The sequence below is a fragment of the Drosophila miranda genome, assembly GCF_003369915.1.
Source record: "Drosophila miranda strain MSH22 chromosome Y unlocalized genomic scaffold, D.miranda_PacBio2.1 Contig_Y1_pilon, whole genome shotgun sequence".
In the NCBI taxonomy this organism is placed as follows: domain Eukaryota; kingdom Metazoa; phylum Arthropoda; class Insecta; order Diptera; family Drosophilidae; genus Drosophila; species Drosophila miranda.
Window position 1 is genome coordinate 28621684 of NW_022881603.1, and position 72089 is coordinate 28693772.

At 43.5% G+C, this 72089-nt stretch overlaps 2 protein-coding genes, 2 long non-coding RNA genes and 1 pseudogene across 9 annotated transcripts; 3 read left to right on the forward strand and 2 right to left on the reverse strand.

Annotated features, from left to right (window-relative positions):
- Positions 1-19584: 19584 nt before the first annotated feature.
- On the forward strand, positions 19585-20959 carry LOC108159797 (golgin subfamily A member 6-like protein 6). Its single transcript, XM_017293361.2, has 4 exons — positions 19585-19691; positions 19789-20284; positions 20353-20502; positions 20569-20959. Exons 1-4 carry the CDS (start codon positions 19688-19690, stop codon positions 20900-20902), a joined length of 984 nt encoding a protein of 327 aa, XP_017148850.2. The 5' UTR covers positions 19585-19687; the 3' UTR covers positions 20903-20959.
- A 3747-nt stretch (positions 20960-24706) lies between these two features.
- On the forward strand, positions 24707-25932 carry LOC117189717 (annotated as a pseudogene).
- Positions 25933-27154: 1222 nt separating this feature from the next.
- Positions 27155-28018, reverse strand: LOC117189720. 4 transcript variants are annotated; one of them, XR_004473517.1, is made up of 3 exons: positions 27867-28010; positions 27376-27653; positions 27155-27305 (listed from the first exon to the last, which is right to left on the reverse strand). It is a non-coding gene; the product is annotated as an uncharacterized LOC117189720 (long non-coding RNA). The 4 variants fall into 4 exon arrangements; XR_004473515.1 differs by having other exon boundaries at positions 27376-27592; positions 27654-28009; XR_004473516.1 differs by lacking the exon at positions 27376-27653 and having other exon boundaries at positions 27654-28018.
- A 3074-nt stretch (positions 28019-31092) lies between these two features.
- LOC117189719 lies at positions 31093-31856 on the reverse strand. 2 transcript variants are annotated; one of them, XR_004473512.1, is made up of 3 exons: positions 31592-31856; positions 31314-31530; positions 31093-31243 (listed from the first exon to the last, which is right to left on the reverse strand). It is a non-coding gene; the product is annotated as an uncharacterized LOC117189719 (long non-coding RNA). The 2 variants fall into 2 exon arrangements; XR_004473513.1 differs by having other exon boundaries at positions 31314-31591; positions 31805-31819.
- A 7726-nt stretch (positions 31857-39582) lies between these two features.
- On the forward strand, positions 39583-57215 carry LOC117189718 (calmodulin). Of its 2 annotated transcripts, XM_033394805.1 has the most exons (5): positions 39583-39669; positions 40306-40428; positions 44858-45032; positions 52743-52985; positions 56489-57215. In XM_033394805.1, exons 2-5 carry the CDS (start codon positions 40426-40428, stop codon positions 56515-56517), a joined length of 450 nt encoding a protein of 149 aa, XP_033250696.1. In that variant the 5' UTR covers positions 39583-39669; positions 40306-40425; the 3' UTR covers positions 56518-57215. The 2 variants fall into 2 exon arrangements, with proteins under 2 accessions (XP_033250696.1, XP_033250697.1); XM_033394806.1 differs by lacking the exons at positions 39583-39669; positions 40306-40428 and adding an exon at positions 44696-44774.
- Positions 57216-72089: the final 14874 nt, after the last annotated feature.

Here is a 72089-nt window from a genome sequence, read left to right on the forward strand (position 1 = left end):
GACACGAAACGGTCAAGGTCCGATATCACAGGAGTGTGGATACCAAATTTGGTTGCTCTGGCTCTTATAGGTTCTGAGATCCTTGAACTCATATTTTGCAATTGGCAAAGCCGACCATGAAACCTGTGTGTTAGAGAAAGACAGAGCGAGAAAGAATGAAATTGTTTTCTTGATTCTGGCTATAATAATTATACGATCTGGTTGAGATTTTACACTCTAGAACATATAGTCATCCTCTACGATTCTGCGTTTTTGGTTTTATCGTATCTTTAAAAATGTGGATGCCACAGATTTTCGTTCTTTGTGGGGGCGGGAGTGGGCGGGGCGAAGTTTTGAAATATTTTTGTAGCAGTGACATATCACAGAAGTCTGGATCCAAAACATCGTTGCTCTAGATCTTATAGTCTTTGAGCACTAGGCGCTGAAGGGGACGGACGGACGGACGGACGGACGGACAGACGGACAGACAGACAGGGCTCAATCGACTCGGCTATTGATGCTGATCAAGAATATATATACTTTATGGGGTCGGAAACGATTCCTTCTGGACGTTACACACATCCACTTTTACCACAAATCTAATATACCCCAATACTCATTTTGAGTATCGGGTATAAATATAAACGAGGGGGAACGTTGTGAGTTGCTGCGGACACCGCAACTCTACGGTTATACCCGATACTAAGTCAGTATGGCTCTCCTCCGGCAGACGCCGCTAATATTAAGCGACACGACAAAGAGTGCGTGCGAGAGAGACAGAAAATCAGTCTGAGCGTGACGTCGGGCGCTGCGTAGCCACCGCAAATTGATTTGTTCCTATTGGCTATAAAAATGATATGATCTGATCCAGATCCAGCAATCTGATAGATATGGTCATTATCTATGATTCTGCGTTTTTAGTTTTTTCGAGTGTGCAATATTGTGGATGCAACAGATTTTCGTCCTTTGTGTGGGCGGAAGGGGGTAGGGCGAAATTTTGAGATACACGTTTTATAATAAGATCTAACAGGAGTGCGGATACCAAACTTGGTTACTCTAGCCTTAATAGTCTCTGAGATTTTTGAATATCCCCACTTTTTCGTCCTTTGCGGGGGCGGAAGGGGGTGTGGCGAAATTTTGAAACAAACTCGTCTCGGTCCGATATATTAGGAGTGTGGATACCAAATTTGGTTGCTCTAGCTTTTGTAGTCTCTGAGATCTAGGCGCTAATGTTTTACTCTAAGCAAAGCCGCCTATGCTACGTGTGTGTTAGAGAGAGACAGGGCGATACAAAATGAAATTGTTTTCATGATGCTGGCTATAATAATGATACGATCCAATTCAGATTCCGCAGTCTTAAAGATATGGTCATTCTCTACAATTCTACGTTTTTGGTTTTCTCATATCTTTAAAATTGTGGATGCCACAGATTTTCGTCCTTTGTGGGGGCGGAAGTGGGCGGGGCGAAGTTTTGAAATATTTTTGTGGCACTGACATATCACAGAAGTCTGGATCCAAAACATCGTTGCTCTAGCTCTTATAGTCTTTGAGCACTAGGCGCTAATAGGGACGGACAGACGGACGGACGGACGGACGGACAGACGGACAGACGGACAGACGGACAGACAGACATGGCTCAATCGACTCGGCTATTGATGCTGTTCAAGAATATATATACTTTATGGGGTCGGAAACGATTCCTTCTGGACGTTACACACATCCACTTTTACCACAAATCTAATATACCCCAATACTCATTTTGAGTATCGGGTATAATAATCCACCTTCTATCAAATGCCTAGTTAGTTCCCCAAGCTCATTTAAAGGTATGGGAAGAGATTTCAATCATCGATATTACCCCGATAGATTTTCATTTACTTCGCCACGGATCCTCCTCACTCACTTAATATTCGGCATGACATCATGGGTCGCTAGTTAATAGATCAGACAACTTTTGTAATATCATAAAAGTCGTAAAGAGACAAGCCAAGAAAGATCTATAGACTATAGAAGCGTGAAGCAACTCCCACTTTATTATCCAAGTCAACTCTTCGCGGAGCGCCTAATGTCATTTTCTGTGTCGCTCCATTCACAGTTCAAAGAATTCAAATTACAGAGAAGGAAGGCAAAAACGGAAGAAAGGCTGAGTAGAAGCCAAAAGTTTTTGAGACAACTTGAGCGTGGCACACAGCGGCAGGTTCCTTCCAACGGTAACGACTCGAAGTACATGCTAGACTGCCCCGATACACGGAAACGAGCCAGGAAACAAAACGAAGAAAAACGAGGGGGAACGTTGTGAGTTGCTGCGGACACCGCAACTCTACAGTTATACCCGATACTTAGTCAGTATGGCTCTCCTCCGGCAGACGCCGCTAATATTGAACGACACGACAAAGAGTGCGTGCGAGAGAGACAGAAAATCAGTCTGAGCGTGACGTCGGGCGCTGCGTAGCCACTGCAAATTGATTTGTTCCTATTGGCTATAAAAATGATCTGATCTGATCCAGATTCAGAAATCTGATAGATATGGTCATTATCTATGATTCTGCGTTTTTAGTTTTCTCGAATCTGCAATATTGTGGATGCAACAGATTTTCGTCCTTTGTGTGGGCGGAAGGGGGTGGGGCGAAATTTTGAGATACACGTTTTATAGTAAGATCTAACAGGAGTGCGGATACCAAATTTGGTTACTCTAGCCTTAATAGTCCCTGAGATTTTTGAATATTCCCAGATTTTCGTCCTTTGCAAGGGCGGAAGGGGGTGTGGCGAAATTTTGAAACAAACTCGTCTCGGTCCGATATATTAGGAGTGTGGATACCAAATTTGGTTGCTCTAGCTTTTGTAGTCTCTGAGATCTAGGCGCTAATGTTTTACTCTAAGCAAAGCCGCCTATGCTACGTGTGTGTTAGAGAGAGACAGGGCGAGAAAAAATGAAATTGTTTTCTTGATGCTGGCTATAATAATGATACGATCCAATTCAGATTCCGCAGTCTTAAAGATATGGTCGTTCTCTACAATTCTACGTTTTTGGTTTTCTCATATCTTTAAAATTGTGGATGCCACAGATTTTCGTCCTTTGTGGGGGCGGAAGTGGGCGGGGCGAAGTTTTGAAATATTTTTGTAGCAGTGACATATCACAGAAGTCTGGATCCAAAACATCGTTGCTCTAGCTCTTATAGTCTTTGAGCACTAGGCGCTAATAGGGACGGACAGACGGACAGACGGACGGACGGACAGACGGACAGACGGACAGACAGACATGGCTCAATCGACTCGGCTATTGATGCTGTTCAAGAATATATATACTTTATGGGGTCGGAAACGATTCCTTCTGGACGTTACACACATCCACTTTTACCACAAATCTAATATACCCCAATACTCATTTTGAGTATCGGGTATAACGAGGGGGAACGTTGTGAGTTGCTGCGGACACCGCAACTCTACGGTTATACCCGATACTAAGTCAGTATGGCTCTCCTCCGGCAGACGCCGCTAATATTAAGCGACACGACAAAGAGTGCGTGCGAGAGAGACAGAAAATCAGTCTGAGCGTGACGTCGGGCGCTGCGTAGCCACCGCAAATTGATTTGTTCCTATTGGCTATAAAAATGATATGATCTGATCCAGATCCAGCAATCTGATAGATATGGTCATTATCTATGATTCTGCGTTTTTAGTTTTTTCGAGTGTGCAATATTGTGGATGCAACAGATTTTCGTCCTTTGTGTGGGCGGAAGGGGGTAGGGCGAAATTTTGAGATACACGTTTTATAGTAAGATCTAACAGGAGTGCGGATACCAAACTTGGTTACTCTAGCCTTAATAGTCTCTGAGATTTTTGAATATCCCCACTTTTTCGTCCTTTGCGGGGGCGGAAGGGGGTGTGGCGAAATTTTGAAACAAACTCGTCTCGGTCCGATATATTAGGAGTGTGGATACCAAATTTGGTTGCTCTAGCTTTTGTAGTCTCTGAGACCTAGGCGCTAATGTTTTACTCTAAGCAAAGCCGCCTATGCTACGTGTGTGTTAGAGAGAGACAGGGCGATACAAAATGAAATTGTTTTCATGATGCTGGCTATAATAATGATACGATCCAATTCAGATTCCGCAGTCTTAAAGATATGGTCATTCTCTACAATTCTACGTTTTTGGTTTTCTCATATCTTTAAAATTGTGGATGCCACAGATTTTCGTCCTTTGTGGGGGCGGAAGTGGGCGGGGCGAAGTTTTGAAATATTTTTGTAGCAGTGACATATCACAGAAGTCTGGATCCAAAACATCGTTGCTCTAGCTCTTATAGTCTTTGAGCACTAGGCGCTGAAGGGGACGGACAGACGAACAGACGGACAGACGGACGGACGGACAGACAGACAGGGCTCAATCGACTCGGCTATTGATGCTGATCAAGAATATATATTCTTTATGGGGTCGGAAACGATTCCTTCTGGACGTTACACACATCCACTTTTACCACAAATCTAATATACCCCAATACTCATTTTGAGTATCGGGTATAACGAGGGGGAACGTTGTGAGTTGCTGCGGACACCGCAACTCTACGGTTATACCCGATACTAAGTCAGTATGGCTCTCCTCCGGCAGACGCCGCTAATATTAAACGACACGACAAAGAGTGCGTGCGAGAGAGACAGAAAATCAGTCTGAGCGTGACGTCGGGCGCTGCGTAGCCAGTGCAAATTGATTTGTTCCTTTTGGGTATAAAAACGATCCGATCTGATCCAGATTCAGCGGTCTTATAGATATGGTCATTATCTATGATTCTGCGTTTTTAGTTTTCTCGAATCTGCAATATTGTGGATGCAACAGATTTTCGTCCTTTGTGGGGGCGGAAGGGGGTGGGGCGAAATTCTGAGATATACGTTTTATAGTGAGATCTAACAGAAGTGCGGATACCAAATTTGGTTACTCTAGCCTTAATAGTCTCTGAGATTTGTGGATGCCCCAGATTTTCGTCCTTTGCGGGGGCGGAAGGGGGTGTGGCGAAATTTTGAAACAAACTTGTCTCGGTCCGATATATTAGGAGTGTGGATACCAAATTTGGTTGCTCTAGCTTTTGTAGTCTCTGAGATCTAGGCGCTAATGTTTTACTCTAAGCAAAGCCGCCTATGCTACGTGTGTGTGTGTTAGAGAGAGACAGGGCGAGAAAAAATGAAATTGTTTTCTTGATGCTGGCTATAATAATGATACGATCAAATTCAGATTCCGCAGTCTTAAAGATATGGTCATTCTCTACAATTCTACGTTTTTGGTTTTCTCATATCTTTAAAATTGTGGATGCCACAGATTTTCGTCCTTTGTGGGGGCGGAAGTGGGCGGGGCGAAGTTTTGAAATATTTTTGTAGCAGTGACATATCACAGAAGTCTGGATCCAAAACATCGTTGCTCTAGCTCTTATAGTCTTTGAGCACTAGGCGCTGAAGGGGACGGACAGACGGACGGACGGACAGACGGACAGACAGACATGGCTCAATCGACTCGGCTATTGATGCTGATCAAGAATATATATACTTTATGGGGTCGGAAACGATTCCTTCTGGACGTTACACACATCCACTTTTACCACAAATCTAATATACCCCAATACTCATTTTGAGTATCGGGTATAAAAAACGAGGGGGAACGTTGTGAGTTGCTGCGGACACCGCAACTCTACGGTTATACCCGATACTAAGTCAGTATGGCTCTCCTCCGGCAGACGCCGCTAATATTAAACGACACGACAAAGAGTGCGTGCGAGAGAGACAGAAAATCAGTCTGAGCGTGACGTCGGGCGCTGCGTAGCTACTGCAAATTGATTTGTTCCTATTGGGTATAAAAACGATCCGATCTGATCCAGATTCAGCAGTCTGATAGATATGGTCATTATCTATGATTCTGCGTTTTTAGTTTTCTCGAATCTGCAATATTGTGGATGCAACAGATTTTCGTCCTTTGTGGGGGCGGAAGGGGGTGCGGCGAAATTCTGAGATAAACGTTTTATAGTGAGATCTAACAGAAGTGCGGATACCAAATTTGGTTACTCTAGCCTTAATAGTCTCTGAGATTTGTGGATGCCCCAGATTTTCGTCCTTTGCGGGGGCGGAAGGGGGTGTGGCGATATTTTGACACGAAACAGTCAAGGTCCGATATTACAGGAGTGTGGATACCAAATTTGGTTGCTCTGGCTCTTATAGGTTCTGAGATCCTTGAACTCATATTTTGCAATTGGCAAAGCCGACCATGAAACCTGTGTGTTAGAGAGAGACAGAGCGAGAAAGAATGAAATTGTTTTCTTGATTCTGGCTATAATAATTATACGATCTGGTTGAGATTTTACACTCTAAAACATATAGTCATCCTCTACGATTCTGCGTTTTTGGCTTTATCGTATCTTTAAAAATGTGGATGCCACAGATTTTTGTATTTGTGGGGGCGGAAGTGGGCGGGGCGAAGTTTTGAAATACTTTTGTAGCAGTGACATATCACAGAAGTCTTAATCCAAAACATCGTTGCTCTAGCTCTTATAGTCCGCTAATATTAAACGACACGACAAAGAGTGCGTGCGAGAGAGACAGAAAGTCAGTCTGAGCGTGACGTCGGGCGCTGCGTAGCCACTGCAAATTGATTTGTTCCTATTGGCTATAAAAATGATCTGATCTGATCAAGATTCAGCAATCTGATAGATATGGTCATTATCTATGATTCTGCGTTTTTAGTTTTCTCGAATGTGCAATATTGTGGATGCAACAGATTTTCGTTCTTTGTGTGGGCGGAAGAGGGTAGGGCGAAATTTTGAGATACACGTTTTATAGTAAGATCTAACAGGAGTGCGGATACCAAATTTGGTTACTCTAGCCTTAATAGTCTCTGAGATTTTTGAATATCCCCAGATTTTCGTCCTTTGCGGGGGCGGAAGGGGGTGTGGCGAAATTTTGAAACAAACTCGTCTCGGTCCGATATATTAGGAGTGTGGATACCAAATTTGGTTGCTCTAGCTTTTGTAGTCTCTGAGATCTAGGCGCTAATGTTTTACTCTAAGCAAAGCCGCCTATGCTACGTGTGTGTTAGAGAGAGACAGGGCGAGAAAAAATGAAATTGTTTTCTTGATGCTGGCTATAACAATGATACGATCCAATTCAGATTCCGCAGTCTTAAAGATATGGTCATTCTCTACAATTCTACGTTTTTGGTTTTCTCATATCTTTTAAATTGTGGATGCCACAGATTTTCGTTCTTTGTGGGGGCGGAAGTGGGCGGGGCGAAGTTTTGAAATATTTTTGTAGCAGTGACATATCACAGAAGTCTGGATCCAAAACATCGTTGCTCTAGCTCTTATAGTCTTTGAGCACTAGGCGCTGAAGGGGACGGACAGACGGACAGACGGACGGACGGACAGACAGACAGGGCTCAATCGACTCGGCTATTGATGCTGATCAAGAATATATATTCTTTATGGGGTCGGAAACGATTCCTTCTGGACGTTACACACATCCACTTTTACCACAAATCTAATATACCCCAATACTCATTTTGAGTATCGGGTATAACGAGGGGAACGTTGTGAGTTGCTGCGGACACCGCAACTCTACGGTTATACCCGATACTAAGTCAGTATGGCTCTCCTCCGGCAGACGCCGCTAATATTAAACGACACGACAAAGAGTGCGTGCGAGAGAGACAGAAAATCAGTCTGAGCGTGACGTCGGGCGCTGCGTAGCCAGTGCAAATTGATTTGTTCCTTTTGGGTATAAAAACGATCCGATCTGATCCAGATTCAGCGGTTTGATAGATATGGTCATTATCTATGATTCTGCGTTTTTAGTTTTCTCGAATCTGCAATATTGTGGATGCAACAGATTTTCGTCCTTTGTGGGGGCGGAAGGGGGTGGGGCGAAATTCTGAGATATACGTTTTTTAGTGAGATCTAACAGAAGTGCGGATACCAAATTTGGTTACTCTAGCCTTAATAGTCTCTGAGATTTGTGGATGCCCCAGATTTTCGTCCTTTGCGGGGGCGGAAGGGGGTGTGGCGAAATTTGGACACGAAACGGTCATGGTCCGATATCACAGGAGTGTGGATACCAAATTTGGTTGCTCTGGCTCTTATAGGTTCTGAGATCCTTGAACTCATATTTTGCAATTGGCAAAGCCGACCATGAAACCTGTGTGTTAGAGAGAGACAGAGCGAGAAAGAATGAAATTGTTTTCTTGATTCTGGCTATAATAATTATACGATCTGGTTGAGATTTTACACTCTAGAACATATAGTCATTCTCTACAATTCTACGTTTTTGGTTTTCTCATATCTTTAAAATTGTGGATGCCACAGATTTTCGTCCTTTGTGGGGGCGGAAGTGGGCGGGGCGAAGTTTTGAAATATTTTTGTAGCAGTGACATATCACAGAAGTCTGGATCCAAAACATCGTTGCTCTAGCTCTTATAGTCTTTGAGCACTAGGCGCTGAAGGGGACGGACAGACGGACAGACGGACGGACGGACAGACGGACAGACAGACATGGCTCAATCGACTCGGCTATTGATGCTGATCAAGAATATAGATACTTTATGGGGTCGGAAACGATTCCTTCTGGACGTTACACACATCCACTTTTACCACAAATCTAATATACCCCAATACTCATTTTGAGTATCGGGTATAAAAAACGAGGGGGAACGTTGTGAGTTGCTGCGGACACCGCAACTCTACGGTTATACCCGATACTAAGTCAGTATGGCTCTCCTCCGGCAGACGCCGCTAATATTAAACGACACGACAAAGAGTGCGTGCGAGAGAGACAGAAAATCAGTCTGAGCGTGACGTCGGGCGCTGCGTAGCCACTGCAAATTGATTTGTTCCTATTGGGTATAAAAACGATCCGATCTGATCCAGATTCAGCAGTCTGATAGATATGGTCATTATCTATGATTCTGCGTTTTTAGTTTTCTCGAATGTGCAATATTGTGGATGCAACAGATTTTCGTCCTTTGTGTTGGCGGAAGGGGGTGGGGCGAAACTTTGAGATACACGTTTTATAGTAAGATCTAACAGGAGTGCGGATACCAAATTTGGTTACTCTAGCCTTAATAGTCTCTGCGATTTTTGAATATCCCCAGATTTTCGTCCTTTGCGGAGGCGGAAGGGGGTGTGGCGAAATTTTGAAACAAACTCGTCTCGGTCCGATATATTTGGAGTGTGGATACCAAATTTGGTTGCTCTAGCTTTTGTAGTCTCTGAGATCTAGGCGCTAATGTTTTACTCTAAGCAAAGCCGCCTATGCTACGTGTGTGTTAGAGAGAGACAGGGCGAGAAAAAATGAAATTGTTTTTTTGATGCTGGCTATAATAATGATACGATCCAATTCAGATTCCGCAGTCTTAAAGATATGGTCATTCTCTACAATTCTACGTTTTTGGTTTTCTCATATCTTTAAAATTGTGGATGCCACAGATTTTCGTCCTTTGTGGGGGCGGAAGTGGGCGGGGCGAAGTTTTGAAATATTTTTGTAGCAGTGACATATCACAGAAGTCTTGATCCAAAACATCGTTGCTCTAGCTCTTATAGTCTTTGAGCACTAGGCGCTGAAGGGGACGGACAGACGGACAGACGGACGGACGGACAGACGGACAGACAGACATGGCTCAATCGACTCGGCTATTGATGCTGATCAAGAATATAGATACTTTATGGGGTCGGAAACGATTCCTTCTGGACGTTACACACATCCACTTTTACCACAAATCTAATATACCCCAATACTCATTTTGAGTATCGGGTATAAAAAACGAGGGGGAACGTTGTGAGTTGCTGCGGACACCGCAACTCTACGGTTATACCCGATACTAAGTCAGTATGGCTCTCCTCCGGCAGACCCCGCTAATATTAAACGACACGACAAAGAGTGCGTGCGAGAGAGACAGAAAATCAGTCTGAGCGTGACGTCGGGCGCTGCGTAGCCACTGCAAATTGATTTGTTCCTATTGGGTATAAAAACGATCCGATCTGATCCAGATTCAGCAGTCTGATAGATATGGTCATTATCTATGATTCTGCGTTTCTAGTTTTCTCGAATCTGCAATATTGTGGATGCAACAGATTTTCGTCCTTTGTGGGGGCGGAAGGGGGTGCGGCGAAATTCTGAGATAAACGTTTTATAGTGAGATCTAACAGAAGTGCGGATACCAAATTTGGTTACTCTAGCCTTAATAGTCTCTGAGATTTGTGGATGCCCCAGATTTTCGTCCTTTGCGGGGGCGGAAGGGGGTGTGGCGATATTTTGACACGAAACAGTCAAGGTCCGATATTACAGGAGTGTGGATACCAAATTTGGTTGCTCTGGCTCTTATAGGTTCTGAGATCCTTGAACTCATATTTTGCAATTGGCAAAGCCGACCATGAAACCTGTGTGTTAGAGAGAGACAGAGCGAGAAAGAATGAAATTGTTTTCTTGATTCTGGCTATAATAATTATACGATCTGGTTGAGATTTTACACTCTAAAACATATAGTCATCCTCTACGATTCTGCGTTTTTGGCTTTATCGTATCTTTAAAAATGTGGATGCCACAGATTTTTGTATTTGTGGGGGCGGAAGTGGGCGGGGCGAAGTTTTGAAATACTTTTGTAGCAGTGACATATCACAGAAGTCTTAATCCAAAACATCGTTGCTCTAGCTCTTATAGTCCGCTAATATTAAACGACACGACAAAGAGTGCGTGCGAGAGAGACAGAAAATCAGTCTGAGCGTGACGTCGGGCGCTGCGTAGCCAGTGCAAATTGATTTGTTCCTTTTGGGTATAAAAACGATCCGATCTGATCCAGATTCAGCGGTTTGATAGATATGGTCATTATCTATGATTCTGCGTTTTTAGTTTTCTCGAATCTGCAATATTGTGGATGCAACAGATTTTCGTCCTTTGTGGGGGCGGAAGGGGGTGGGGCGAAATTCTGAGATATACGTTTTTTAGTGAGATCTAACAGAAGTGCGGATACCAAATTTGGTTACTCTAGCCTTAATAGTCTCTGAGATTTGTGGATGCCCCAGATTTTCGTCCTTTGCGGGGGCGGAAGGGGGTGTGGCGAAATTTGGACACGAAACGGTCATGGTCCGATATCACAGGAGTGTGGATACCAAATTTGGTTGCTCTGGCTCTTATAGGTTCTGAGATCCTTGAACTCATATTTTGCAATTGGCAAAGCCGACCATGAAACCTGTGTGTTAGAGAGAGACAGAGCGAGAAAGAATGAAATTGTTTTCTTGATTCTGGCTATAATAACTATACGATCTGGTTGAGATTTTACACTCTAAAACATATAGTCATCCTCTACGATTCTGCGTTTTTGGCTTTATCGTATCTTTAAAAATGTGGATGCCACAGATTTTTGTATTTGTGGGGGCGGAAGTGGGCGGGGCGAAGTTTTGAAATACTTTTGTAGCAGTGACATATCACAGAAGTCTTAATCCAAAACATCGTTGCTCTAGCTCTTCTAGTCCGCTAATATTAAACGACACGACAAAGAGTGCGTGCGAGAGAGACAGAAAATCAGTCTGAGCGTGACGTCGGGCGCTGCGTAGCCACTGCAAATTAATTTGTTCCTATTGGCTATAAAAATGATCTGATCTGATCAAGATTCAGCAATCTGATAGATATGGTCATTATCTATGATTCTGCGTTTTTAGTTTTCTCGAATGTGCAATATTGTGGATGCAACAGATTTTCGTTCTTTGTGTGGGCGGAAGAGGGTGGGGCGAAATTTTGAGATACACGTTTTATAGTAAGATCTAACAGGAGTGCGGATACCAAATTTGGTTACTCTAGCCTTAATAGTCTCTGAGATTTTTGAATATCCCCAGATTTTCGTCCTTTGCGGGGGCGGAAGGGGGTGTGGCGAAATTTTGAAACAAACTCGTCTCGGTCCGATATATTAGGAGTGTGGATACCAAATTTGGTTGCTCTAGCTTTTGTAGTCTCTGAGATCTAGGCGCTAATGTTTTACTCTAAGCAAAGCCGCCTATGCTACGTGTGTGTTAGAGAGAGACAGGGCGAGAAAAAATGAAATTGTTTTCTTGATGCTGGCTATAACAATGATACGATCCAATTCAGATTCCGCAGTCTTAAAGATATGGTCATTCTCTACAATTCTACGTTTTTGGTTTTCTCATATCTTTTAAATTGTGGATGCCACAGATTTTCGTTCTTTGTGGGGGCGGAAGTGGGCGGGGCGAAGTTTTGAAATATTTTTGTAGCAGTGACATATCACAGAAGTCTGGATCCAAAACATCGTTGCTCTAGCTCTTATAGTCTTTGAGCACTAGGCGCTGAAGGGGACGGACAGACGGACAGACGGGCGGACGGGCAGACAGACAGGGCTCAATCGACTCGGCTATTGATGCTGATCAAGAATATATATTCTTTATGGGGTCGGAAACGATTCCTTCTGGACGTTACACACATCCACTTTTACCACAAATCTAATATACCCCAATACTCATTTTGAGTATCGGGTATAACGAGGGGGAACGTTGTGAGTTGCTGCGGACACCGCAACTCTACGGTTATACCCGATACTAAGTCAGTATGGCTCTCCTCCGGCAGACGCCGCTAATATTAAACGACACGACAAAGAGTGCGTGCGAGAGAGACAGAAAATCAGTCTGAGCGTGACGTCGGGCGCTGCGTAGCCAGTGCAAATTGATTTGTTCCTTTTGGGTATAAAAACGATCCGATCTGATCCAGATTCAGCGGTTTGATAGATATGGTCATTATCTATGATTCTGCGTTTTTAGTTTTCTCGAATCTGCAATATTGTGGATGCAACAGATTTTCGTCCTTTGTGGGGGCGGAAGGGGGTGGGGCGAAATTCTGAGATATACGTTTTTTAGTGAGATCTAACAGAAGTGCGGATACCAAATTTGGTTACTCTAGCCTTAATAGTCTCTGAGATTTGTGGATGCCCCAGATTTTCGTCCTTTGCGGGGGCGGAAGGGGGTGTGGCGAAATTTGGACACGAAACGGTCATGGTCCGATATCACAGGAGTGTGGATACCAAATTTGGTTGCTCTGGCTCTTATAGGTTCTGAGATCCTTGAACTCATATTTTGCAATTGGCAAAGCCGACCATGAAACCTGTGTGTTAGAGAGAGACAGAGCGAGAAAGAATGAAATTGTTTTCTTGATTCTGGCTATAATAATTATACGATCTGGTTGAGATTTTACACTCTAGAACATATAGTCATTCTCTACGATTCTGCGTTTTTGGCTTTACCGTATCTTTAAAAATGTGGATGCCACAGATTTTCGTCCTTTGTGGGGGCGGAAGTGGGCGGTGCGAAGTTTTGAAATATTTTTGTAGCATTGACATATCACAGAAGTCTGGATACAAAACATCGTTGCTCTAGCTCTTATAGTCTTTGAGCACTAGGCGCTGAAGGGGACGGACAGACGGACGGACGGACAGACGGACAGACGGACAGACAGACATGGCTCAATCGACTCGGCTATTGATGCTGATCAAGAATATATATACTTTATGGGGTCGGAAACGATTCCTTCTGGACGTTACACACATCCACTTTTACCACAAATCTAATATACCCCAATACTCATTTTGAGTATCGGGTATAAAAAACGAGGGGGAACGTTGTGAGTTGCTGCGGACACCGCAACTCTACGGTTATACCCGATACTAAGTCAGTATGGCTCTCCTCCGGCAGACGCCGCTAATATTAAACGACACGACAAAGAGTGCGTGCGAGAGAGACAGAAAATCAGTCTGAGCGTGACGTCGGGCGCTGCGTAGCCACTGCAAATTGATTTGTTCCTATTGGCTATAAAAATGATCTGATCTGATCCAGATTCAGCAATCTGATAGATATGGTCATTATCTATGATTCTGCGTTTTTAGTTTTCTCGAATGTGCAATATTGTGGATGCAACAGATTTTCATTTTTTGTGTGGGCGGAAGAGGGTGGGGCGAAATTTTGAGATACACGTTTTATAGTAAGATCTAACAGGAGTGCGGATACCAAATTTGGTTACTCTAGCCTTAATAGTCTCTGAGATTTTTGAATATCCCCACTTTTTCGTCCTTTGCGGGGGCGGAAGGGGGTGTGGCGAAATTTTGAAACAAACTCGTCTCGGTCCGATATATTAGGAGTGTGGATACCAAATTTGGTTGCTCTAGCTTTTGTAGTCTCTGAGATCTAGGCGCTAATGTTTTACTCTAAGTAAAGCCGCCTATGCTACGTGTGTGTTAGAGAGAGACAGGGCGAGAAAAAATGAAATTGTTTTCTTGATGCTGGCTATAATAATGATACGATCCAATTCAGATTCCGCAGTCTTAAAGATATGGTCATTCTCTACAATTCTACGTTTTTGGTTTTCTCATATCTTTAAAATTGTGAATGCCACAGATTTTCGTCCTTTGTGGGGGCGGAAGTGGGCGGGGCGAAGTTTTGAAATATTTTTGTAGCAGTGACATATCACAGAAGTCTGGATCCAAAACATCGTTGCTCTAGCTCTTATAGTCTTTGAGCACTAGGCGCTGAAGGGGACGGACAGACGGACGGACGGACAGACAGACAGGGCTCAATCGACTCGGCTATTGATGCTGATCAAGAATATATATACTTTATGGGGTCGGAAACGATTCCTTCTGGACGTTACACACATCCACTTTTACCACAAATCTAATATACCCCAATACTCATATTGAGTATCGGGTATAAAAAACGAGGGGGAACGTTGTGAGTTGCTGCGGACACCGCAACTCTACGGTTATCCCCGATCCTAAGTCAGTATGGCTCTCCTCCGGCAGACGCCGCTAATATTAAACGACACGACAAAGAGTGCGTGCGAGAGAGACAGAAAATCAGTCTGAGCGTGACGTCGGGCGCTGCGTAGCCACTGCAAATTGATTTGTTCCTATTGGCTATAAAAATGATCTGATCTGATCCAGATTCAGCAATCTGATATATATGGTCAATATCTATGATTCTGCGTTTTTAGTTTTCTCGAATGTGCAATATTGTGGATGCAACAGATTTTCGTTCTTTGTGTGGGCGGAAGGGGGTGGGGCGAAATTTTGAGATACACGTTTTATAGTAAGATCTAACAGGAGTGCGGGTACCAAATTTGGTTACTCTAGCCTTAATAGTCTCTAAGATTTTTGAATGTCCCCAGATTTTCGTCCTTTGCGGGGGCGGATGGGGGTGTGGCGAAATTTTGAAACAAACTCGTCTCGGTCCGATATATTAGGAGTGTGGATACCAAATTTGGTTGCTCTAGCTTTTGTAGTCTCTGAGATCTAGGCGCTAATGTTTTACTCTAAGCAAAGCCGCCTATGCTACGTGTGTGTTAGAGAGAGACAGGGCGAGAAAAAATGAAATTGTTTTCTTGATGCTGGCTATAATAATAATACGATCCAATTCAGATTTCGCAGTCTTAAAGATATGGTCATTCTCTACAATTCTACGTTTTTGGTTTTCTCACATCTTTAAAATTGTGGATGCCACAGACTTTCGTCCTTTGTGGGGGCGGAAGTGGGCGGGGCGAAGTTTTGAAATATTTTTGTAGCAGGGACATATCACAGAAGTCTGGATCCAAAACATCGTTGCTCTAGCTCTTATAGTCTTTGAGCACTAGGCGCTGAAGGGGACGGACAGACGGACAGGGCTCAATCGACTCGGCTATTGATGCTGATCAAGAAGATATATACTTTATGGGGTCGGAAACGATTCCTTCTGGACGTTACACACATCCACTTTTACCACAAATCTTATATACCCCAATACTCATTTTGAGTATCGGGTATAAAAACCATGAAAAACCATGAAAAATTCAACAGAAACTTGTCCAGAAATCGGCCGAGTTAGTTCGTTTGAGCGTTTGGGTGTGACTTCATTATCAACTGAGAACATTTCCCTCAGCTGAGGTCTTTTCTTGGGTGGAAGAGCTGTGACTAATGTATCCTGGCAACAGCCAAACTCAATTGTCGGAAGAAAGCCGGAACGAACAGATCCCCCACTAACATCACATGAATCCATAAAGTTCCCTCAACTGTTCTCAAAAGAACAGGAACTAATCCACCTTTACCCACCTAAACAATATACTACATGCATATATATATACATAGGTATGTATGTACTACGAGTATCGCAAACATCTTTTGCCGCCTGGCTCAAGGGAAGTCTTATGGGGATATCTTAAGTTTCCGTTCGCAATATAACCAGAGTGACCTTCCTATTGCCAGAACAAACATTATAATAACACTTTTGAAAGGGTTCTCTATGGGGTTTCATGCGGACCATCCTCTTACCCACCATTAAAACAGTCGCCAAGCACCGTTAGCCTGCCGTTTCTCGTTTCTTGTTTCTCGTTTCCCTTTCCTTATGCCCATTGTTCCATGCGATTCCCGTTCTCCCTCTCACTCTTTCAGTATCTAACACTATCTCGTCCGCCCGCTGCTGGATACGAACATACATACATATACATTAAAGTAATCTTCCAAGGCAAGTAAACCACAAACAAATTTATAGCTGCAATGCGGCCAGGCCAAGTATAACGGGGAAGCATTTCTGTGAAATTTGCACTCACTGTCGTAGATAGTCATGAAGAAGCCGAGCCAGCAAAAAGAAGAAGAAGCAAAAGTCAAGTAAGGACTATGAAAATATATAACAATAAGCAGCAAAAGCTGTGAAATGCTGCCAAGGCAACGGCAACGGCCACGGCAGCGGCAACGTCGTGTCCTCGTCGCTGGTTCATACCGAAGCCAGCAGACAGCTCGAAACGGTACAATGTGGGCCACTGCTCAGTGAGAGAGCGCCTCAAAGAGAGCACCTAAAAGAGAACTACGGTTTTCGGTTGTTCCTTTTGGGCTGCACATTCCTTGGCTGTGCAGTACCGATAGAGGTTGTCGTTGTTCTGCTGTGGCGCTTTGCATGGCCATTTGTTACGTATGTGGAGCAACAGAAGCAGAAGCAGCAGCAGCAGAGCAACAAATCTGCTGCACACTCTCTTGTTTCTTGTTCTCTTTCGCTTCACTCTCTCCCTGAGCTGTTTTTGCGTCATTTTTTTTAGGTTCTCTGCTTTAACTGGCTCTCTCTCTCTCTGTCCCTTGGGTGGTTCGTCTATCGCTCAATGCTTTTCTTACCATCTCTAGCAAACAAACGAGGGGGAACGTTGTGAGTTGCTGCGGACACCGCAACTCTACGGTTATACCCGATACTAAGTCAGTATGGCTCTCCTCCGGCAGACGCCGCTAATATTAATCGACACGACAAAGAGTGCGTGCGAGAGAGACAGAAAATCAGTCTGAGCGTGACGTCGGGCGCTGCGTAGCCACTGCAAATTGATTTGTTCCTATTGGCTATAAAAATAATCTGATCTGATCCAGATTCAGATTCAGCAATCTGATAGATATGGTCATTATCTATGATTCTGCGTTTTTAGTTTTCTCGAATGTGCAATATTGTGGATGCAACAGATTTTCGTCCTTTGTGTGGGCGGAAGGGGGTGGGGCGAAATTTTGAGATACACGTTTTATAGTAAGATCTAACAGGAGTGCGGATACCAAATTTGGTTACTCTAGCCTTAATGGTCTCTGAGATTTTTGAATATCCCCAGATTTTCGTCCTTCGCGGGGGCGGATGGGGGTGTGGCGAAATTTTGAAACAAACTCGTCTCGGTCCGATATATTAGGAGTGTGGATACCAAATTTGGTTGCTCTAGCTTTTGTAGTCTCTGAGATCTAGGCGCTAATGTTTTACTCTAAGCAAAGCCGCCTATGCTACGAGTCGATTGAGCCCTGTCTGTCTGTCCGTCCGTCCGTCCGTCCGTCCGTCCCCTTCAGCGCCTAGTGCTCAAAGACTATAAGGCTAGAGCAACGATGTTTTGGATCCAGACTTCTGTGATATGTCACTGCTACAAAAATATTTCAAAACTTCGCCCCGCCCACTTCCGCCCCCACAAAGGACGAAAATCTGTGGCATCCACATTTTTAAAGATACGATAAAACCAAAAACGCGGAATCGGTGAGAATGACCATATCTTCTACAGTGCAAAATCTGAACCAGATCGAATAATGATTATAGCCAGAATCAAGAAAGCAATTTCATTCTTTCTCGCTCTGTCTCTCTCTAACACACAGGTTTCATGGTCGGTTTTGTCAATTGCAAAATATGAGTTCAAGGATCTCAGAACCTATAAGAGCCAGAGCAACCAAATTTGGTATCCACACTCCTGTGATATCGGACCTTGACCGTTTCGTGTCCAAATTTCGCCACACCCCCTTCCGCCCCCGCAAAGGACGAAAATCTGGGGCATCCACAAATCTCAGAGACTATTAAGGCTAGAGTAACCAAATTTGGTACACACACTTCTGTTAGATCTCACTATAAAACGTATATCTCAGAATTTCGCCCCACCCTTTTCCGCCCCCACAAAAGACGAAAATCTGTTGCATCCACAATATTGCACATTCGAGAAAACTAAAAACGCAGAATCATAGATAATGACCATATCTATCAGATTGCTGAATCTGGATCAGATCGGATCTTTTGTAGCCAAAAGCAAGAAATCAATTTTCAGTGGCTACGCAGCGCCCGACGTCACGCTCAGACTGATTTTCTGTCTCTCTCGCACGCACTCTTTGTCGTGTGGTTCAATATTAGCGGCGTCTGCCGCAGGAGAGCCATACTGACTTAGTATCGGGTATAACTGTAGAGTTGCGGTGTCCGCAGCAACTCACAACGTTCCACCTCGTTTCTCTTTGCTGTTGTTGTGTGTTCTTTTGCCCTCTCCAGATGTCGTCTCTTACTTGTTGCTGACGCCTGACGCAGCAGCTGTCATTGCGGTGGCTCTTCGCCCTAGGAAATGGTTTTAGTGGAATAATGGTGGAGGTGTGCATGGAAATGGAAATGGAAGTGGCAATGGGAATGGGCCATGGGCCATGGGAAGTGGGTAAGGAAATGGAAATGAAATTTGTTTAACAAGGACGGACGCTGTGGAAGTTCTTTTGCCGATGAACGGGACCGATTGCGGTCTCAGTGGGCCCCGGGATTGGTGGGGTTGGATGAGAGATGAAGAATTACCTTCTCACTTTTAGAGTGCAATTTTCGAGTATGAAATTTGCATTGAATGTTGTACAGCTTTAATAAATATTCAATATATGGAATGGTATCAAGATATGTGTTTCATTTTAAATAAATTTGATCATCGTCTGGTCTGATGAAAGTCTCCACTCCCCTACCGCATTTGCGTTTGTTTCATAGTCTTTTGGTTGCCCCCTCATCTGGTAGCTGCCCAACGCTCTCCCTACCTCTCTCTCTCTTTGTACTCTGTCCTTCAGAATTGGACTTCTTCTTTGGCTTTCATTCATGCCGCGGCAGTTGACATAATGCGACATGGCCAAAACCACCTTCTTGACAGCATCATCCCTCCTCCCCCTGCCATTGCCTGGTGGAGAAATTTCCGCAGGCTGCGAGGAGCCTCCCCAAAGCGCACCCCCAATCAACCTCTTCCGTTTGCAGCAATGAATGAATAAACAAGTCAATCCCAGCGTTGCAGCGGTAACCAGGCAACAGTTTAAACCAAGTAAACAGGTCTTTTGTAATCAAACAAAAATTACCTGCTTGGCTCAGAACTGTAGTGCCTGCCTACAACCGACTGATTACACCTAAGAAGAGATCAACTTTCCCGAATACAGATAAAATGGGTGAGTTATAATGAAAGTTTTCCGATTGAAACGGCAAACATACATTTGTATGTATGTATATGTATACGGTATACCCAAACCAAAAACCCTCCTTTAGACGGAAGCGCTCTGCGTACCGTGAGAATTGAGTGCGTGCTGAAATTCCTCCAGGAAGCTATAGAGATCGTTAAGATCTCGGTGCTGTTGCCCAAGCTGTTTGCGGATCCACCAAATCCCATCGACCACCAAACGATCAGGATACTCGATTACTTCCAGAAGAACTACCAGATCTACAAGTTCTTCCCCCAATTAATGCGCAACCTGAGCGACAGGGACCGCACCCTTATAGCCTCGTTAGCACTCCTCTTGGACATTGCCAAAGAGCATTTGTACCGATCATCCAAGAGCGAGATCAGCAAGGAGCGGATGCTCCATCAGATGTACCACAAGAACGAGGACATCCGGAAGAGGCTCCACAACGTACGACGGGATCCAACCAAGCGCCGCGTTATGGAGAAATGGAGAATGGCGGCCACAGCAATCTATCTGGTAAAGATCGAGAACGATCTGGCCTACAAGAAGTGGCAGAACAATGTCCGCATTCAGAATGAGATGTGAGTGATGGCCTTGTTCCACAGCTCTTCGGTCCTAATACTTTTTTCTTTGTGTCCTTTCTCGTTAGCACAAAATGCAGCCGCGCCATGCGCACAAACCACAGGAACAGCTTGGAGAAACAAAAGGAGCTGGAGGAGCAGCTGCAGATTGCCAGGGAGGCTTGCGCAAAGCTCACTCAAAAGCATCTGCTTGAAGAGCAGGACGCTCGCAATGAAAAGTAAAAGATCCTGCGCCCATTCCCATTCTGCCCCTACCCTCACGACACTTTCCGCCTCTCCTACAGGAACAAGCTGCTGTTGCAGCTTCAGAGTCTGGTGAAGAAGTACGACGCGAACATGGGTGATGACATTCGGGAGAATCTGGTGCTCCAGGACCAGTATATGGTGGCAAAGAAGGAGCTCGATAAATTCATGGTCGTGTATCGGCGCGAGGAGGCAGTATACAATGACATTGTTGTGCGGCGGGAGCAGGAGGAGCGCCGACGCCAACAGCAGCGCCTCGTCGTCTTCATGATGAATCGGGCGGATTCGAAGATACAGAAATACTGGCGCAAGTGGCGCAAAGATCAGCGCAAAAAGAACAAGCGCCTAAAGAAGGCCAAAAAGGGCAAGGGCTAGGGAAATAAAATTTCGTTAGTTATAAAATTGATGCTCCGAAAATAAACGGGAAAAAGTGCCAGCCAAAACGAATGAAAGACTTTCCATAAAGATCCGCCTGGGTGTGCATAGCATACTGTTTTGGGTTGACAAGAAGGGAAATTAATTGGAGTTTCCTTGGCATTGAACGCTCATTTTTGATCCACGCAGATGGTTAAAAAGGAAACCTTTGCAAAACTTGCAGCCAAAGCTTATCCAATTTGTGAGAGTGAAATAGGATGGGCGATTTACTTTCCGAACACGTCTTTATTCAACTCATCCGCCATTTAGAATGAACGAGCGTCGATCTACATACTTTTCATGTGCCCGTATCTTCGGTATTTTTCTGGGGTGGCCGTACATTTATGGATTCTTAATCTAAGCTAGGGATGCCGTATTGGCTGATATAGGTTGTAATGGGGCTGCCGTACTGAGTGATAGGGGTTATCCTACCACAAATTGGATTAAACAAATCCGAATTGCATTTGATCTTTCAACGAATTCCGATATGTTTTTAAGGAAAAGGGCACGGTGCACGTGCACCCCAACACCGCTTGAGGGGCTTCCTCTTCGACAGCGACAATCCAAGAGAAAGAACTGGCTGTCTGTCCAAATGTTTACCCAACACGCACACACACGCGATGTGGCAACGCAGGAGGCAGTGGAGGGGAGAGGGCTGCGACACAGGCAGAGTACGAGCCGCAGCCGAAATTCATGTCTTACGGGGCAAACGAAAAATGGCGCAATGCTGTCGTCGCCAGCGCCAGCGCCAGCGTCAGCGTCGACGTTGTCGCTCTTTGACCCTGCCCCATGTTTGCTGCATTGTTACTTCATTTTCGTTTTCGTTACCCATTCGTCTCCTCCTCCTCCTCCTCCTCCTCCTCCACCACCATTTGGCATGTCTAATTTTCGCAGAGGTTAACATACTTAACTTGTTGGCATGCGTTGCAAGGCTGCTGCTGTCGCTGTCGCTCTTGCGATTGCACCGAACGGCGCAACATTGCGACACTTTGCTGCGGCAAAAGAATATGTACCGCAGCTGGAAAATGCGCAAAATCGTTGGTCCCCATCCCAGTGGAATGGACACAAGTGTGTGCGCCCCTCGCTATGTTTTTTCTTCACTGTGTGTGTGTGTGTGTTTTTTTTTTATTCTCTCCTCAAGCACCAGAAGGTCAATTGGAAGGACACCCGCCAGGACTAGGGCAGCGTCGTCGGATATGGTCCGAAAGCCGCAGCAGATCCGGAGCGCGCAGAGGCGATGAGTGGCTTTTACGCCCCTAGCGTAGCTGGCAACTTTAATTCCATCCGCCCATACGTCTGCTGCGTATGTCATGGCTGAGCGGACTACACTGGTCAGCAGAATCCTCCTCTCCTGCTTCGGGCCACGGGTGTTCAGCAGTATTCGGAACAGCGCCCGACTCGTGTTTGCCGCTTTCTCCTGGACGTAGCTTAGGTGTTCACGGGCGATCATCACGCCCAGATACCGAATGGCTCGTTTCGACGATAGTCTCTGGTCGCCAACCCTGATGTGAGCGGTCTCCACAGTCGAACGGGTGCTCACCAATACTGCCTCGGTTTTATGAGAGGCTATCTCTAGTCCCGCAGAGCGGAGCCAGTCTGCAATCAGCTGGATTGCGGTGTCACAATTTGCTTCGACGACGTCCAGGTGCTTGGCCACCACCGTCAGGGCGACATCATCTGCGTAGCAGGTTAGCTGACATCCGCCTGGAAGAGCTAATCTCATGACTACATCGTAGTCTGATCCTTGGAGAACGCCTGCCGTTATGCCGTGAGTCTGCGCGCCGGCCTCCGTATTATACTCCAGCAGTCTCCCCGCGAAGTAGCTCCTTACGATTGCCTGAAGGTATTGGGGTACACCGCGCCGGTTAAGTGAGTCCAGGATGCACTCCCACTTCACAGTATTGAAGGCGTTCCTGATGTCTAGGGTGACAATCAGGCAGTATTTCTTCTTGCCGCCCTTCCATCGAGTTCCCTCCACTGCCTTGGAGGCTATGTCAACTACCCTGCCTATGGCGTCCACCGTTGACCTCCCACTCCTGAAGCCGTATTGGTTTGGTGAAAGTCCCCCAGCATCCTCGACGGCGTTGTCTAGTCTTCTACGGATTATCTGTTCCAGAGTCTTCCCCAGCGAGTCGATTAAGCAAATCGGTCGAAACGAGGAGGGATCGTCCGGCGGCTTTCCTGGCTTTGGCAAGAGCACCAGGTGTTGCAACTTCCACTGCGGCGGAAATAGTCCTTCCCGCAGGCACTGCGTGAATGCCTTAGCAAACTCGTGCGGATTGTATGCCATCGCCAGTTTTACCGCACGGTTGGGGATTCCATCAGGGCCTGGAGCCTTCTTGGCCTTTAAGCTTTGGGCCAGGGCGACGATTTCGTCCTCCGTGACCGGTTCGACCGTGTATGCAGGCTGGTGTGCGACGGCACTGCTGGCAAGACCGTGAGCCCCGGATGGGAACAATGCCTCAACAATCGTCCGCAACTGGTCTGGGTCAGACGGCGACCCCGCGTTGCTGCCATGAATTCGCTTCATTACCGTCTTGTAGGCACGTCCCCACGGATCCTTCTCGGCTGAGTCGCAAAGCTGCAGGAAGCACTCCCTCTTGCTCTCCTTGATGGCGTTCTTTAGGGCTTTTCTAGCTCCGCAGTACTCCGCCTGTAGCCTTGGCCAGCTAGTGCCACTCCTTCTGCGAGCCCGTTGGTATCGCCTTCTAGCTGACAGGCAAGTGCGTCTGGCCTCCTGGATCTCGTCATTCCACCAATAGGTCGGCGATTGCTTACCTTTGAATGGCCTCTTGCGACTCATACTGGCATCGCATGCGAGCCGTAGGGACTCCAGAAGCTGGAGACCATCTGTTGAGCTGAGCCTCCGACCTCCATATTCCTCAGCGCCTCCAAGAACCTTGGAATCCGCATTGATTCGGGATTGTAGGCTGCTCTCCGGCTTGTCTGCGTTGCCCTGGTCAGTCTGCAACCACCTTCTCCGCCTATCGAGAACACCACTGCCTCGTGGTCGCTGGCCGTATAGTGGTTCCCCAGGCGCCAGGTGGACAGAGGGGAAAGGCTGCTAGAGGCGAATGTAAGGTCGATGACTGACCCAGAGCCACCCCTGTTGAAGGTATTCGCGGTCCCCTGATTCAACAACGCTACGTCCAACGCAGCGAAGGCCTCAAGCAGTGCGTGTCCCTTGTATATGGCGTCCGAGCTGCTGCTTCTGGAGATGTCACTGACCCACTCCTGGGCCCAAGCATTGCAGTCGCCAGCAATCACATTTGGTTTGTGGTGCCTGGCGTCGTCGGCCAATTCGTCCATCGCCGCAGCGAAGCTATGACGGCTCAAGCTTGGGGGGAGATAGCAGCTGTAAATCCATAAGTTCCCCAGTTTTGCCCTGACGAAATGTCGGAACTCAGCGAACACTGAGGGCCGCAGAGGAGGCTTACCGCAAGCCCATATTGCTGCTTTTCCTGAGGAGCTTTGGACCCAGAATCCATCCTCGGGGGAAATGTATGTTTCGCTAGTTATTGCAACGTCCGATCTCATTTCACGCACCGACTGAGAGAGCAGATCTGTGGCAGCCTCGCAATGGTTTAGGTTAATTTGGTAAAACCTAACCATGTCTGCTGCTTCTTCTGCCTCTTCTGACCATCGCTATCGCTGACCAACGCTGACCGCGGATTAGTTGGATAATCTGAGAGCATTTTCCGTGAGACAACGACCGAATAATACGAAAGGAGCACTCGCTAAATAAATTTGAATCTTTATGTAGTATTTGGGCTCTCACTCAATCAAGTAGGCTCTTGGTTCCATCCAAATTAAACAATCCACACAGACTCATTTTTTCTTGGCTTGAACTGAAGAGAGGATCCAATCCAGGGCCATGTCCAACAAAGATATCCTGCCCATATACCCCTCGCGGGCCAACTCCGTGCTGATGAAGCTGCGCGTCCAGGCCGGGCAGCGCGGCATCAGTCTGCTGAAGCGAAGCGGGACGCCATCGACCTGAAGCTGCGCGAGCTGCGCCGCAGCATGCACGCCAAGGAGAACCAGGTGGACGACCAAATGAGAGCGGCCATCTTCTCGCTGGCCAAGGCCAATCTACTGGGCACGGACTTCAAGCCGGTGATCGTGGCGGACAACAAGAGGGCCACGGCCGTGTTGCGCAAGACCCAGCAGAAGATCGTGGGCGTGCCGCTCAACTACTTCGAGCTGGAGGCTGAGGAGCAGGTGCCTTCCCGCTGGCTGGCCTCAGCTGCGGCGGAGTCCAGGTGCAGAAAGTGCGGACGCTGTACCTCGCTGCCCTGAAGGACTTGGTGGCGTATTGCTCCCTGGACTACATGGTGCGGATGCTGACAGCAGCCTCGCGGCAAACTAACATGCGGGTGAACGCTCTGGAACACGTGGTGATCCCACAGCTGGTCCGGACCTACAACTACATCTGCGCCGAACTGGAGGAGTTCGAGCGGGAGGACTTTTATCGCCTGAAGCGCTCCCAGGCGAAGCAGCTGGAGGCTAAAATCGCCTTCACAGAGCTGATCAAGACCAAAAACATGACGCCCGAGGAGCTGGAGATTTATCTTAAGAAAGGCGTCTATGTCCACCCAGTGGCCGATACGCACTTCGACCTGGACGACTTTGACGCGGAGGCGGTCAGAGACCGTCAGCGCCAGGCGCGACTGGAGAGGCACGAGAGGCGGCAGAGGGAGCGCCAGGAAGCCGAGAACCGGGGCGAGACGCTGGTTTCCACTTTCAGCTCCTTCGTCACCACCCACAGCATTGTGAACTTCCTGCAAAGAATATCGCACCCGCAACACCGGGATTCGGAGGGGCACTCCAACCGGTGGATAAAACCGAGCGAATGCTTCGATCAAGTCTACGCCAAAAAAGAAATGAATAAATTTCCTGTTTAACCCAATCGTTCATGAATGAACCAACACCTGTTAAAAGTCCGCTAGATAATACATCCGCTGGATAGTATCAAAGACTATACAATACCAAGATGTCGCATGAGGAACAAATGCTTTTTCAATTTTCGTTTGACGCTTCATGGTACGGGCGCGCGGGGCTAGTACTTCAATTCTCTTTTACCTTCTCGCTACCTTCGCCACCGAAGTGCTACTCAGCTTCGGTCAGCACGAGCTCGAGCCAACCCAGAAATATGCTTTTAGTTGTGTATATGTGTGTATGTCCTAGGTTGGCACGGCCATAAACCGGTTTCGCCCGCAGCATATACGGCTTTTAGCTTCACACACAAGCGCACTGAAAGCATGTCAGTGGCTGCGTGCCGTAACCGTAGGGCAGCGTGGTCGCTGATGTCTTTGGCGCGGCACAGTGGGGACTCAGCCGAAATAGTCAAAAAATTGTATGAGTGCTTTAGATAAATTTAATGTACGCATCTAATAGAGAATTTGCTAATCGAATTTTCAAGATAGTTTTAGTTTAGGAGATATAAGCACTCAAAGTTTAACATTTTTTCAGTGTGCAAATATTTATTGACTAACTAACTAATTTAGCAAGCTGAGACGGCCAAAGGTCCCACTGTGCCGCTCCAAAGACATCGGCGATCCGCGACCACCGCTTCGACGGTAAAGGCATTTCCGAACAGACGAAACCGATGGGCAGCGGGGTCGTGGTAGAGACGAAGTACAGGCGAAAAGGGAATTGAAACCCCGCGCGCTCCCTCGTGCCTTTTGGGTCCTAATGTTAGGACCCGCCATAGAACAGCTTTTTGGTCGCTCATGCAACATCTTGGTATTGTATAGTCTTTGATAGTATGTACATATTTGAAAGAAATAGTTATCAAATGATTCGTTAGACATGACGCTACACACCATATTCCCCCTTCTCAACTGGTCACATTATTTCCCTCTAGTACCAGGCAACTAGTTCCGCACTGGTGCCGCACTAGCTACCATTCTCACCTCCCTGGTTCCAGATCTTTTACCCGCAATGTATTTCAGCGGAGAATTTAACACATGCATGTCCTAGGGCGGAACCACCCCTGGTTCCCGCTCGATTACCCTTCGATTACCCGTAGTTGCTCAGGAGGTAGTTCCGAACTAGTTACCAGTAGAAAGCCAGCAACTAGTTCCCCACTCGACTACCCTTCGATTACCTGTAGCTAGCTCTGACCTAGTTATCAGTAACTAGTTCCGAACTGACTATTGGTAGTAGTCAATCTGGCAGTCTGGAAAAATACAAAAATAAAAACACAATGTCTTTCATTATAACGAATAATTTTTAATTATATGATGCTTAGCCTACTCCTGGTTTTTGGCAAGACACTTCTTCTTAAACACCCTTTTCTTCATCCTTTGCATTGCCTTCCGCACAGTGTTTTCAGGGGGCTCATCGCCAGGCGGAATACATTCTGTAATTAATATTTGTTTTAATTTATATGACAAATTTTTAAATCTCTAGAAGTGTAAATGGTATTTTACCTAGCAAAGCTGCAAAAAATTCTTTGTGGGTCCTAAGGGCCTTCTTCCATTAGACCCCATCGACGTTATAGGCTAGAACAATTTCCTCACTCAAAATAAAGTTTAAGCCGCTCAAAACGCCAGCTGGCTGGAGAATCGATTTCATTGCTGTTATCTGTTATCTTTCCTGCACAACGCTAACTTTGCAATGTTAGCTTCCCTTTCACTCTTACGGAGTCTACGCAAATGCCTTTTGCTCATCATTTTATTTGAAATATATAATATATATTTGCACGTACCTGTTTATATTAATTTGATTTATTTATTAATTCTTTTCCACTTTTTTAATAAATGTTTACACAAAAGACTCTTCCAGCGATTAGATGTTGTACAGAAGTGAACAAAATCAACGCATAAAGCAAACGAGGAAAAAAAATGCATTTTGTTTGTGTAAATTCTTGTCTCTTTCATTCCACGAGCGCAACTACAGTAAAATATCACGATTAACTTACCATTTCGGTGCTTATTGCATGTCGTGGCTCGGTAAAAACTAGCTGAGTGGGCACTGTAACTCCACGAAATTGCGGTTATTTGCCGCCTTCAAAAACAAACCGAAGGCGGCTTCGTTTTTGGGTTCTTTTTAGACTGGTCCGCGTTCGCTTCCCGCGTAACTAGTTGCAGAACTAGTACATTGTAGTCGACGAAGACCTGGTGCGCGTTCGCTTCCCGCGTAACTAGTTGCGTAGCTAGTTACGCGGTAAACAGCGCAGAACTAGTTCGAGAGGGGTCAATTGACCCCTTTGGTTCTACAGGGTTTCTTATTAAATCCAACTAATCCAGGAATCAGCATGCATACATACATACATATATGCATGTTTGCTGCAAGCAACCACCGTTATACACGTGTATGTGAGCGGCAGCGCAGCAGCAGCGCACTTTGCTATGCACATAAGATAGGGCCCTGCCGACCGCTGATATAGCCTATTGTATTTATATTTTGTCTCCTTTCCTTGACTGCTTATGTATTCGTTGAACAATTAAATATCGATAAATAAAACAATTATTTTATTCCACATTCTTTCGTACCTTAATTTTCTATAGAACACCCACGTATGAACCTGTTTCATAGACATGTATAAGTAAACACAATCGATCGAAAAAATATATAAAAACAAGATCAGCCGTTATACAGGGGATGTTGCCCAGCGACACCGGAGTTTTGGGTACGCAACAATGTTGCAGAACGAGCAGTGAGCGTCGGGAGTGCTGGGAACTTACTTGTAAGAGTAGAGTAGTTCGGGGGAGAAATTAACCGCGTCGGCCGTCGCCACGCCTATCTCAAACCGAATAAAATAAAATAAAAATTGAAAGAAATAAAATTAAAATTGGCGCCCAACTAATTCGAACCCACGGCAAAACCTGAACCAGCGGCAAAAATAAAAAACCAATATACGCAATTGAACATAAAAAAAAAAAACAGATCCAGCAGCATCTGGAAGACAAAGAAGACACCATACTACCATACACCATAAATTATACACCATACACCATAAACCGTACACCATACACCACCATACACCTACAAACAAGAAGACATCAAGAAGCAGCTATACTAACATAGTATAAATCCAGCAGCATCTGGAAGACAAGGAAGACACCATACTACCATACACCATAAATTGTTCTCCATACACCATAAACCGTACACCATACACCACCATACACCTACCAACAAGAAGACATCAAGAAGCAGCTATACTAACATAGTATAAATCCCGCAGCATCTGGAAGACAAAGAAGACACCATACTACCATACACCATAAATTGTACACTATACACCATAAACCGTACACCATACACCACCATACACCTACCAACAAGAAGACATCAAGAAGCAGCTATACTAACATAGTTTATGACAAAGAACATGTGAGTAAAGTGTTCATTAAAAAAAAAAAAAAACTGGAGGAGTTCGAGCGGGAGGACTTTTACCGCCTGAAGCGCTCCCAGGCGAAGCAGCTGGAGGCTAAAATCGCCTTCACAGAGCTGATCAAGACCAAAAACATGACGCCCGAGGAGCTGGAGATTTATATTAAGAAAGGCGTCTATGTCCACCCAGTGGCCGATACGCACTTCGACCTGGACGACTTTGACGCGGAGGCGGTCAGAGACCGTCAGCGCCAGGCGCGACTGGAGAGGCACGAGAGGCGGCAGAGGGAGCGCCAGGAAGCCGAGAACCGGGGCGAGACGCTGGTTTCCACTTTCAGCTCCTTCGTCACCACCCACAGCATTGTGAACTTCCTGCAAAGAATATCGCACCCGCAACACCGGGATTCGGAGGGGCACTCCAACCGGTGGATAAAACCGAGCGAATGCTTCGATCAAGTCTACGCCAAAAAAGAAATGAATAAATTTCCTGTTTAACCCAATCGTTCATGAATGAACCAACACCTGTTAAAAGTCCGCTAGATAATACATCCGCTGGATAGTATCAAAGACTATACAATACCAAGATGTCGCATGAGGAACAAATGCTTTTTCAATTTTCGTTTGACGCTTCATGGTACGGGCGCGCGGGGCTAGTACTTCAATTCTCTTTTACCTTCTCGCTACCTTCGCCTCCGAAGTGCTACTCAGCTTCGGTCAGCACGAGCTCGAGCCAACCCAGAAATATGCTTTTAGTTGTGTATATGTGTGTATGTCCTAGGTTGGCACGGCCATAAACCGGTTTCGCCCGCAGCATATACGGCTTTTAGCTTCACACACAAGCGCACTGAAAGCATGTCAGTGTCTGCGTGCCGAAACCGTAGGGCAGCGTGGTCGCTGATGTCTTTGGCGCGGCACAGTGGGGACTCAGCCGAAATAGTCAAAAAATTGTATGAGTGCTTTAGATAAATTTAATGTACGCAACTAATAGAGAATTTGCTAATCGAATTTTCAAGATAGTTTTAGTTTAGGAGATATAAGCACTCAAAGTTTAACATTTTTTCAGTGTGCAAATATTTATTGACTAACTAACTAATTTAGCAAGCTGAGACGGCCAAAGGTCCCACTGTGCCGCTCCAAAGACATCGGCGATCCGCGACCACCGCTTCGACGGTGAAGGCATTTCCGAACAGACGAAACCGATGGGCAGCGGGGTCGCGGTAGAGACGAAGTACAGGCGAAAAGGGAATTGAAACCCCGCGCGCTCCCTCGTGCCTTTTGGGTCCTAATGTTAGGACCCGCCATAGAACAGCTTTTTGGTCGCTCATGCAACATCTTGGTATTGTATAGTCTTTGATAGTATGTACATACATATTTGAAAGAAATAGTTATCAAATGATTCGTTAGACATGACGCTACACACCATATTCCCCCTTCTCAACTGGTCACATTATTTCCCTCTAGTACCAGGCAACTAGTTCCGCACTGGTGCCGCACTAGCTACCATTCTCACCTCCCTGGTTCCAGATCTTTTACCCGCAATGTATTTCGGCGGAGAATTTAACACATGCATGTCCTAGGGCGGAACCACCCCTGGTTCCCGCTCGATTACCCTTCGATTACCCGTAGTTGCTCAGGAGGTAGTTCCGAACTAGTTACCAGTAGAAAGCCAGCAACTAGTTCCCCACTCGACTACCCTTCGATTACCTGTAGCTAGCTCTGACCTAGTTATCAGTAACTAGTTCCGAACTGACTATTGGTAGTAGTCAATCTGGCAGTCTGGAAAAATACAAAAATAAAAACACAATGTCTTTCATTATAACGAATAATTTTTAATTATATGATGCTTAGCCTACTCCTGGTTTTTGGCAAGACACTTCTTCTTAAACACCCTTTTCTTCATCCTTTGCATTGCCTTCCGCACAGTGTTTTCGGGGGGCTCATCGCCAGGCGGAATACATTCTGTAATTAATATTTGTTTTAATTTATATGACAAATTTTTAAATCTCTAGAAGTGTAAATGGTATTTTACCTAGCAAAGCTGCAAAAAATTCTTTGTGGGTCCTAAGGGCCTTCTTCCATTAGACCCCATCGACGTTATAGGCTAGAACAATTTCCTCACTCAAAATAAAGTTTAAGCCGCTCAAAACGCCAGCTGGCTGGAGAATCGATTTCATTGCTGTTATCTGTTATCTTTCCTGCACAACGCTAACTTTGCAATGTTAGCTTCCCTTTCACTCTTACGGAGTCTACGCAAATGCCTTTTGCTCATCATTTTATTTGAAATATATAATATATATTTGCACGTACCTGTTTATATTAATTTGATTTATTTATTAATTCTTTTCCACTTTTTTAATAAATGTTTACACAAAAGACTCTTCCAGCGATTAGATGTTGTACAGAAGTGAACAAAATCAACGCATAAAGCAAACGAGGAAAAAAAATGCATTTTGTTTGTGTAAATTCTTGTCTCTTTCATTCCACGAGCGCAACTACAGTAAAATATCACGATTAACTTACCATTTCGGTGCTTATTGCATGTCGTGGCTCGGTAAAAACGAGCTGAGTGGGCACTGTAACTCCACGAAATTGCGGTTATTTGCCGCCTTCAAAAACAAACCGAAGGCGGCTTCGTTTTTGGGTTCTTTTTAGACTGGTCCGCGTTCGCTTCCCGCGTAACTAGTTGCAGAACTAGTACATTGTAGTCGACGAAGACCTGGTGCGCGTTCGCTTCCCGCGTAACTAGTTGCGTAGCTAGTTGAGCGGTAAACAGCGCAGAACTAGTTCGAGAGGGGTCAATTGACCCTTTTTGTTTCTACAGGGTTTCTTATTAAATCCATCTAATCCAGGAATCAGCATGCATACATACATACATATATGCATGTTTGCTGCAAGCAACCACCGTTATACACGTGTATGTGAGCGGCAGCGCAGCAGCAGCGCACTTTGCTATGCACATAAGATAGGGCCCTGCCGACCGCTGATATAGCCTATTGTATTTATATTTTGTCTCCTTTCCTTGACTGCTTATGTATTCGTTGAACAATTAAATATCGATAAATAAAACAATTATTTTATTCCACATTCTTTCGTACCTTAATTTTCTATAGAACACCCACGTATGAACCTGTTTCATAGACATGTATAAGTTAACACAATCGATCGAAAAAATATATAAAAACAAGATCAGCCGTTATACAGGGGATGCTGCCCAGCGACACCGGAGTTTTGGGTACGCAACAATGTTGCAGAACGAGCAGTGAGCGTCGGGAGTGCTGGGAACTTACTTGTAAGAGTAGAGTAGTTCGGGGGGAGAAATTAACCGCGTCGGCCGTCGCCACGCCTATCTCAAACCGAATAAAATAAAATAAAAATTGAAAGAAATAAAATTAAAATTGGCGCCCAACTAATTCGAACCCACGGCAAAACCTGAACCAGCGGCAAAAATAAAAAACCAATACACGCAATTGAACATAAAAAAAAAAAACAGATCCAGCAGCATCTGGAAGACAAAGAAGACACCATACTACCATACACCATAAATTGTACACCATACACCATAAACTGTACACCATACACCACCATACACCTACCAACAAGAAGACATCAAGAAGCAGCTATACTAACATAGTATAAATCCAGCAGCATCTGGAAGACAAGGAAGACACCATACTACCATACACCATAAATTGTTCACCATACACCATAAACCGTACACCATACACCACCATACACCTACCAACAAGAAGACATCAAGAAGCAGCTATACTAACATAGTATAAATCCAGCAGCATCTGGAAGACAAAGAAGACACCATACTACCATACACCATAAATTGTACACTATACACCATAAACCGTACACCATACACCACCATACACCTACCAACAAGAAGACATCAAGAAGCAGCTATACTAACATAGTTTATGACAAAGAACATGTGAGTAAAGTGTTCATTAAAAAAAAAAAAAAAACTCAAAGCCCCACATAAAACACAATTTAGTCTTGCAAGTTGATTGATAGTGAAATAAATAAAAACAGGTGCATTTTTTGTTTAGGTTATGAGTGATAAGGAAGTACAAGATTTGGTAAAAGAATTTCAGAAACTAAAAGGAACAAATTATCAGGAAGACGTAATAGAGAACATAAATTTAGAAATGCCGCGGTTTCAAGCGCACTAGCCGTACAGGAACAGAGCTTCACTTCAAAACTACAGGGTATTCAGGAGAGCTTAAATAGTGTACAAATTAACGCTCCTCAAGTGGTGGCGTACAAGGATGCAGAGATAAGAACAGACGTTGTCTGTAATGAGACTCTTGATATTATGAAATCCCTGCCCGACTTTGAGGGAAAGAATGAAACCTACATATGTCTCATGGAGGAAGGCTGCGCATACCGCATACAAAGTTTATGAGAAATTTGACGGTAGCTCAAAACATTATCAAGCTTTAGGAATACTGAGAAACAAAGTTAAGAACTCAGCTGATATGGTACTCTCTTCTTTCGACACTCCCCTTAATTTTAAAGCCATTATAGATCGACTAGACTTTACGTACGCAGACAAACGACCAATATACTTAATTGAACAAGAGATGTCAACGCTCCGGCAGGGAAATTTGACATTATTACAGTACTATGACGAAGTAGAAAATAAACTGACCCTCCTTATAAACAAAACAATTATGACTAACGAAACCACTGTAGCTTCTTCATTGAATGAGAAATACAGAGCGGACGCTCTACGAGTGTTCATCTCAGGAACCAAGAAGACTTTAAGTGATGTTCTATTCTCGGCAAGACCAAAAGATCTACCCTCTGCTTTGGCATTGGCTCAAGAAGTTGAGGCTAATCATGATCGATATATGTTCGCTTCAAACTACGCCCGTAGCATAGAAGAAAAAGCTCAGAGAACTGAACAAAGACAGCATGGCAGAGAGTTTAATGAAGGACACAAGGCAAAGACAACTAGGGAAACTCCCACAGTATAGGAAACAAGAATTTTTACCAAAATCAGAACAGGTCCAACCAATGGACGTGGACACATCCTCACGTTTTAGGCAGACAAAACCAGTGGCAAAGTCAGCAACAAAACAACCAATCGGACTACAACAACCAGGGACAAACAAACAAGCGACCGAACAATAGTAGCGCACGTTTTACGGGACCGAAACAACAAAGAATTAACCACGTAGAAGCAGAAGATACCCTACTCGATCAGGAAGAACAGGATTACCAAACTATAGCAAACGCCGAAGTTGATGGCATAGAAAACGACCTTTCATATTATGACCAGATTAATTTTTTAGACATAACTCCTTGCTTCCGTTCATAGAAAGGACAGTAGCAGGGAGAACAATCAAATTACTCATAGATACAGGAGCTTCCAAAAACTACATAAAACCATTAAAAGAACTAAAACATATTACCCTAGTAAATAAACCCTTCCGAGTGAAGTCAATCCATGGCTATAGTGGCATAGACAAAAAATGTATAATGCACCTTTTCAACTCAACATTTTTTTTACTACCAAACCTCACGACATTTGACGGTATAATTGGACTTGACCTATTAAAACAGAGTGACGTTCTACTGGACTTAAAGAATAAGAAATTAATAACAAACTTCGGTTCCGAAACAATCCAATTTTTAAAATGTGCAAACATAAATTTCACAAATGTCGAGTAAATACAGGTCCCTGAGACTATATCCCAAAAGTTTCAGCTGATGTTAGGAAACCGAACAGGGGTTTTCGCAGACCCAAATGAAGCACTCCCATATAATACAAATATCATTGGCACTATCCGAACAGAAAATGAAGATCCCATATATTCAAAATTGTACCCATATCCAATGGGCGTTTCAGAATTCGTAAATGCAGAAACTCAAGACTTGTTGAAAGGTGGTATAATACGACCGTCTCGGTCACCATACAACAACCCCGTTTGGGTTGTAGACAAAAAAGCTACCGATGAACAGGGAAATAAAAAAAAACGTTTGGTCATAGATTTCAGGAAACTAAATTTAAAAATAACAGATGACAAATATCCCATTCCCAATATAGTTTCTATATTATCCAACTTGGGTACAGCTAAATACTTTACAACCCTAGATCTTAAATCTGGATTCCATCAGATTTTACTTGCAGAAAAAGATAGAGAAAAAACAGCTTTCTCCGTAGCAAATGGGAAGTATGAGTTCTGTAGACTCCCCTTTGGCTTGAAAAATGCACCTCAGTTTTTTCAGAGGGCCATTGACGACGTGCTCAGAGAGCAAATTAGGAAAACTTGCTATGTTTATGTCGATGATGTAATCATTTTTTCCGAAAACATGGAAAGCCATGTCAAGCATATCGCATGGGTCTTAGACAAACTGTACGATGCCAATATGAGAGTTTCGCGCGAAAAATCGCACTTTTTCAAGGAGAATGTCGAATACTTAGGATTTGTCGTCTCAAGTAATGGTATAAAAACATGCCCCAATAAAGTGGAAGCGATTCGTAACTACGAACAACCAACCACTTTGTTCAACGTCAGATCATTCCTTGGACTTGCAAGTTACTATAGATGTTTTATTAAAGACTTTGCATCCATAGCTAAACCCATAAGTGACATCCTTAAGGGCGAAAATGGCAAGGTAAGCGCCGGACAGTCAAAGAAAATACCAGTCAAATTAGACGAAAGTCAGTGCGCGGCATTCAATAAACTAAAAGAGATTCTGGCATCCGAAAGCGTAATGTTACTCTATCCTGACTATAAGAAAGCATTTGACCTAACAACAGATGCTTCGTCCTTCGGTCTGGGAGCCGTCTTATCACAAGACGGGAAGCCAATTACCATGATATCAAGGACACTAAATGATAGGGAACTTAACTTTGCAACAAACGAAAGAGAGCTGCTCGCTATAGTTTGGGCTTTGAAAAACCTCAGAAACTATCTATACGGAGTAAAAAATTTAAATATTTTTACAGACCATCAGCCTCTAACGTTTGCAGTTTCTGATCGCAACCCAAACGCAAAAATAAGACGTTGAAAAGCTCTCATAGACGAGTACAATGCAAATATCTTCTACAAGCCAGGAAAAGAAAACTTCGTCGCTGACGCACTATCACGACACAACATCCATACCTTAGAAGATGATGCACAGTCAGACAGGGCCACAATACACAGCGAAATATCACTTACATACACTATAGAATCAACAGACAAACCAATCAACTGTTTTCGAAACCAAATTATAATAGAGGAACATGAAGTAGCTTCAAGTGGCACAACCATTTTGTTCGGTGAAAAGATCCGACATACAATATATTTCTCAAGTAGGGACTCGTTAATTAAAAAAATAAGTGACGCTGTCAAAAAAGATGTCGTAAATGCAATCCACTGCGAATTACCCATATTAGCATTCATTCAACATAAATTAATAGAAACATTTCCAACAACAATATTCCGATGCACAAAACATATAGTAAATGACATTTTGGACAAGAACGAACAAAAAGAAATAGTTATTACAGAACACAATAGAGCCCATAGGGCGGCACAGGAGAATGTAAAACAAATTTTACAAGACTATTTGTTCCCGAAAATTACCAAATTAGCAGTCGAGGTTGTTGCAAATTGCAAAATTTGTCAAACGGCCAAGTACAACGGACACCCACAAAAACAAATACTTGGGGAAACACCCATACCCTCGTATGTGGGCGAAATGCTACATATCGACGTATATTCAACCGATAAAAAATATTTCCTCACATGCATAGACAAGCTTTCAAAATTTGCAGTTGTCCAACCCATCGCTTCAAGAACAATAGTTGACGTACAATCAGCAATTTTACAACTTATCAATTTTTACCGGAACACCAAGACGATCTATTGCGATAACGAACGTTCCATAAAGTCCGAGACAATAAAATCATTATTAAGTAACCAATATAACATTCAAATTATAAATGCTCCACCACTTCATAGTACTTCCAATGGACAAGTCGAAAGATTCCATAGCACCCTTAATGACATTGCGAGATGTTTAACAGCCCAAAGGAAGCTTACAAATACTGTGGATACGATACTTCAAGCAACTATTGAATACAATAACACAGTTCACTCCGTAACGAAGAAACGTCCGGTCGATGTAATTCACTCGTCCTCCCCTGAACTTGAGGTGGAAATCAGGAATAGAGTTCATAAAGCACAACAACTCCAAATGAAAAAACTGAATGAAGTAAGACATGATAGACAGTTTCAAGTAGGTGACACAGTCCTTGTAAAAGCAAACAAACGATTAGGAAACAAACTGACACCTTTGTACACCGAAAATAAAATCGAGGCAGACTTGGGGACAACGGTCCTAATAAAAGGAAGGGTGGTCCACAAGGACAATTTAAGATAGACATCAGTTCATAATGAGTTCATATTCCTCTTCACTATTCAATATACAACAATAATAGAGGATACAGAAGAGTTAAGAAACCAATTCCTACAATCGCAAATGAGACATTACTTTCAAGAAACAGAATAATAATTTCAGAATTAAAAGCATTAATGTTATCAGTTACACTTGCAAAGATAGGAATTGTTAACCCTTCCGTATTAGACTCTCACGATTTGAGAAGAATAATTAATGAACACTCTACGAATTTAACTATTACTGATTTAATAGAGGAAGCTAAAATCAAAGTTTTATTTAATAATGAATTCTTTCCTAAGCCTTACCTAGTTTGCAAAAAAAAAAAATAAATAAATAAAAAAATATTCTGTAAGATTAATCTGTAATCACCCTGTTGAGCACAACGGCATCACAATTAACTTCGCCGAAGACGAAAAATTGCCGACGGTGATAACCATGTTACAGCTATCGGAAACCGCGCTACCACTCTTACAACAACATTCTGTAAAAAACTTCCCTACACAACTTGTGCGCAGCAACTACACTCCGGTGTCATCGCGCACTGTCCAACTCGGCCCAGCCATCTCGAACCTGTAACACGCATCGATGATGGCATAATCATCATAAACGACATAGTGGAGACAATCGATAAACAGAACTACGCGAGGAAGTCTCCAGGATCAACAGTATCCACATTCCTCGACATAACAAACCATGAAGACGTACCGAGCTTGCCGTACTTGTAAAGGTTAAGTATGGAAACTTACGACACATCGACCAACTGGAATCAGGACTCGTAAGAAGACCGATAATATCTGGATTGGCTCCGAGAAACAGACGCCAACGTGGCCTCCAAGAGCTAATTGACGGCTTAAAGGAATCCGAGGACGTCTTCCACTTAAGTGAAGGAGGAGTTAACACAATCGATCGAAAAAATATATAAAAACAAGATCAGCCGTTATACAGGGGATGTTGCCCAGCGACACCGGAGTTTTGGGTACGCAACAATGTTGCAGAACGAGCAGTGAGCGTCGGGATTGCTGGGAACTTACTTGTAAGAGTAGAGTAGTTCGGGGGGAGAAATTAACCGCGTCGGCCGTCGCCACGCCTATCTCAAACCGAATAAAATAAAATATAAATTGAAAGAAATAAAATTACAATTTATACATACATATGTATATATGTATGTATATTCTACAAACTCTCCTTCAGTTAAAAGCGCCGGCGCGACCGTTACAGTGAAAATATTAAATATATTTTTGTCTGCCTTACCTCGAGCTTCGGTTTACGAAGGAACGGCAAAGAAAAGAGCCAGAAAAGGCAAAAATTTGGAGATAAGAGCGAAAAAGAGCGCGAGAGCAGAACCGATTCACAGCCAGTTCACTCTCCATCAGGCTCTCGCCGTTGTTGCTGTCCGCCAGTGCTGCCAGAATCTCCTAAGCAAAAATTGCTAGATTTGGGAAGAAAAATTGATAAAAATTATTAAACCATTAATATTTTCATTTACAACAAATATACATATACTTTATCTTAAGAAACATAATTTCGAGTACATTTTTAATAATGTACCGATACTTTGTGAACCACTATTAATCGTAATTTGTGCCGTTGATGAGAAAAAGGTATACAAAATGTAAAAACCATGAAGGAAAATACTAAAATTGCTAGTTTTATAATAAAGTTGCTATTTTAGTTAAAATATATTTAAAAATTGCTAGATTTGTGGCTAATATCCATTTTTTAAAATTGGCCAGATCTAGCTACTAAATTGCTAAACGGACAGCTCTACTCTCCGACTTACTCTCGCCGTTGTTGTTGTCTGCATTACGAGGCGCTCTCTCTTTGCTCTCACGGCTGCGCTGCGAATCGGTACATTTATATTTATAAGGTATATATATTAGTACAACACGTATATATAACATAACGGTAACGGCAGCGGGCACAGTCGAAATTTTGATTTTCTCGTGAACAAGTCGCCTGCGGAAATTCTGATTAGGATCGTGAGTTGCCCAGAGTCCAAATATTTCACCCAAGCACACACTTTTCCAAGGGGCTGCGAGGAGCCGAGGAAAAAAAGATATAAAAGTTCCATCTGCTCTTTTGTGCCTCGACAAATTCCGCGAAAAACAGCCACTAAAACCAAGCAAATAAACGCCAAAGAATATATGAAAACGAGAAATTGAAACAAATATCTGTATAAAACCCGAGTCCGAGCAATGCCTATATGTGCCAGCACTCACCAGATACTATATAAACGAAAATCATGCCGTGTGCGCGCGTGTGTTTGGCATATTTCGCACAAAAGCAAAAAGAAAAAAATTAAAATAAGAAAAGAAAAGCAAAAACTGAATGAAAAGCAACAAAAAATAATGCCAGGGAAAATTTTGTATTAAATTCGGCAAAGCAGCTGCAACGCCAGCAACAACACAACAGCAGCGCGGCACCGTGGAAAACATATCACAAAAGTCTCCGCGGAGCGTCGTGTCTGTGTCTCCCCTTTGGTTCTTTCGTTTGCCAATTGTTGTTCCGTTCCTCTTCAGCTGGAAGAAGTTGTTGCTGCCGCTGCCGCTGTGCCGTCAAGGGTATTCGAGCAACCTGCGTGTTTCCTCACACATCCTTCTTCTTGATCTTTGCAGTGTGTTAAGCGCACACGTAATTCCACTCACACACATACCAACAGCAGCAGCAGAGGCAGCCGCAGCGGATTAACATTTAGTTACTCTTTCCAACAACAACACCAAAAAAAAACAATAAAAATGGTAAGTGTATGAATACCCAAAAACATGTGCATCTCCGTTTTTGTTTATAGAAACAGAATTCACATTTTCCATTGAAATTTCACAAAATTTTGGCGAGAAATCAAAGTCGGACAGCGGCCTCCCATGTGGTGTGATGTGGGGTGGGGAGATGGCTGGAGGGAGAGGCATCCTCACATCCAATTAGATGTTGTTTATATGGTTTTAACGGCTTTCTACACACACGATACCCACACACAAACACACACGTGCACGTAAAAAGCAGCTGTCCCCGAAAATTTCGTTTACATTTCGCACCCCAAAAAATGTTGCTCGGGGGATAGAAAAACTGTTTTTTTTTCCTTTGCTATAAAAAATATATGTGCATACATATTGTTGTTATATATTAACAATGTTACCCCTCAAACGTAATGTAATTCTTAAGAAATTACTCCAATTATAAAAGCCGCCACAGCGGCAATTAGAAACGTTTGAAAACCAGGTTCTAATGACAATTTTCTGTCAAAAGCGTTTGCTCAACAATAAAACGTGTACCCTCAATAGGCAGGTATATTCATCTATTACTGGACGTATCAAATTATTAATTTAAATGGGAGAAAACTTGAAAATAGCAAAGGTGTAATATGTAAAAATGGAAAATATCGCTCTGGATATTCCGGTTTTATGTGGATATTCCATGAGTTATTGATCAGACTTTTCGAGGCCGCAGCACACACACTCCCCATCACTATCAGGTCTCAATTTAATTCCATGACGCTTTCGGCCCAGGCCCACCCTTCAAGCAGGCAGCTCTTATCAGCATCTCGACAACACCTTTGCAACGGTTCACCACTCCCTCTGTTCTAGATCACAATTGTTGAGGAGACTGGAGCGGTTGAAGGAAAGACTATCGTCGAGGCACACCACACGCATGGTCCCAGCAACACCTTTATCAGAAAACTATAGAAAAGCTCCAATTCCTGCTGTTATCATATTTGAAGTGGGGACGGGATCAACAATAATGCCGCCGGACCCGGCATATTGTTGGTCTTTCCATCCTCTTTGCTTTTTTGTTCGCTCCGCTTTGGGCTTGTAATTTGCTTGCGTTTTTATTTACCGCATATTTAGCCGCTAAATTGAGGTTGGAAACGAAATGGGTGAAACAATTCTTTTGGCTTGTGGAATTTCTTTCTCATTTGCTTTGCGCACGCTCTCAGTTGAACCGTTTCGGAGAGGAGAGCGTACTTCGCTTTGCTGGTTCTCTGTCATAACCGTTTCACACAGTTTCTCTGCACTGATGGTGTGAGAGTTCTGTTTAAATGGTGTGAGCTTCCTCTCTCTCACTCTCGCGTTCTGCACAGTTTGTTATCAGTTCCGTTTTCTGCTGCGTCGCTTGCCCGCTCTCACTCACTCTCTCTCTCTCTCTCTGCGAGTTCTTTCCCGTTTCTTTTGGATGTGTGTTTGGTATTTTTCTGTTGCTGCTTTCTGCGTTTTGCACTTTTATCTGCGTGCGCGTTCTTCACATTCGGATTCGTTTCGTTTCTTGCCTACCTTTTGTTGTTTTCTTCCATAACCGTTTCATTTGCCGCATTGCGGCTATTTTGCTGTTTCGCTTTGTGCTCGGCGTCCTCGGTCGTCGTCTCTTTTCGTTTATTCGTTCGGTTCGCTGTGTTGCCTGTCTGCCTTGCCCCTCTCGCTCTTTGTGTTTGTGTGCGTGTGTGTGTGTTGGCGGCTGCCTGTTCCACTTTGCCTTTTATTTTTGCAAAAGAATTTTATTGTAACGGTTCAGCTACCGGCCCCTGGGTGGAGGGGGGTTTCCTGCTAGACGCCGCCTAACCACATAATCCAATTTTCCCGTCGCCTTCTTCCTCTTCCTCTTCCTCCTCCTCTTGTAGATGTACATACATATGTATGTTACTTGTATTTGGCCTTTGCGCCTGTCTTTTGATAAGCAGCGTCCGCGTGTCCCCCCATAGGCAATGGTCGGATGCCTAATTTAATTAGCAATTTTTACAGCTCACGCAACATGCAAACGGCTTTTAATTAAAAGAAATTGTTCTGCGTGCTCCATTGGCCCCTCCTCTCCCCTCTCGATATCTCGACCGCCGTGATTAATGTGTTACAGTTACAGTTACAGTCTGTGCCTCAAAGTCTGCGGATCTTCAGCTAGAAAGGCCGACGGGAAACATATATTTTATTCAACAGTTACAGTTACAGTTGGCTCGATTTGTTTACTTCTTTAAAATTTCTTCGAGTCTGTTGTTTATCATTATACGAGTATCTCGAAAGCCCACAAAATCGCAATCTCTTGATGATATCCGCAGTACATAGCATTTTCTTATGAGTCAGTTTCTTTGGCTGACTTCATCGATCATTCGAATGAACATGATGTGAGGTGGCATTTGAAAGATCCATGAAGAAACCAAGTTACAGCTAAAAAGTGTACTAAAAAAATGAAGCGAACCATTCATAAAATGAAACTTTAATCCACCGGAACCTAACCGGTTTGAGCAGCCGGCAAAGCGGCACAAACTGCTGTAGTCTGGCTGGCAAACTTTTGGCCCAAACAAGTTGAAACTTGTTGGGAGTTGAACTCTTGGCTTGGTCAACACTTGTTCCCAGAAGCATGACTCATTAGTTGGACTTGCACAGCTTGAGTCCTGCTCCAAACGTGGCAATATATTCAGCAGCAAAGAGGGATGTGTCATCCCCCTCTAGCGCTGAGCTGTGGGCGTGTGATTGTGCATACAAATGTGTTACCCTCTCGCTCCACGGATTGCCATTAATGGATCTGCTGGGTGGGTGGGGTCTGTTGTTGTTTGCTACCATTTCGAGAGAGTGGGAGAGAGCCGCAATGCTGAGCTTTAATCTGCGCCGAGCTGCGGGGATTGGGATTGGGCTGGGGCTGGGTGGCTTAGTCATGCCCCCGCAATGACATAACGCTGCTGAAACATTTTTTATCTGCAAGAGGGCCGAGAGCGATAAGCCAAACAAAATTCAATTGAACGCACGACGCCAACGCGACAAACTCTGGTCCAAAACAGGTGCAAACCCAAAAGCAGCACTTAGTTTCTTGACTTTGCATTCCCGATTAGATAAAGCCAACGATCAAGGGGCGCTATAATTCCATTGCCAATTGCTGATTTGGCTTGACTTTAGTGGGTTATGGGCTGCCTTTACTCCCAGCCTTCCCTCAAGCGCTTTCTTATGGCCAGAATCAGACGGAAGTTGTCCATAAAAATGTTGGGCCAGCCGGCATATCAGATTTCTATGATAGTTCATAGTTGTAGTTGTCGCTTGTTATACAAGATAGTGGGCGCCTACCGACGGGGCGTGGTCGGGGCTGATTTTACCTTGAAATGTGCTAGAGTTGAGGGCAAAAAATTGTTACCAAATCTGATTAGATATGCCTGGGAGGGGGATATTTTCAAGTACATTTTTATGTACTTGTGAATTCCAGAGATCTATTACTTCCAAACATCCACTATCCTAGGATGGATCGGTAAACCCTTTTTCCGAGTATATTACGATCGTACAGCCATCAATTACCCTGATCCGTGCCTTTGCAATTGTCAGCTTGAACAAATCTGTATACGTCATCCTCTGACGCAAAGTCAAATTTTGTTTTTGCATTTTTGCCTCATGAATAATGATAATATATTAATAAAAAATACATGCGAGTATGTGTGTAGATATTTTCTTGAGCCTATCGCCTGAGCGCGAATGCTTGCTCACTTTTATATAAAGTGAAGTATGGAAATTATATACGGATAGACAATAATTTCATCCTCTCGAGCATGATGAGACGTTGCAAGATCGTTTCCTGTCTGAGACCCTGACAACTGGCACGTCTCTTGTCACTCATCATTCGTATGACAATAAAAATAAAAAAAAAAATGATGGAAGGAATAAAAAACAAAACGGTTTTGGGTGTCGTGCTGCCTTTTGGCTCTTCGCTCTACCTCTGCAGTTTCGTTTATTCAGTGGCGCTGACGTCAAGATTTTTGTGGATTCAGCGGATACTTAACACCTTTTTTTGAGATACTATTGCATAGATACACAGATACAATTGTATCTCGATTCGACTTGCAAACAAGCAGTCGACAATACGCAAAATTATTCAAACAAAGTACAATTGTTCTCCTTTTTCGTCTTTTGTTATTCCTAATTGTACTCGTTGAGACGTTTTCGCATATGACATTGAAATCCCCAACCCCAACCCCATTCCCATTACCAACCCCTTTCCCATCGTAGTTCTCTTTGAAAACTCATTCTGAAAGTTGTGCCGAGTTCGGAAACAACAAATTTATTATACAAACAAAAAGTTGTGCTCGCATTCGAACGATATATCAAAATACTATATAAAAATGGTGCGATTAGATTAGCAGCTTTTATTAAGTGAAATTATGAAACGTTCTTCTAACCGGTTCCGTGTTTCGTTGCATCTTTCCAGGCCGATCAGCTGACAGAGGAACAAATCGCCGAGTTCAAAGAGGCATTCTCGCTATTCGACAAAGACGGCGATGGCACCATCACAACAAAGGAATTGGGAACAGTCATGCGCTCCCTGGGACAGAATCCCACAGAGGCCGAGCTGCAGGACATGATAAACGAGGTCGATGCCGATGGTAAGTGGGGAGATGGTAGATGGGGATTATAAGCTGCATTTGGGATAGACATGGGCCATAGCCAGGTCCCCGTCTATTTATAAATAATTGTTCCCAAGTCTTTCGGCCTGGGCAAGCGACGAACCAGTCGAATCCCCCTTTAACCCGTTTCTGGCCAAATCTATTGCTGTTCTCTGGCCTAATCCCAGACACATACATATCAGACCCGATACACGGCAAACAATGGGGAGAGGAGGAACGGCAACAACAGCAAAAAGGAAAAATCATTTTGTCGGCTAAAAATATGCAACAAAAACACGTCATAGGCATTAAAAATAGATGACTGAAATATTTTGTCTGTTGTCTTGTCTTTGGCAGCTGTCAGAATTTTGTTTTGTGTATTTTTTGTTTTTCCTGGTTTTTGTTTTTGACAAAAGGTGGTTGTTCCGTTAGACTGGCTTTTGGTGTAACCGAAACGCACATTCTTTTGCCGAAGAGGAAGATCGGTTTTTATTTTGGTACACTTTCTGTATATTTAACCGATTCGTGGGGGAAATCGCGCGAAAGGCGCCTCGCGCCAAATATTAAAAATGTGTTGCCTGATTTTATTGCGAGGTGTTTCACCTTTTCGCCGAGAACTAGAAGGCAGCGTGGCACCAACGGTGGATGGAGAGAGGGAGAGGGGTTGCGAAAAATGCAATTCCATGATTATTTTATGTGGACGTTTTTTTTTGCAGCTTAATGCAGTTCCAATAGCAGTCGTGGAGGATAATTAGTACCACATTTTAATTAATTTTAAACATACTCGTATTTGTTGTTGTTGATTAAAAAATTTTGCAGATTACAAATTCCGCTCGTCTAAACTTTGTCTGGCGGTGCGTTTAAAGTGCCATTAAATTGTTAGTGGCAATATATTAAACTAGGCCATATCCTGCTCCCTCCCACTGTTTTCGCTTACACACTCCGTCTCTCTCTCTCTCCCTCTCACTCTGTCCCTGTCTCTGTTCCTGTCTTTGTGTATGTCTGCCTAATCATACATAGCGCTTCTGTTGCACAAGAAGAATGAGAGAGGAAAGCGTAAGAAATAAATCAGAAACAACAAAAAGCAACAAAAATTGTATTTGCCTGCAGCAGGAGGCTGCCTGTAAGCCCCTCGCTCTCTCTGTCCTTCTTTTGCAAGTGTTTTTGTCATAGCTCGCAAATAACTGTTGACACTTTCGGCGTGTCTGATAAAAACCTCTCATTGACGGACACATTGAGAAAATGGACTGAAAAGACCCGATCAAATCTGTTTTTGCTCAACTCGCTCTTCGCTCAAGCAAAGACCGATTTTTTCACTTCTCTTTTGTTCCTTTTTTTCACTGAGCATCTTGTCGCGAGTGAACGAACAAAGTGTCTTTTGCGTATGTATGCGTGCTTGTACGTGTGATGCTTATGGCAACTATCAAATTTTGTGAATTCTATACGGTTTGACTATTGGAGCTTAAAATTAATCGTGAAAAGCAAAACGAAAATGTTCGTTTGCCAATTTTGCAAATAAATACATACATATATGTACATATTACAATACAATAGCCCAAAAGATGCGGAAAACATGAATAAATAAACATATACACGAAAAAAAAAACTAAAAACACTTTACTCTTTACACTTTTTTGGTTCTGCTCATCTAAAGACACTTTTGCTGTGAGCGCTTGACCAAAGTGTCTCTCTAAGTTGTTATTGTGAGACACGATCGTGTGTCGGGCTCACCCGAAAACCCGAAACACATAACACAAGCGAAGAGACAAAAAGTGTTCTGCTCAGTGAGAGACCGTGTCTTCGTCGTCTTTTTCGGTTTTGTCAGTGACGAGACAGCAAAGGGAAAAAGTGTTGACCGTCGTTTGCGAGCTATGGTTTTTGTTGTCTTCCTCTCTCTTTCTCTCTGTGTGTGTGTGTGTGTTATCCTGTGGCTTCTCTTGCACGCATGTGCATGAAAATATCCAGGACAAAATCTGCAAAATTTCTGCACAGCAGCAGCGCAGACTCCTGAAGGAGCTGTCGTTGGGGAAAGAGAGCATGAAAAGAGGGGCCTGAAGGGGTAGCACCACTTGACTGCTTAACTGTTTATCAGAGTTAAATTGGCTTGGTTTGTGGGGGCTATCATTTGGGAGTCAACTTTTTGGCAACTTTGTTGGGTGGCAAATTGCCCTCCCATTCAAGAAAATCCTGTTCTGTAGGTGAACCTACCTCCCTCAAGGCCTCCCCATAAGTTGTAGATCAGATCTTATAGAAGTGGATGAATCACCAGCGACTCCACCCACTCGTACATACACACTTGATCATAATAATAGGTACACACATCTACGTAAACTTTAACATAACAGAAAACGGTTTTATGCAATATATTAAGCTTAAAATTCTCAATTATTCCTTAAGTATCTGTTTTCAATCAAATAAACTTGATTATATTATAAGATAATGTTATACAAGAAAATAGATGCATTTGTACTTCCCAGTCAATATCATGCTGCTCAAAATAATAGGTACACTTCAAGTATTGTTATGAAAAAAGTTTGTTAACTGGTTATTATTATTTTTTAGTTGCCTAAATGGGATTTGATAGTTAATATCCGATGTATCCACCTTTATTTTTTGTCACCTTTATAATTATTTTTGGCGTATTTTTAATAAGCGTCTGGCAGGTGTCTCATAACACAATTTTTGGATGCCCTCGCATAATTTTTGATTATTTGAAAATGAAAACTTAGCTAATTTTGTTTCGTAAATCTGCCCACAAGTTTTCGATTGGATTTAATTCGGAAAATTTAAGAAGCCACTTTAAAACGTCTATTGTTTGGTCCTCAAAAGCTTGGATGTGTGCCTTGGGTCGTTATATTACTTAAATACCCAATGGAAACTCATGTTTTCTTCAGCATAAGATAGCATACCTGTCTGCAATCTGGGTTTGTATTGCTCAGCGTCCATTCTGTTCGTTGTCAGGAAAAATGGACCTACGCCGTACCAGGATGAGCAGCCCCATATCTTTAACTGGCACCTCCATGTTTGACAAATTTTTTTTGTGAAACATGGATCAAAATTCTTTCTTTTAAGGCTTCCTACATTGCTTTCACATTCATTCCCTAATAAATTTATTTTAGTTTCGTCGCTCCATAAAAGGCTTCTCCACTTTTTCTCTCCTGCGCATCCTGCGCAGTCTTTATGATCTTTAGCAAAAGGTAAGTGGGACCTTTCTTTCTATTCTCCTTGGAAGGCTGGCTTGTTGTAGCCGTCTACGGATCGTTGGAGCACTAACTTCTAGTGCAATTTCTGATACAATAGCCTTTGACGACTTAAATGGGTCCTTATTCCTCAAAGAAAAGTATGTAGTGGTCACGTGTTATGGTTGTTTTCTGTGGCTTTCCGCGAGTTTCCTGACTAGGTTTTTATTTTTAAAGCATTTCAACAAAATAATGAAACCTTTTCATTAATTTAGCAATGGCCCGAAGAGATTGGCCTTCTTTTTTCAGACTAAGAGCCAATTGGGCTGTACAATAAGACTTTCGGCCTATTCTTGTAAAAAAAAAAATAATTATTTGTTTATATTTAGACTGTAGTTAAATGAAATGGATGTTTAATTGCCAAAAAGCCAAGAATTTCCAAATTATTCACTTGATATTCAAAATTTACTGACACTGTACCTATTATTTTGATCAGCCAAAATGTGATGTCAACTCGCAATATCGCTTAAAGCTCTGTTATTCGGCGGTTTCCCTGTTTCTTTTTTTTTTGTCACGAAACTGTAATACATTGACAAATAAAACATACCAAAAAAAATTTCGTTTTCAACACTTAAAGTACGATAAAACTAATTATTAATGAAAACGTGTACCTATTATTATGATCAAGTGTGTATGTCCCACTAACGTAGGCCCACTCCAAAAAGAGCAACGGAAAGTAAAAAAAAAACGAGGGGGAACGTTGTGAGTTTCTGCGGACACCGCAACTCTACAGTTATACCCGATACTAAGTCAATATGGCTCTCCTCCGGCAGACGCCGCTAATATTAAACGACACGACCAAGAATGCGTGCGTGAGAGACAGAAAATCAGTCTGAGCGTGACGTCGGGCGCTGCGTAGCCACTGCAAATTTATTTCTTGCTTTTGGCTACAAAAATGATCCAATCTGATCCTGATTCAGCAATTTGATAGATATGGTCATTATCTATGATTCTGCGTTTTTAGTTTTCTCGAATGTGCAATATTGTGGATGCAACAGATTTTCGTCCTTTGTGGGGGCGGAAGGGTGTGGGGCGAAATTCTGAGATATACGTTTTATAGTGAGATCTAACAGAAGTGTAGATACAAAATTTGGTTACTCTAGCCATAATAGTCTCTGAGATTTGTGGATGCCCCAGATTTTCGTCCTTTGCGGGGGCGGAAGGGGGTGGCGAAATTTGGACACGAAACGGTCAAGGTCCGATATCACAGGAGTGTGGATACCAAATTTGGTTGCTCTGGCTCTTATAGGTTCTGAGATCCTTGAACTCATATTTTGCAATTGGCAAAACCGACGATGAAACCTGTGTGTTAGAGAGAGACAGAGCGAGAAAGAATGAAATTGTTTTCTTGATTCTGGCTATAATAATTATACGATCTGGTTGAGATTTTACACTCTATAACATATAGTCATCCTCTACGATTCTGCGTTTTTGGTTTTATCGTATCTTTAAAAATGTGGATGCCACAGATTTTCGTCTTTTGTGGGGGCGGAAGTGGGCGGGGCGAAATTCTGAGATATACGTTTTATAGTGAGATCTAACAGAAGTGTGGATACAAAATTTGGTTACTCTAGCCTTAATAGTCTCTGAGATTTTTGAATATCCCCAGATTTTCGTCCTTTGCGGGGGCGGAAGGGGGTGTGGCGAAATTTGGACACGAAACGGTCAAGGTCCGATATCACAGGAGTGTGAATACCAAATTTGGTTGCTCTGGCTCTTATAGGTTCTGAGATCCTTGAACTCATATTTTGCAATTGGCAAAACCGACCATGAAACCTGTGTGTTAGAGAGAGACAGAGCGAGAAAGAATGAAATTGTTTTCTTGATTCTGGCTATAATAATTATACGATCTGGTTGAGATTTTACACTCTATAACATATAGTCATCCTCTACCATTATGCGTTTTTGGTTTTATCGTATCTTTAAAAATGTGGATGCCACAGATTTTCGTCTTTTGTGGGGGCGGAAGTGGGCGGGGCGAAGATTTGAAATATTTTTGTAGCAGTGACATCACAGAAGTCTGGATCCAAAACATCGTAGCTCTAGCTCTTATAGTCTTTGAGCACTATGCGCTGAATGGGACGGACAGACGGACAGACGGACGGACGGACAGACGGACAGACGGACGGACGGACGGACAGACAGACATGGCTCAATCGACTCGGCTATTGATGCTGATCAAGAATATATATACTTTATGGGGTCGGAAACGATTCCTTCTGGACGTTACACACATCCACTTTTACCACAAATCTAATATACCTCAATACTCATTTTGAGTATCGGGTATAAAAATACAGACACTGACGGAAACATTAAACATTCATTACTTAACATTTTGTTGGCGTCGTCTCCCGGCCAGTTGACGATGGCCAGCCCCAGTACCCAGTCTCAGACGCAGTCCCCGTCTTCCGTGCCCGTTCCGTGTTGCATACAAACGACCGCATTAGATTCCAGAGGGTATATGGCGGCGGGAGGGAGTTTTGCATGCAAATGGTATTGTCCAGCGAATATACAAATAAAATTGATAGAGTGGAAAAAATGGCAAGACACGTCGAGACGGGGACGGGTAGGGGGTAGGGGGACAGATGACAGACCAACGGAATCACCATGTGTTATTTATAGAGTGCGGCACGAAGCGGGGGTATTGGGGCTGGCTATTGGAATGGATGCCCCAAACTAAATTTAGCGATGCCACTGCAGAGAGCAGCGGCGGCAGCAGCAGCTTCAGCACCAGAGGGAAGCAAAACTTATTAAAATTTTAAATTGTCTGCAAAATTTTTTGCACTACGTTGCGGAATCACCCGAGTGAGGAGAAAGAACTGAAGGCGTAATGGAAACCGAAAACCTCGCCAGACATGGCCCATCATCATTGTGATCATCATCGTGGTGGGGATCATCATAATTGGTTCTGGGGCTCTTCTGTGGGCCCGGTCTAAGAAGCGTCTAACAAAAATGGCAACAAATTTCTCAATGATTTGTGTCTGTCTCGATTTGTGGTCTGTGTCTGTGTGGGGGGCGGGTGTTTCTTCTGGTATTTGGTTTGGTTTCTTTCTTTTTTCTTGGGGAATTCCTATCGACAAAGCCAAAAGCAACAGAAATCGCGTCAAATGTTTTAAATATAATCATAAACAAGCGCCCGCCGGCGGCCACCCAACAAAATCCCAAAATCGAAAGAGAAATGAACCGAAGTCGATGCCGATGCCGAAGCCGATGCCCACCCGTCGATATTTTATTGAAGGAATATATTTTTGGATTTCTATGTTGCCGAATTGAATTGAATAATAATAATACTTAAATTAGCCAGCCCCAAGTGCAATAGCAATTTTTGTTGTACTTATTTCAATCATTATTTATTTGTTGTAGATCAATTAAATGCGATTCGATTTCCTTTCCTTGTGCTTTTTTGTATATCCTCTAATTGTGGCAGCTTGCCTCAGGTGTTTGGATCGACGAACAGATTCATTTGTGGAATAGATTTCCCTCGAGGTTTCGCTAGGGTGCAAATACCATCAATTTCAGTGTCTGAAGGTCTAAAGGTCTTGTGGTAACCCTTAACCCTCCTTTGTTTTCCTTCCTTCTCCTTCTGCATATCTTTGTCATTAAATCTAAATTCCACTTGAGAAAACAAGTTCAGCTTGAGTTCAAAGGAGCGCTGAATCCCCATTTTGTTTTCAGCAATTATATCTAAAAAGTTTTTGACCCGAATAGAAGCCATTCTCGGGAAAGTACGAGTCGTAAAAATACACATCAAAATGATACTCCATTTGGATGGCTAACATTTTCTCATGTTTTTTATTATGCTTACCATTTTATAGACGAAAGAGTCAGGGCCCGGCCTGGCCTGGCCTGGCCTGGTCGAGAGTCAGTCAATAACAATTAAGGCCAAAAATGCTCCTTCTGTATGCATTATCGCTGTTCAAAACTATTTACCAACTTTAAACAGAAAATTTTTAAATTAGTATAACAAGAATTTCGGTTCAACCACTTCATTTGTGTTTGACTTTTTTTTTTCGTGCTTTAGAAACCCCCTCTGGAAAATGTTTGGTAAATTCTTTAGCAAATTTTCATTCCGCCAGACCAGGGCCAAAGGAGATAAGCGAGGGAGAGACAGAGAGAGAGAGTGATTTGACAGAGAGAGAGAGAGTGATTTGACAGAAAGAGTCTTAGCCAGGCTTATCTTTGAAGCGGCACACGTGTGCCCAGGCCAGATAGAAGTTGGGTGGTGGGGGGTTGGAATAAGTTTGTCTGGGGCTTAGGCAAATTTGAAATATGCCAGGGATTTGTCGAGAAGGTGAGCGAAGCAAAACAAGGCTTTAAACAGTGTACACAGCCGCTGGAAAAAAAAGAGTGAGAGACTTTGCCTTAATCCTAATCCTGTTTGTGGGTAAAATTATTATAATGATGTTCCCCAAGAGCAGGCAATCAAATTAATTGATTAATTGATAATCTCATTATTTCCCCCGCACAGGCAACGGTACCATTGATTTCCCAGAATTCCTTACCATGATGGCACGCAAAATGAAGGACACCGATAGCGAAGAGGAGATCCGAGAAGCCTTCAGAGTGTTCGACAAGGACGGCAACGGCTTCATCTCAGCGGCTGAGTTGCGTCACGTGATGACAAATTTGGGCGAGAAGTTAACAGACGAGGAGGTCGATGAGATGATCCGCGAGGCTGATATCGATGGTGATGGTCAGGTCAATTACGAAGGTGAGTACGGAGAGCCTACTGACGGGGGCACTGTATGGGCTGCAATTTGTTTGGGTTGCGTGCTGGCTTTGGCCCACTAATTGTATTGTATCGGCGTGCCATTGTTTCACCAAAGATTCATCTGTGACATATCCCATTGGTTGCACTTGGTTGTGTCATCCGATGCACATGATCTCTCGCCTTGTCCCGCTCTGACTCACATGGCCGGCCATACGCTTGCCGATCACGAAAAGTATATAGAAAAAAAATGAGCATCTCTCAGTATTTTATACGAATTTTTCGGGTTTTGTGTTATGTGTTCTTCGTAATTTTTTAATTGCTCGAAAATTGAATTTTCAATTGAGCAAACGAAGATACGTGTTTGTGAAAAGCGCGTCGGCGGAGAAGGGAGCGTGAGGGAAAAAAACACAAAGCAATCATCATGATCATCAAAAAGGAAAAAGCAATAAAACAAAAACAACAAAAAATTGCAGAAAATCGAACAAGTTTTGGACTAGAATCTTATGCCCACTCCCATTCCGGTCTCTTCCCTGAAATTTCCTTTTGTTGTGAGCACACAGCCAATCCGCCAAAGTAGCTATTAAAATCGGGCAATCGCACTGATCTTTATATACATATATATGTACCTATATCCATGTATACTCTGGGATATAAGAGTATGCTTCAAGTTGAAATAAAAATCGTGTTTGGTGCCTCTGCAAGCATTTTTCGGATCAAGTAGATTAATCACAAGTAATTTATGAACAAAATACATAAAAAATCAAACAGTTTGAAACAGCATTCTACGAAACGAGAGAAGAGATTGAAATGCCAACAGAAATGATGATCTGGTCAATGATCGTGATGAGGTTCAGGGGAAACCATTTAGCAGAGATTAAGGGGAATCAGATCAGATTTATAATTGAGAATTGAAAATAACAATAACCATCCTTAAAGCTATACGGCGGGATATCCACTTTGTCAATCAAAAAGCCGACTGCTATAGAGGATGAACGCCCAAAGGACTGCCTGCTACGACACTTTCCACTTTTGAAACATTTCCCCTCCTTCCATTATCAGAATCTGTAATTTGTTCTTTTTTTATGTCTTTTGCTGAAAATTGAAATGTTTTTAAAAGCAAAATTAAATGTCGCGCGTAAATTCCATATTTAAATGATTAACCAGTAGAGCAGAGGGAGGCAGGGGGCAACCGAGAGGAAGAAACAAGAATAAAATAAAATATATTTAAATACAAATTTTTAAATTCTGAGGATCGTTCTCTCAGTCAGCAGCGCCTGGTGGCCATTTCGCTTATTGCCAATTATCCAAAGTCTTTATTGTTTTCTTGCGGCTTCAGTACAGGGGCCGGCCCCCATCTCCATTTCCTGCGACACCCCTTTGGACATTTTGCAAGGGGTAATATATATCTATATACAAAAATATATGGTGGAAACAATGACCGTGTGTGTGTGTGGGAGAACATCCAATTATTGGAGCATGGGAATGAGACTTACTTGGCCCCTTGCCAAATATAAAAATGTTGTCAGAAAAGCAAAAAGGGAGCTGTCTGAAAAACAGCAGCGGCAGCGGCAAAAAATGAACAACAGCAATGGCAGCCTCAAGTCAGAAATCAAATAAAATGTTTAACAAAATACAATGAAGAAACAAATTAAACATTAGCCCAGCAGCAACGTGGCAAGGGACAAAAAGTGGGCGTTTGTCACAAAGAAATTAAAAATATACCGAAGCTTTGGATACCCTCAAAATAGACCAATTAAATACAAATCGTGTACAAACTAGCGATTTGTTTGCTGAAAACCTATAGCAATATTGTGGTGTTCACAAATCGGGTCGGTTGCAGGGGCTTAGGCAAGAGCTATGGGCATTATGGCACTGCTTCTTGATCTGTGCTGCCTGTAATATACCCTCTCTCACCTGCAAGGGTATACAAGGCAAGGCCATGCACAAGGGAGGGTGACAGGGGCGGCGGTGATCGGTGAGAGTATATATAAACAAAGCGAAGAAAGATAAACACCAGAACTACAAAATCGCCAAACATCGTGGTGGAGGGAGCTTGGCAAGGACGGAAAGAAAATTCATGAAAATTTGCTAAGCACGAGCGATAGTCCTCCAGCAGAGGCAGCATTGGCAGCACTGGGCGCGGCAGATAGAATAGGTTGAAACGCGATCGGGTCTAATTTCATTTTAATTGCTCCCCAACCGGCAGCGGACTCGACTCGCGAGAATCCCCAATAATCGCCCCAAATGGGCTGTGGGCTGATGTTTTTCGAACGGAGATGTAATCAAAAGGGGCGCGAGCTTCCCGTGGCAAATGTCAAGGTCTATCCGAGGAGCGGGGGGGGGGGGGGGGGGGAGGGGTGTCGCGGGTATTTTGCATTCTGGGTAAGCCCATTTCCGGGCGGGCCTGAACTTTGGCCCATAAACATTCTTTGGTTCTCTGCGTTCTCCATTCCAATAACGTTTTAGAGAACAGCTATTTCTCTTGCTAAAAATTGAAAAATGCAAACACCTGATAAATTGGGGACACACACATGTACACACACACACACCATTTACCATGTACATAAGGAAGAGCCTCGCACCGTCACTACCACTTCGTCTTGCTCCCCATTATCAGGCATTGATTGAGTCAATGAAGCAAAACTTTTTTTATCGACTGTGTCGCATCTGCTGCTGCAGAGGCTGCAGTCTGCAGGGAAGTCTTTATATTGCGTTCGCAGCAGCGAATGCTGCCGCTGCCGCTGCTATGCGAGTTTGCTATGCTTTGCCTCTTCCGCTACTCCGGCAGTCTCTGCCTCTCCCTCTCCCACAGTTCGAGCTGCTGTCTCTGCTGGCTCTGCTCTCCGCTCTCTTCTTGAGGTGTAGTTGACGAAAGGTGAGCTATTGCCACTCTTCGTTTGACGCGACAAACAAAATGGAAACAATTCACGAAACTTGCGTGAGAGCACTCTCTGGGAACTGTCTCTGCCAGTCTGATTTCTATTTTCGGAAGATCGAAAAAGATTCTATAATCTCCGAGTCTTTGCACTTAGTAAATCTGCCCTGGCGACACTTGTGTGTGCCAGTGTGTGCGTGTGGGTGTGGATGTGTTGCTGCGTTCTCATCGGGCGTCTCGTGACTGACTCGTTTGTCTTATTGATTGGCTGCCTGCCTCTGTAGCCCGTCCACACCACAGGGTGTTGTTGTTGCACTGCTTGTTGTGCTGATTAATTGCCGTCTTAATTTAGTAGAAGGTTAATGACAGCACTAAGCTCTGGTCGATATGTGATTTGCTGTGTCAAGTTCTGCACTTGCTGCCACCTCATGTTGACAAGGCAAAGTGGAATATTTCTCTTTAATTTATTACTATCCCAATGAAAAACTTAACTAGTACTCGTCCATGTTTTTTGTGCTGCCTCAGTGCCTGCTCTACTTAACTTGTGTTCTCCGTCGGAGATCGTAGAGAATTATCGTAGAGAATTTCCATACTAATCGATACACTTTTTTCGTTCCTTTCGTTACAGAATTCGTGACCATGATGACATCGAAGTGAAGCGTTAAATTATTTCTTTTTAAGCCTTTCTATTTGTTTAAGATGTTGACGAAGACTGTAGCTGTGCGCAATAACATCGCGCCACGCTGTTGCTATGGACCCCAGTAAAAGATTTTAAAAACAACATAAAACAAAACAACAAAGAGTTAAGCAAAAAACAACAACAACAAAAAGCAACATGAAGAGGAGGAAGAAGAAGCAAAAAAACATTTAAGAAACTTTAATACAAATGAAACCTACACTTAAAGAAACGCAAACGCAAAAGCAAAAGTAAAAGTAAATGCAAATGCAAATTTAAACAAGCAACACACATGAACGAACATCAACCAAAAAGTCCTGATAAAATTACACACCAACAAACAAATTTGTAATGCAACCAAACAACAACAAGAACAACATACAATTTACATTTACCAGAAGTAAATCGAATGTTATCAAGAAATACTAAACGAGAAGAACAAGTACAAGCACAAGCCCGCAGTATCGGGAGAAGAAGTCAAAAGCAGCAGCCGCATGAGGGCCCCCCCTTCCGCTCGGGCGTCGGCGCCATCTGGCGACGACAACTGAAGCGGCTGCCTTTTGGTTTTCTCAGTTTTCCTTTTACGAAGAACAAGAAGAAGACTCGAATCTGTAGCTAATGGATAACAAAACCAAACTGTGTGTAGGTATTAACAAAATTTTTGTCGATTTCGTTGCGAGAGAAAATTAAAATAAAATAAAATAAAATAAAAGCTAAACAAACAGCAAATAAAAACTAAAAACTAAAAAACTGTTAAAGAAAGAATATTCGAAAATTTTTGCAAGCTGGCAAAGTTTATATAGACACACTACCCACATCCAGAACCACAACCACAACTACACCCTCACATTTACACAGCACACCAATACAAACACCAACACACATACACACAGACATGTCAGAACAACAAGAAGTAAAATATATTATAAATACAACATATATATATTATAAATATTGTAAAATCAAACAACAACAAATTCTTCTTATTAAATTATATTTAAATTTAAAATTAATAAATATAAAGAAAATAAAACTAAATAAAAATTACAAAAAAAAACAAAAAGAAAACCAACTACAAATACATTTTCGATATAAAATTAAATTTAAAACCAAATATATACACGTTCCATATATATATATATATATATGTATATATATGCGACTTATATGCAAACGCATACATACATATGCCTGGCGCGGAGCAGAAGAGGCATATTTTTAGGGGCTCTTCGAGGACCAGCAGGATCCCAGTCCGAAGGTCCTTGATAGACAGCTGATTTGTCGGCGATATTTGTAGCAGACTTAAGCAAAGAAATACATCATATATGAGCAGATTTAACATTTAGAAAAGCAAACGCTTCCCAAAGCAAAAAGCAACTAAAATACTTATTTCTGTAGTATATGTAATAAGGCAGCAACAACAAGCAACCAAAAATATTTACTACTATTATATATATATATATAAATACAAAGGAAAATCTATATATACATACAAATAGAATACTAATAAAGGTAATATGATTTTACTATAAAGAAATATAAATTAAATATTTATATGCGAGACGAAGCGGAAGAAGAGCTAGACGAAGAGCAGGAAGAAGACGATTTCATCAAACACACACATATATAAGGAAGGAAGAAGTATGGAGAAGGGGAGCGGCAACAACAGCGGCGGCTCCCGAATAGGACAACTTTTAAGAACAACCAAAGCCGATGGCGAAGAAGCAGCATCAAAGAAGAGAAGAAGCAGCAGCTATATACATATATATACTAATATATATTTATAAATAAATTATACATATGAACAAAACTAGAAAAATGAAAAGACAATTGTCTTAAATGCAAACGATAGAAGCACGATCACCAAATCAAACTTAGACAAAGGACACAGAGCCAACAACTAAGCTTAGCATATATTCTAATATAAAAACGTAAAGGTTTAAGTTTAAGGGAATTCGAACCAGTCGGCAAGAACCTGGCATCCTTGGCACCCACAGAAAAGCGCAAGCTTTAACCTACCCTCTCTGTCTCCACACTAACCTTGCACAACCTTACAACAACAACTATCAATCTATCTGTCTATCTATCTTTCTCTTTGTGTACTGCTGCCTAATGAACGAAAAAGAAGAAAGTCTGCACGACCAAGGCAAACTGTCACTTGTACACAACTGTACTTGGTTTTAATTTAATTTAATATCGAAAACCTTGTTTCCTTCTCTGAACTAAACCGAAATCGTCGTGATGTCACACACACACACCCCCATACCTCGCCACCCACCCACCATCCCACTTTGATCCAAGAATCTCTTTCCAATGCTAACCTAACTTCTCCACTGCATAAATCAACTGTGAGTATAACTTGAACGTTATAAAAAGAACACACACAAATCTTGCGTGTTTTCTATAATATAATAATTAAGGGAAATTTGATCTTTTATTGTTTGCTTGACTTTGGACAGGTCGCTGAAGGACAACAAAGAAGAAACTATAAAAAAAAAACACCATTTGCGCTAACGAAAAAAAAACGAAAACACGAAAAAAAAACCCAAAAACTTTTCTATAACTTTATTTAACAAACAAAAATGAAAACATTTTGTACCGAAAATTTGTGCGTTTTAAAAAAATTCAATTACAACGCAAAATCTAAGCAAATTGCAGGCAAATGGCAAAAACGAATTTTTTCAAATCTCTAAAAATGGTTAAACTCGGAATGAAAATGTAATTGTTCTAACAAAAGCAACGGCCCAGGCCGGTACAGTCAGAGCAACGGGGATCCATTCCCTCGAAAGTATGCAGCAGAAGTGCTGGATTTCCCGATTTCACCACGTTTCAATTCTAAACGTGCATCAGTTTTTATTTTCGTTTGTTTTTAGCAACTTACAATATTTTGAGGGGCATAGAAACAAAAACAAAAGAATCTGCGCCTATATCTATATATTCATAAATATATATGAACAATGATAAATATACATATATATATATTTACGAATATTGTAAAAATTGCAATAGAACATGAAGAAGAACGCATCAGAAAACAAATAGACAACAAGAACAAACAGAAATTTCTTTGAAAAAAATACACAAACATTTTAAAAACCTCGAAACAAAAAACAACAAATTGTCGTTTTCTTTTTTTGCGTTTTTTGTTGGGAACTTTTCTGGTTTCTAGATTGGCTTACAAGCATTTCTACAGACACACAGCTTCATCATCCCCTCTCATTGATACAAATTGGCCAAAAGGAGACTGTACCCAGTACTGTACTCTTGTGTGTTTGCCTTTGCTGTGGTCGATGACGAGCACGAGTTCCAAAGTCAAGTTAATTAAGTTAAGCGTAGCCATAGTCCATACATACTGGTAGAAAGGCATGGACTTAAGGACTGTCGAGGATCTGCGGCCAGCCCCCAAACAGGAACTGGAGAGACCACCAGGCACGCCATAAGCGCACTCCATTTTAATGCGATAAGAATTTAAAAAGTAATACATGTAATGTATGCCTAATAAACCACCTAACAAGAGATTTCATCCTGAAGAAATTCGTCTATATATGTAAGATATTATTTAGAGTATTGTTTATTCGTATTATTATCGCGGTGGCCTGGTATGTGTGCTTACAAAAGTTCTTAATGTTACGGCTTATTTCTGCTGATTTTCTGCTGCTGCTTGAGTCGCGTCCGTATGCTGCTGTTCTCTCCTTTTCACTGCTTCGCTCGGTTCCTCTTCTTCTCTGTCCGCTGTTGATCTGCTTCTGTTACTACTGCTGTTGCTGCTGCTGTTACTACTGCTGTTGATGCTAATCAGCTGTTCCTCTGCTGCTGTTATTACTGCCCCCTCAATAGGCCAGCTGGCCCACTCCTTCTTACACTCGGTCATCCTGATTAGTCATCAGTCCCTGATGACCATGCGTCCTCGTTTTCTACAGAGAACCTCCATAGTTTCATGTTATCATTGCTTGTGGTCGTATTGCTTGGTCCTTCGACGTCTGCTGCCTTCCGAACATTATAGCGTCCGCCTCGTTTCACGTTGGTTATTTCGTATGGTCCTAAGAATTCGCTGGCCATCTTTCTTCCGGTTACAAATTGTGTTCTACGTATGGCTACGAGATCTCCGACCTTGTATCCGTATTCGCATTTCCGCTTTTTATCGAATTGTTCCTTGTATCTGTCCTGGGCCTGCTGAATATTTTCCTCTCGTCTTCAAAATTATCAACCATCTCTTTTTCTATTAGCTGAAGTATGTCGCTATCCGGTCCACAACGCATTTTTACACCGATCATCAGCTCAAATGGACAACGCTTTGTAGACGCATGAACAGTGCTGTTAATAGCCCTCTGAACTCGCGGTACGAACTTATACCATCTTCCAGGTTCCTCCGACGACAATTTGGAAATGATGCTCAGAATAGATCGGTTTACGCGTTCAATTTGTCCGTTTCCTCTTGGTACCCCTGTGGTGCTCCATATGTGTTCGATGTTCTTTTCCTTGACAAACTCCTCAAAGCTTGAAGATGTAAATGCTGCTCCACGATCGCTTACTATGCGTGCCGGATTACCAAATACATCAGACCACTCCCTTAACTTCTTGAGAACTTCGTGTGCTCCTGTTGTTTTTGTGGGATACATCCATACGAACTTACTGAAGCTATCAACCATTGCGAAGATGTACTTGTACTGCTTTGAAGTAGCATCCATAGGCCCAAGGTGATCCACGTGTATAGTATACAGCGGCTGTGATCCTTTGTCAATTTGATGCAGAAATCCCTCTTTTTTGCCAAGCTTTTTGTTGTAGATTATACATTTCATACAGTTTCCTATGATCTGCATTACTTTTCCTTCCAGATGTGGAATCCAATAGCTCCGCTGTACGGTATGCATTGTTTTTTGAGCGGCAAAGTGTCCTGCGTTGTGAGCGTCGGTTATTATTTCTTTTTCTAATGACTTCGGTATTGCCAGCAAGTCCGTGCCTTGCACCACTTTGTATACGAGACCAGCCTTCAACTTAAAGTTGTCATATGGTTTACTTTTCAAAATTTCGGAAACTGCTTTGATCATCGTATCCTCCTGCTGGGCTTTCTTAATTCTTGCTGTGACTTCCGAAGATACCATCATGACATCAATTGGGTACCTACTCAGGCAATCCACATGCTTCAGCCGTTCTCCTGGTCTGTGTTCCACTTCAAAGTCGTAGTCCTGCAAGTACAGGACCCATTGGGCTACCTCCCGCGGAACGTCCTTCTTGCTTAACGTTTGCTTGAAAGCAGCGCAATCCGTTACGAGCTTAAAGTTGGTCCCAAGTATGTACTGACGAAATTTTTTGCACGCTAGGAAAATTGCTTTGGCTTTCTGTATATAGCTATGCTGTCGTGCTTCAGACTTCGAGGTTTTCTTACTCCAGAATAAGATCGGATGCAATTGTCCTTCGTGCCATTGTAACAACGCCGCTGCAAACCCGTCCTTTGACGCATCAGTGTGTATCTCGGTTTTTGCATTCCTGCGATAAAGTTTCAAGACCGGCTCTTTCACCAATGCTTCCTTTAATGTAGCGAACGCCTGCTGCTCCTCCATACTCATTTTAAATGGGACATCTTTTCGCAGCAGATTGGTCAGTGGTTTGGCGATTAGCGAATAGTTTCTTATGAATTTACGGAAAAACCCAGTTAATCCTAAAAACGACTGCACAGCCTTTATGTTTTTCGGCATCGGGAACTTGATGACGGCTTTGGTTTTCTCCAATCCAGGCTTGATTTCCCCTCCTCCAACTTGATGACCCAAAAATGTAATGGTCGACTGCAGAAATCGGCACTTCTTCCACTTCATCTTCAGCCCGTATTCAGCTGCTGCATCAAAAACCTTCTTCAGCTTTCCCAGGCATTCGTCGGCGGTTTCAGCGTGTATAACGATTTCGTCCATGTACAGGTCAAGAATGTTTTCATTTATAAGGTTTTGAAATACAAAACTTATAAAACGGATGAAAACTGCTGGCGAATTGCAAAAACCGATAGGCGCACGGTTGAACTCAAAGAGGCCTTCCTTCGTTATGAACGCCGTATATTTTTTGCTGCTTTCTTCCACAGGAACGTGGAAAAACCCATTTTCTAAGTCCATGATGGTGAACACCTTAGCATTTTCCAGTTTTTCCAGCACCTCTTCAACGATTGGAACGGGAAAGCAATCTTTCAAGACCATCTTGTTCAACTGACGATAGTCCACGCAGACCCGGCTGCTCCCATCCTTTTTCTTGACAATTACAGTCCGACTGGCGAAATTTGATGATGAGCGTCGTATTATGCCAGCGTTGGCCCATTCATCGATCTGCTGCTTGACAACGTCGGCTTCGCTGATGGCCACTCGACTTGGGAATGTCGGCGATCCTGCCTCCTTCCAAACTTAAGGGATGAGTTACTCCTGGGGGCCCTGGAGGTATGTCTCCGATCGGATCCCTGACGAGCGGAGACTCGGCCCGTTTCCCGACTCGGATAGCCTGCAGCAGTCGATCGTCCGCAGCCGCGGCGGCCACACTCCCAACAGAATAGCACTCGCCGATTCCTGCATGAACTGCTGAAATGACCTTCCTCCCCGCAATTCCGGCAGGCCCGGCGTGTGTTCACCGGCCAGTCTCCATCCTGGGTAACTACGCGGCTTGCCGTCTCGGCTCTCCGGGAGGGCCCGGTGTCGTCTGGAGGAGCATGCTGTGGGGTGGATAATCCGGGCCCTTGGTATGATGGCGTTCTGGCTTTCGTATTTGGGCGGTCGTTAGCTGGGTGGGTTTGTTCGCGGTCTCGCGTTGTCTCGTACGCTACGATCAATTGGGTCAGTTCTCGCAACGTCTCGAACTCATGTCTACGGGTGAACAGTTGGTATTCCGGCCGAAGGTTCTCGTAGATCCTGTCCAGCTCCCTGTCTGGAGTATACTGAGCACGTTGCATCATGAGTCGGATGTCGATCAAGTAGTCCTGAAAGGCTTCTCGGGGTCGTTGGCGACGGGAGCGGATCGTATCTTCCAAGCGCTGAAAGTATCGCGGGGGTAGGAAGAACTCCAAGAACTCCTTCCGGAACTCGGTCCATGGCTTGCCTTGCATCTGGAACGTCCTAAACCATCCTTCTGCCTTGCCAGCTAGTAGCTCGGAGATGGCTCGCGGCAGTTGAGCTGGGCTTCCGCCATATGAGTCGACTCTTTCTTCCAACCGTTCGATGAAAGCCAGCGCATCCGAGTGTCCGTCGAACTTCAGACCCCAATTGCGCAGCTTATCGGCCAGGGCGGCGAAGGAAATTTCTTCCCTTCCGGGTCGCGAAGTTCCGGCTTCCTCGGGGAAGCGGTGCTAGTGGTGATTGTCACCATGTCGCCGGTCAGTCGTGGTTTCAAGCCGGCCAGAGTCGCCGTGAGCTGCGCGCGGGAACTCGGGAATTATGATAGATAGAGGCTGCTCCGCACAGATCCCTTCCTGCCGCTCTCGCTGACTCGGTCCCGGCGACGGGGACGTGTTCCTCGGGCTTCTCGGGCTGGGCGCGCTGTCGAAGACCATTCCGAGCTCTTTGATCCGTTTTTCGATCGCAGTCGGATGCTCACCGCGCGAAATAAAGGCCGAGATCCGGCTGCGCAGTTCGTCCACTGTCCCGGTTTCACCGAGGCCGAATTCGGCGGCGATGGCCTGCAATTCGTCCTTGCGCCGAAACGATACGAACTGGCACTTCGAGGTCTTTCGCGTTTCCGACGGTAGTATTACGTATTGACCCTCCGGTAGAATCTTTTCTTAGGTAACGCACTGAATACCGGAGTCCTTGGGGCTAGTCACGGAAGCGCGGCGTATGCACGGTTAACACGGTTGTCCAGTGGAGGCGTCCTTGGCGTCCTTGCTGCTTGGGGTCCTGGTCGATAGTCCTTGCTATCGTTGTCCTTGGAATTGTCCTTGTGGTCCTGGTCGTGCTGGGTTCGTTGATTTAAGCGTTGGATCACTTCGAAGACCGGGCGTTTACTTTCGGCTATAGTTTTGTAGGCTGGGCTTTGAATGATCACGCTGAAGACCGTGCATTGAATAACTGCTCTGAGGACCGGGCGTTGACTGCTCGCGCTGAGGGTCGGGCATCGACTCTTCTCGCTGAGGGCCGGGCGTTGACTATCGGCTATTGTTTTGTAGGCCGGGCATTGAATGATCGCGCTGAAGACCGGGCATCGAATGACTGCTCTGAAGACCGGGCGTTGACTGCTCGCGCTGAGGGCCGGGCATTGACTATTCTCGCTGAGGGCCGGGCGTTGACTATCCTCTTCTGGGTCTGAGTACGAAATATATAGCCGGGCTGGTTGGTCTTTTTTATACCCGATACTCAAAATGAGTATTGGGGTATATTAGATTTGTGGTAAAAGTGGATGTGTGTAACGTCCAGAAGGAATCGTTTCCGACCCCATAAAGTATATATATTCTTGATCAGCATCATAAGCCGAGTCGATTGAGCCCTGTCTGTCTGTCCGTCCGTCCGTCTGTCCGTCCCCTTCAGCGCCTAGTGCTCAAAGACTATAAGAGCTAGAGCAACGATGTTTTGGATCCAGACTTCTGTGATATGTCACTGCTACAAAAATATTTCAAAACTTCGGCCCGCCAACTTCCGCCCCCACAAAGGACGAAAATCTGTGGCATCCACAATTTTAAAGATATGAAAAACCAAAATCGTAGAATTGTAGAGAATGACCATATCTTTAAGACTGCGGAATCTGAATTGGATCGTTTTATTATTATAGCCAGCATCAAGAAAACAATTTCATTTTTTCTCGCCCTGTCTCTCTCTAACACACACGTAGCATAGGCGGCTTTGCTTAGAGTAAAACATTAGCGCCTAGATCTCAGAGACTACAAAAGCTAGAGCAACCAAATTTGGTATCCACACTCCAAATATATCGGACCGAGACGAGTTTGTTTCAAAATTTCGCCACACCCCCTTCCGCCCCCGCAAAGGACGAAAATCTGGGGATATTCAAAAATCGCAGAGACTATTAAGGCTAGAGTAACCAAATTTGGTATCCGCACTCCTGTTAGATCTTACTATAAAACGTGTATCTCAAAGTTTCGCCCCACCCCCTTCCGCCAACACAAAGGACGAAAATCTGTTGCATCCACAATATTGCACATTCGAGAAAACTAAAAACGCAGAATCATAGATAATGACCATATCTATCAGATTGCTGAATCTGGATCAGATTAGATCAGATCATTTTTATAGCCAATAGGAACAAATCAATTTGCAGTAGCTACGCAGCGCCCGACGCCACGCTCAGACTGATTTTCTGTCTCTCTCGCACGCACTCTTTGTCGTGTCGTTTAATATTAGCGGCGTCTGCCGGAGGAGAGCCATACTGACTTAGTATCGGGTATAACCGTAGAGTTGCGGTGTCCGCAGCAACTCACAACGTTCCCCCTCGTTATACCCGATACTCAAAATGAGTATTGGGGTATATTAGATTTGTGGTAAAAGTGGATGTGTGTAACGTCCAAAAGGAATCGTTTCCGACCCCATAAAGTATATATATTCTTGATCAGCATCAATAGCCGAGTCGATTGAGCCATGTCTGTCTGTCCGTCCGTCCGTCTGTCCGTCCCCTTCAGCGCCTAGTGCTCAAAGACTATAAGAGCGAGGGCAACGATGTTTTGGATCCAGACTTCTGTGATATGTCAGTGCTACAAGAATATTTCAAAATTTTGCCCCGCCCACTTCCGCCCCCACAAAGGGCGAAAATCTGTGGCATCCACAATTTCGACGATACGAGAAAACTAAAAACGCAGAATCGTAGAAGATGACTATATCTTCTAGAGTGCAAAATCTGAACCAGATCGTACAAATATTATAGCCAGAATCAAGAAAACAATTTCATTTTTTCTCGCCCTGTCTCTCTCTAACACACACGTAGCATAGCCGGCTTTGCTTAGAGTAAAACATTAGCGCCTAGATCTCAAAAACTATAAAAGCTAGAGCAACCAAATTTGGTATCCACACTCCTAATATATCGCACCGAGACGAGTTTGTTTCAAAATTTCGCCACACCCCCTTCCGCCCCCGCAAAGGATGAAAATCTGGGGATATTCACAAATCTCAGAGACTATTAAGGCTAGAGTAACCAAATTTGGTATCCGCACTCCTGTTAGATCTTACTATAAAACGTGTATCTCAAAGTTTCGCCCCACCCCCTTCCGCCAACACAAAGGACGAAAATCTGTTGCATCCACAATATTGCACATTCGAGAAAACTAAAAACGCAGAATCATAGATAATGATCATATATATCAGATTGCTGAATCTGGATCAGATCAGATCATTTTTATACCCAAAAGGAACAAATCAATTTTCACTGGCTACGCAGCGCCCGACGTCACGCTCAGACTGATTTTCTGTCTCTCTCGCACGCACTCTTTGTCGTGTCGTTTAATATTAGCAGCGTCTGCCGGAGGAGAGCCATACTGACTTAGTATCGGGTATAACTGTAGAGTTGCGGTGTCCGCAGCAACCCACAACGTTCCCCCTCGTTATATTTATTTTTCACAGTCACAGTTATTTGCCAATTTTTTTTATACCCGATACTCAAAATGAGTATTGGGGTATATTAGATTTGTGGTAAAAGTGGATGTGTGTAACGTCCAGAAGGAATCGTTTCCGACCCCATAAAGTATATATATTCTTGATCAGCATCAATAGCCGAGTCGATTGAGCCCTGTCTGTCTGTCCGTCCGTCCGTCCGTCCGTCTGTCCGTCTGTCCGTCTGTCCGTCCCCTTCAGCGCATAGTGCTCAAAGACTATAAGAGCTAGAGCAACGATGTTTTGGATCCAGACTTCTGTGATATGTCACTGCTACAAAAATATTTCAAAACTTCGCCCCACCCCCTTCCGCCAACACAAAGGACGAAAATCTGTTGCATCCACAATATTGCACATTCGAGAAAACTAAAAACGCAGAATCATAGATAATGACCATATCTATCAGATTGCTGAATCTGGATCAGATCAGATCATTTTTATAGCCAATAGGAACAAATCAATTTGCAGTGGCTACGCAGCGCCCGACGTCACGCTCAGACTGATTTTCTGTTTCTCTCGCACGCACTCGTTGTCGTGTCGTTTAATATTAGCGGCGTCTGCCGGAGGAGAGCCATACTGACTTAGTATCGGGTATAACCGTAGAGTTGCGGTGTCCGCAGCAACTCACAACGTTCCCCCTCGTTATACCCGATACTCAAAATGAGTATTGGGGTATATTAGATTTGTGGTAAAAGTGGATGTGTGTAACGTCCAAAAGGAATCGTTTCCGACCCCATAAAGTATATATATTCTTGATCAGCATCAATAGCCGAGTCGATTGAGCCCTGTCTGTCTGTCCGTCCGTCCGTCCGTCCGTCTGTCCGTCTGTCCGTCTGTCCGTCCCCTTCAGCGCATAGTGCTCAAAGACTATAAGAGCTAGAGCAACGATGTTTTGGATCCAGACTTGTGTGATATGTCACTGCTACAAAAATATTTCAAAACTTCGCCCCGCCCACTTCCGCCCCCACAAAGGACGAAAATCTGTGGCATCCACAATTTTAAAGATATGAGAAAACCAAAAACGTAGAATTGTAGAGAATGACCATATCTTTAAGACTGCGGAATCTGAATTGGATCGTATTATTATTATAGCCAGCATCAAGAAAACAATTTCATTTTTTCTCGCCCTGTCTCTCTCTAACACACACGTAGCATAGGCGGCTTTGCTTAGAGTAAAACATTAGCGCCAAGATCTCAGAGACTACAAAAGCTAGAGCAACCAAATTTGGTATCCACACTCCAAATATATCGGACCGAGAAGAGTTTGTTTCAAAATTTCGCCACACCCCCTTCCGCCCCCGCAAAGGACGAAAATCTGGGGATATTCAAAAATCGCAGAGACTATTAGGGCTAGAGTAACCAAATTTGGTATCCGCACTGCTGTATCTCAAAATTTCGCCCCACCCCCTTCCGCCCACACAAAGGACGAAAATCTGTTGCATCCACAATATTGCACATTCGAGAAAACTAAAAACGCAGAATCATAGATAATGACCATATCTATCAGATTGCTGAATCTGGATCAGATCGGATCATTTTTATAGCCAATAGGAACAAATCAATTTGCAGTGGCTACGCAGCGCCCGACGTCACGCTCAGACTGATTTTCTGTCTCTCTCGCACGCACTCTTTGTCGTGTCGTTTAATATTAGCGGCGTCTGCCGGAGGAGAGCCATACTGACTTAGTATCGGGTATAACCGTAGAGTTGCGGTGTCCGCAGCAACTCACAACGTTCCCCCTCGTTTTTTTTACTTTTGGACGTTGACATGCAATGACTGCATCTTTCAAGAGGCGATGCAGTTACTGCACCGTCAAGTGGCCCGTGTGACACCAGCAGAGAGCTGTTACGCGCGGATCCCAGGCAAAACGCAGCCCTCCTCCCGCCCAACCGACCGAGGTGCGCTACCGCATGACGCGCGGTGCGTAGCCGAACCAAACGCGAACATGCAAGAAAGATAGCTATTAGACTAACATTCGAGGAAAATTAGTACTAAACTTACTAAGAAACTAAGCATGCAATCAAAGTACAAATACCACTACAGTTACTAATTAATAGAAAGGTGTGTAAGGATTAATAATTTAATAAGAGGAAGAGAATTAGTGGTGGATATAATATGGTAGAGGGAATTATAATCCGAGCACAAGACCCTAAACGGTTCATGCAAGGAATAATTCGATCTACAAAGTGGAAGGAACAACGGTATAAAATTTCTAGTCAGTCTAATAGGAATCGTGAAGTTTATGCGGCTCAACAGATCAGGGCTGTCTATGTCACCCCTGATCAAGTTGTGCATAAATATCACACCAAGCATTTTTCTACGGTTAACTAAGGATGGGAGGTTTACTAATAGTAGTCTACTAGAGTAAGATGGGAGTCTTACACCCGCATCCCAGTTAAGGCCCCGCAGAGCAAAGAGTAAAAAGTTTTTCTGTACTGATTCTATACGGTCCTGGTGTACTTTGTACTGAGGGCACCATACACAGGAGCCGTATTCTAAGATCGGACGAACAAGCGAGGTATAGAGAGTCTTTGTTATATAGGGGTCGTCAATTTCCTTTGACCACCTCTTTATAAACCCAAGCACGCCCATGGCCTTATTTACCATGGTAGAAATGTGTTCGGAAAACTTTAACTTGGGGTCTAACATAACACCCAGATCATCCACCAGGGTAATTCTCTCAAGAGAACCACCAAATAGGGTGTAGGGAGCCAACAAAGGGCTAGAACGATGAAATGTCATAACTTTGCATTTCGAGGCATTAAGGTGTAACAAGTTTGCACAACACCATGACTGAAAGTTATTGAGATCGGATTGCAAGCGAGAATGAAATGAAATGTCCTTGTACTGGACACAGAGTTTAACATCATCCGCATACATAAGTACTCGAGAGTATGTTAATACTGAAGGTAAGTCATTAATAAATAGTGTGAAGAGTAAGGGGCCTAGATGGCTGCCTTGTGGTACTCCCGAAGAAACCTTTACTGGTAAAGAGAGGGAGTTTTTGAAGAGGACTCTTTGAGACCTAGAACAAAGATAGCTAGAAATCCATCTCAGGAGGTTGGGCGGAAACCCTAAAAGGTCAAGTTTATGCGCTAAAAGGGAATGGTTTACAGAGTCGAATGCTTTACTAAAGTCGGTGTAAATAACATCCGTCTGTAAGTTACATTGAAAGCCTTTAATAATGAAAGAGGTAAACTCTAACAAGTTCGTGGTGGTTGATCGCCGCCTTATAAATCCATGCTGAGTTGGAGATATAAGTGACTTGCAGAGATGTTGCAAGTGCGGAGTTAAAACCTTCTCAAACGTTTTAGGAATAGCGGATAACTTTGCTATACCTCTATAATTTTTTGCATCAGACTTCCTACCTTTTTTATGGAGAGGAATTATAAACGATTCCTTCCAGATCGGGGGAAGCAAGAAGAATCAATGGACAGGGTAAATAGTTTAAGCAAAGGTCCACACAGAGCCTCGGCGCAGTACCTGAGTACACAACCTGGAACCCCGTCTGGACCCGGTGAAAACACCGGCTTAACTAGTCGAAGATCATGAAGTAGGGAACATTCATTTAACAAGGGACTGAAAATGCCGTTCGACCTCGGTAAACCGTATGGGTACGGATGACCAGAGTAGCTTTCCTCAGAATAGGTGGTTTGGAAGAATTGGGCAAAAAGATCGGCAATTGCCTGATCATTATTTGCCGACGTATTACAAAATGATAGCGAGGATGGGTGTGCGGACGTTCTACGCTTACTGTTTACGAAGCTGTAAAACTGTTTAGGGTCCTGAGAAAAACGTATCCTGCATCGAGATAGGTAGTTCTTATAGCATTGAGCATTAAGAACTGAAAAGTTTGACCGAGCTAATACATAGCGAGAGTGAGAAGTAGGAGAACCCACTTCTTGAAATTTTTTATAAAGTCTTGATTTTAAGTTTTTTAGACTGGATAACTCTTTGGTAAACCAAGGGGGTTTTCCAGATCTAGTCGGACAAGAAAGCGGGACACAAGAATCGAAAAATGTGCCAAGAGCATTGTAAAAAATGTTTGTGCCTTTTATGATATCAGTGCACAAGTACAAAGCGGACCAATCAAAATCCCTAATGAGGTTATTAAGCTTCGCAAACTCAGCTTTACGAAAGCAGCGGACACGTTCGGGCAGCCTACTCGACCGATCCAATACAGTTGGTCCTATATCTAGCGACACCTCGAAAGTAGGGTGGTAGGCGTCTTCAGGTATAGTGAGCGGAAGGGCTCGGGTTAACAACACTATGGTCGGATCCGATACAAGGCACAGATCAAGCAATAGACCCAAGGAATTTTTCACATGGTTGACTTGAGACAGGGATAGGTCAAGCAAGCCGTCAACGAAGTCATGTCGTGACATGGGCACTAGGATACTAGACTCGTTTACCGAAGACCAAACAGTTCCTGGCAAGTTGAAGTCACCAAGAACTATCATACGATCTTTATCAGATAGCGAGGAAGAAACAGCGGTTAAAGCGGACAAGTGATGCTCATAAATTGAAATATCCGAAGAAGGTGGGATATACGAGCAAGTAATGAATATAGCGAAAGCGGGAAGAATCAGTTTTACACACAGGAATTCCAGTTCCTGTTGAACTTGGACTGTGAAGTGTTCCGACGTGAAGTAAGAGTCCACTGCAATTAGAACCCCCCTGCACGTCGAGACGAACGGTCCTTTCTAAAAGTTGTGTACCGACCTGCCAAAACCTCGGAACTAAGAATGTCCGGCTTTAACCAGGTTTCAGTAAACACAATAACGTGGGAAGCAAATGCAACACTATCCCGGAAAAGAATGCTGAGCTTACTACGGAAGCCTCTTACATTCTGATAGGTTACTAAAAGAGAAGTTAGTTTTTTGGAAAGGTGGAAACAAGACGGGAAGTTGAGGAAGAGGAAGTTGAGGTTGAGGGTGGCACACTGGAAAGATTTGGAAGGGATATGGGGGGCCTATTCTTCTTCTTAGCCTTAAACT

What these genes read in the sequence shown, in the direction of transcription:
- LOC108159797 (XM_017293361.2), top strand. An exon ending in GTCCGCATTCAGAATGAGAT is followed by an intron (nt 20,285 to 20,352) that starts GTGAGTGATGGC and finishes CTTTCTCGTTAG; the next exon opens with CACAAAATGCAGCCGCGCCA. An exon ending in CAGGACGCTCGCAATGAAAA is followed by an intron (nt 20,503 to 20,568) that starts GTAAAAGATCCT and finishes CCTCTCCTACAG; the next exon opens with GAACAAGCTGCTGTTGCAGC.
- LOC117189718 (XM_033394805.1), top strand. An exon ending in AAACGAGGTCGATGCCGATG is followed by an intron (nt 45,033 to 52,742) that starts GTAAGTGGGGAG and finishes TCCCCCGCACAG; the next exon opens with GCAACGGTACCATTGATTTC. An exon ending in TGGTCAGGTCAATTACGAAG is followed by an intron (nt 52,986 to 56,488) that starts GTGAGTACGGAG and finishes CTTTCGTTACAG; the next exon opens with AATTCGTGACCATGATGACA.